The sequence below is a fragment of the Oryza brachyantha genome, chromosome 1, assembly GCF_000231095.2.
Source record: "Oryza brachyantha chromosome 1, ObraRS2, whole genome shotgun sequence".
NCBI classification, from domain to species: domain Eukaryota; kingdom Viridiplantae; phylum Streptophyta; class Magnoliopsida; order Poales; family Poaceae; genus Oryza; species Oryza brachyantha.
The window spans coordinates 19244621-19315363 of record NC_023163.2 but is presented as its reverse complement, the minus strand read 5'-3'; the positions used below and the strand labels follow the sequence as shown (position 1 = coordinate 19315363).

Here is a 70743-nt window from a genome sequence, read left to right as displayed (position 1 = left end):
ATTCACTTGAACACACTCTCAAGCTACTAGCAAGAAATTACTTCAGCGGTTCAACATTACTATCAGACAGGAATATATATCGGCTGTTTGGATCCAGAGACTTTTTTTTGGTAGTCCCTTATCCCATCAGATGTTTGGATATTAATTAGGAGTATTAAATATAAACTGATAACAAAACTAATCGCATAAATAAATGCTATTTCATTAGACAAATTTTGTAAGCCTAATTAATCTATAATTAGCAAATGTTTACTGTAGCATCATATTCGCTAATCATGGACTAATTAGGTTTAATAGATTCGTCTCGCGAAATAGTCCAGAATATAAGAAGGGTTTTATTAATAGTCTATATTTAATACTTTTAATTAGTGTCAAAACATTCTATATAAATACCTGGAAATCCAAACACCTCCATAGTATCCTGTATTATGTAGTTCCTTCCCTACAAACTCTCTACAAAGTTCGTGCCTAAATCAAATGGCATGTGATCCATTTCTATCCTTCTCTCCCAGGCCTCTTCTTTTAAAGGATTTTTATATAAAAACTGAAAAAATTAAACTAGTTGTCTCTGAAATTTATGTGAAACGAGGAGGCACTCGTACAGGATTCCAAACTCCGAGATCCCCCCACGGACAAAATCAGAAAACAGGAATTGACAGAAGGCGGGGGGCAGCATCCCCACCCCACGGCGGTTCCTCGGGCCTCCCGCCTCGCCCCTCGCCCTCGGAATCCTTCCTCCCCGAGGCCTACGTGTCCCCTCCCGCCTCTCCACGTGTGCGCTCCCGCCTCCACCTCTTCCCCCTCTCCCCGCTCCGCACGACCGACTCCTCCTACTCCTCCTCCTAGCTGACGCTCCGCTCTATACACTGCATCCACCCGCCTACAATTCGCACCGCCCGCCGAGCGCGAAGCGTTTAGAGGGATGGCCATGGATACCTTCCCGTTCCAGTGGCCCATGGATCCGGCCGTGCCCTCCGGCCTCGACGCTGGCCTGCTGCCGCCTCCCTCGCCCGTGGCGCCTGACGACGGCGTGGCGTACTACGCGGCTGCGGAGGCGGACGTGGCCGCTGCCGCTGCCGCTGCTGTGCCCGAGTTCGCCGCGGCCTTCCCGCCATGCGCGCCTGATGCCGCCGCTGTGCTGGCCATGCGGCGGGAGGAGGAGGAGGTCGCTGGCATCCGCCTGGTTCATCTTCTGATGAGCTGCGGGGGCGCCATCGAGGCTGGCGACAACGCGCTCGCGTCCGCGCATCTGGCAGACGCGCACGCCGCCCTCGCGGCCATCTCGGCCGCCTCCGGCATCGGCCGAGTCGCCGTTCACTTCACCACCGCGCTCTCCCGGAGATTGTTCCCTTCGCCCGTCGCTCCGCCTACCACCGACGCCGAGCACGCCTTCCTCTACCATCACTTCTACGAGGCGTGTCCGTACCTCAAGTTCGCGCACTTCACGGCCAACCAGGCCATCCTCGAGGCTTTCCATGGATGCGACCACGTCCATGTCATCGACTTCAGCCTCATGCAGGGTCTTCAGTGGCCCGCCTTGATCCAGGCCCTCGCCCTCCGACCCGGCGGACCGCCGTTCCTCCGGATCACCGGCATTGGCCCGCCCTCTCCTACCGGCCACGACGAGCTCCGGGATGTCGGGCTCCGTCTCGCCGACCTCGCGCGCTCCGTCCGCGTCCGCTTCTCCTTCCGCGGGGTCGCCGCGAACAGCCTCGACGAGGTCCGCCCGTGGATGCTCCAGATTGCGCCAGGTGAGGCCGTCGCGTTCAACTCCGTGCTGCAGCTCCACCGCCTCCTCGGCGACCCGGCCGATCAGGCTCCAATCGACGCCGTTCTTGACTGCGTCGCCTCCGTGCGGCCCAAGATCTTCACGGTCATCGAGCAAGAGGCCGACCACAACAAGACAGGCTTCCTCGACAGGTTCACCGAGGCGCTGTTCTACTACTCCGCGGTGTTCGACTCGCTGGACGCGGCGAGCGCCAGCGGTGGCGCGGGCAACGCGATGGCAGAGGCGTACCTCCAGAGGGAGATCTGCGACATCGTGTGCGGGGAGGGCGCCGCCCGGAGGGAGCGCCACGAGCCGCTGTCTCGGTGGCGGGACAGGCTCACGCGCGCCGGGCTGAGCGCCGTGCCGCTCGGTTCGAACGCGCTGCGTCAGGCGAGGATGCTGGTCGGACTGTTCTCTGGCGAGGGACACGGCGTCGAGGAGGCCGACGGGTGCCTCACCCTCGGCTGGCACGGGCGGCCGCTGTTCTCGGCCTCCGCCTGGGAAGCGGCCGGTGACGGCGGCGGCGACAACAACAACAGTAATAACAGCAACATTAGCGGTAGCAGCGGCAGCGACAGTAATAACAGCGGCAGCAGCAATGGTAAAAGCAGTGGGGCTCGGGGTGGTAGCAGCGTGTGTTTATCGCGGGAGGGTTGGTTCGATTAAAGGGACCAACCGTAAATCGCAATATGAAAATCTCAATGGCATGGAACTTTCGAACTTACCATCTGAAGAAAATTCTCGGCATTCTGTGTCACAGCGATACGGCCATATGGGAGTAGACTTGGCATATCTTTTTCAGATGGAATTTGAATATTCCAATAAATTAGTATTATAACTAGGAGTATTATAGTTGGCGTATCTTTAGTTAATAGGAGCACAAACAGATATGAAAGCAGGCGTCCTCCAACTCTAATTAAGATTGCCCCATACAAAATCTAATGACGCCCCACCCTTTGTAGCTAGACCTGAGCGATGTCAGAAAAGCCATCATCTCTTTTGGGCCTAAAATCCATCTCCAAGCATGGCCCAGGCAAGGTTATCGAGTTTACTATTTTGTGCTGGGCCAGCCTTGGGCCTCCCAAAGTATCAGTACATGGAAATACAAAACCAAATGTCGGCATCTCATCGATAATCTTCACCAAATTTGGCCGCATCACAAATTCAACTATGTTTAACCAAGTTTTTTTTTATGATTGTTCAACTACATGGAAATTCAACTGTTCAGTACATGAAAACTTCACGATTGTTTCTTATACATACTACTGTGCATCCGGTAGGATCAACGAAGCTTACGCCTTCGTGGCAGCATAGGATTTCTTTGGAGAACAATTCTACCCACCACACGATGTCTTTCATATGTTTGGGAATTGGCTGATGGGTGTTAATAAAAAAATAAGAAAATTATTCTTCTAGAGGCTTCTGCTATATGTTAGGTTCTTTGGCTTAGCAGAAATGATATGATTTTTTATAAAACGCTATTAAAATCTTATTTGTAAATACTTTTTAGGGCAACATACTGGCTTCGGGGTTGGACCCAACTGCAAAGGCATGATGATGATATCAAGCTAATAAATGATATATGTCGTAAACTAGAGTGGACGATTATGCATCTTTTTTGCCAATTTTGGATAGAGATTCTCGAATAGAATTAAGTAATTAAGGGTTGTTTTATTTTGTGTTGGTGTCTTTTAGTTTATAGTTTCTTTATGTTATTTCAGTGTGTGAAATTTATTCATACGCAGACTAGTGTTATTTCATTATCTTAAAAAAATTCACTGTAGCCCTACAGCCTCCAGGAGTCAGGACTACATGACATCAGAGTAGGAGGCAGCGGACGGACCACCAGTCCACCACCACCGCGCGTACGCCTTCACGTGCATGGGAATGAGGTCAGGGAGCGATCAGCGACCGTGCGCTCTCTGGCCCGACCGGCGGATGCCGGCCGAGGCGGGTGTCTCTCGATCTCGCACGCTCTCACGTGCTCCGGCGGCGCGGATGAGCCGCCGACCACGGGGTGGCGCGTGCACGGACACGGCCGTCGCGCGGCGCCCCTGCCCGTGCCCGGCCAGGGCCGCCAGGTGGGCACCCGCGTGATCGGTCAAAGCCTGCGAGCGTTCGCAGTTGCAGCCTGCACGAAGTACAAGGTGATCCGGCGAAGACTTTGAAATGTAATAGTGGTAACGTGAGCACAAACGACTTGCATGCTGAGATCAGGGGCTCCATCAACTGCTTATAAGCCAAAATTTAAATTTTAGAACTTAATTTAGAACTTGATTTTATGGTTTTTTCATTATAGTTTCTTTTACACATTTTGCTTTTGAGTCGTTATGCACACATATATAAAAGTTTTATTTGTAAATTATTTTTCGTTTGTAAAAACATGTTTTGCTTATTCCCTAAAAGCGAATAAATTCATTTATAACTGATTATATAACATTATACAACTTGGCCTATTAGCTCAGTTGGTTAGAGCGTCGTGCTAATAACGCGAAGGTCGCAGGTTCGAGACCTGCATGGGCCATATTAGACTTTTATTCATTTTTTCCACTGTAACTCGTCTAAACTGCGGATCGATTTGAATTTTTCATATAAATACATTCAAACTCCATCTAAACTATAATTGTACAATGTCCGGATCGATTTCTATTCATTTTTTCCAAGGTAATTACAATTGTTGGCTTTACTCTAGTCCTTCCTTTGTTACTACGAGGTACTAGTACCGTGAGATATTAATATCCCTACTTATTCATGCTACCCACCTTACGATTAAGCTGATACTAAAATCCTGACTACTGGTGATAATAGATCGAACGATCACGATTGTATAATACCTTGAGGTACCAGCTATAATTGTACAATGTCCGGATCGAGTTCTATTCATTTTTTCCAAGGTAATTACAATTGTTGGCTTTACTCTAGTCCTTCCTTTGTTACTGCGAGGTACTAGTACCGTGAGATATTAATATCCCTACTTATTCATGCTACCCACCTTACGATTAAGCTGATACTAAAATCCTGACTACTGGTGATAATAGATCGAACGATCACGATTGTATAATACCTTGAGGTACCAGCTATAATTGTACAATGTCCGGATCGAGTTCTATTCATTTTTTCCAAGGTAATTACAATTGTTGGCTTTACTCTAGTCCTTCCTTTGTTACTGCGAGGTACTAGTACCGTGAGATATTAATATCCCTACTTATTCATGCTACCCACCTTACGATTAAGCTGATACTAAAATCCTGACTACTGGTGATAATAGATCGAACGATCACGATTGTATAATACCTTGAGGTACCAGCTTGGTCGTGGAGTGAATAGCATGAATGAGGATATTAATAACTCACGGTACTAGTATCTTGTGATACAAAAGGGAGGACTGAAGCAAAACTCTTATTTTAAAGAAAACTAAAACAGATCATTACAACTCCATCTAAACTATAGTCACATAATTCCTGGATCGGTTTTTCTTCCACAATGGATTTTTCTTCGCCTTCACTCCAGAAAGAGGCTATAACCAATTATTACACATGTGGCATATTGAACCAACACAAATTGCATTAAAAACAAGAAAACTATCTAGAGTATTAGCTTAAAGGAAGAAATAACATACGCTATTTTCCACCTAATAGTTGGTGATAAACTAGAGAAACGTTATTTCTAAGTTATATATAATCATTGTCTTCCTCAAAATAGAAAATAGCAACTTTGAAATGAGCGTCCAATAAATTCCTAGGCCGATGGAGGTCGAGAAATATGATATTGCGTGTAACTGAATTTAAAATCCATCTATACTTTTTTTTTCTATATATCCACATTCAAACTGGATATAAACTCTTTGTTTTTTGAGCAAATTTAGATAAACCCCATATTTCATAACCGAAGTTACAGAAATCCATGAGTAGTATGATAACCATTAATTTGGTACTCTAAATGTTTCACACCTTATTCAAATCTCATGTAAATTTAGCATATCTAAATAATAGTATTTAAAATATGGAAAGTTAAAACCAACCACCTACATGAAGAAATAAATAATTACTATAGACACTTTATAAGATGAATATTTTAAGTAAATGTATTCTTAACATGTATAGGGATGTGATTTTGTAAAACTTTAGAACCATATTATAAGAATTTATGTCCCACAAATCATAATTGGTTTTGTACAACTTCAACCAAAAAAACACAACTTGGAGTTTTTTTGGAATTTACTCTCCCTTTTTGTTCCGTATAACTGCATTCAAAATCCATCTAAATTGTAAAATACACTGGATTGGATTATCTATGCCAAACCTTGGGGGTTAGTGAGCTAGTGCTGGGTACTATTGTCAAACATCTGGAAACATTTGCAAATAATTAAAAAGTTCTCTATGTCTAACCTGGGTTTAGTTGACTATTGCAGACTGCCGAGTACTATTGTTTAACATTCTGAAGATAAGCTGAAATTGGCCTTATGCAGCGTTTTAAACTCAACAGATAGAGGCAGAACTATCACCAGTATCCAAGAGTAGAGAAAATGTAATTATATGGATGCACAAAGTAAATCCTGACATTGCTGCTGTATCTCTGCAGGTACACTTCAGTAATTACAGTGTACAGTTGGGCCTCTCATTTTCACCTAAGGTTGCCTACCCAAGGATCCAGCACGGAGATCAGTCACGCAGCATACCCACATGTAAGCATTACTGTCTTCCGGCTACAGCCCCACGGCCCTGCAAGGAATCTATCAGTTAGTAATTCAGTTAGAAAAACGATGATAAGTGAATTATAAAAACTGATGCGTACCAGGCAGTATAATTGCAAAAGTCTTCCGTGTGTAACTAAAATTTTAGTATGAACTTTGACGCCAGAACAGATAGTACCACACAGGGCTTGTAAAGCACACTTCAGTAATGCAACCAAAAGATTCTCTAGGCCATGCTATAGACTATGCACAACAGCAAACGTTTGGTTGAGGACTTGTACACCCTGCCTTAGGCATTCGGTATTGAACTAGAAATCATAACTTGTAGACAGTGAAGTTTGATCATGCCATGCCCGATATCTGGTAAAACTGAAACTGAATATTATTTTCAAGAAAACTGAAACTGAACAGTTACATACTTGCATCGATCGTGCGGACTTTGTATATTTTACTTCATGTCAGATCATGTATTCAAGTGAAGTTTACATTATGAAGGTTCTACTTGGATGGAACTGTGACCAGGTGCCTTCTGTATACCCCTAGTTCCCATTAGTCCTCTAACAAGCTCGACATCGTCCCATTGACTTTTGTCAGCATGTAAGTTTGAAACAAGCACATGCGCTCCCACGTCATTAGGAGCTAAATTGACAATATGTTGTCCAATTACCTTTCCTAGATCCATTCTGTGATGAACTCTACAAGCTGCAAGAAGTGATCCCCAAATTACAGAATTTGGCTCTATTGGCATCTTCTTGTTAAAGTGAAATGCTTCATCTAGCAAACCAGCTCTGCCCAGTAGGTCTACTATGCAACCGTAATGCTCAACATCAGGGGAAATACCAAGGCTGGACATCAAATAGAAGTAATGGAGACCTTCATCAACCATTCCTACATGTGCACAGGCACCAAGAACTGCCTTAAGAGTAATACCATCTGGTTTTGGATCTCGTAACTTCAGCATTTGGTCAAAGAGCTCCACTGCCTCTTCTCCATGTCCATTGCTTGCAAGACCTCCAATTATGAGATTCCACAAGAGGGTTTGCTTATGCTCCATTTTTCTAAATATCTCAGCAGCAGTGCCAATGCAGCCACATTTTGCATACATATCCAATAAGGCACTTTCTAGGCACAAGTCTTTGGCTACATTCTTCTCTTCTATATAAGAGTGTATGTCCCTTCCTTTATCAAGTGCTCCCAACTGTGAACAAGCAGAAAGGAGACTAACAAGTGCCATTCATGTGCCACAACTTCTGCAATCTTCATCTCTTCAAATAGGTTAAAAGCCAATCTAAATTGTTGTCCCTTCACATAACCACATACCATAACAGTCCAGGACACAGCATCCTTTTTTTTCCATAGTTTGAAAAATCTTTTCAGCTGCAGTCATGTCACCACATTTGGCATACATGTTGATCAAAGAATTTGTAAGGATATTGTCACAACAGATCCCATTATCTTGGATATAACTGTGAACATGCCTCCCTTTCTGCAAATCACCAAGTTGAGCACATGCCGATAAGACACTTACAAGTGTTATACTATCGGGAGCTACTCCATGCAACATCATCTCTTCAAAAAATATTAATGCTTCTTTGTGCTCATGGTTTTGCACAAAGCCATCTATCAACGTGTTCCATGATTTAGTATATCTTGCAGGAATGTCCTGAAATGCTTCCAAAGCATCAGACAAGCATCCACATTTCGCATACATGCTTATGAGTGCATTCCTGATATCCACATCAGCCTCGATACCATATCTACCAACCTGATTGTACACCCAGCGGCCTTTATCAACAGCCTGTGTTTGGGCACAAGCAGAAAGTACGCTTATAATCGTGACTTTATTGGGATTAATGCCTTCTGCTTGCATCTCAGAAAGAAACCTTAGCACCTTGTCCCACTGACCACACCGTGCCAAAGCTGATATCATTGAGGTCCAAGACACCACATCCCTCTCATACATTTCCTTAAAAACCTTGCTTGCTTCTTCAACACTTCTCAAGGCACCATAAAAATTAACAAGACCCGACATGACAAATACATCCGATGTAAACCCAATCCTCCGAACCAGTGCATGAACTGCGTTCCCAGTTGATCGCCACGACGTCGAGCCAGCGAAGGCAGCACTCACCGACACGAGCGCTGCCATAGTGTAATTATCAGGAGAGACTCCCCTCCAACGCATAGCCCTGAACAACGCCAATGCATCCGCAGGAGCGCCGCAGCTGTTGTACCCTCTAATCATGCAGTTCCACACGAACACGCTCGGTTGGGCCATTCGGTCGAACACCTTGCGTGCGTAGTGCATGTCATGCCTTGCCGCAGGCGACGCGAGGAAGGCGATGAGCCGGCTGGCGACGAAGCTGTCGGAGGCGAGGTGGGCCCGGACGAGCTGGCCGTGGAGCTCCACCAGGTGGGCCCGCGAGGCGCAGGCGTCGAAGTAGGCGAGGAGGTGGTGGCGGGAAGGGCGAGCCTGGCTTGTGTTGCCGCGGAAGTAGAGGTAACGCATGGCCTGGGGATTGGGGGATGGGTGGAGCAGCGGTACATTGGTTCACCGAATTACCGGCTTAACGATAAACGGCTCAGCTCTGGACACTGGTTCACCGAATTATCGGTACAGTACAGTAGAGCCCGTGGCGCGAGACAGTAAAAACTTCGACGTGGCACCTATTAAACGAGGAAGGAGAGTGCGCCCAGTGTCTGCTTCGTCGACGGCTCGAGCTCCTGCTCCCATGCTACTCAACGCCTCCGCCGTGCATCGTAGGAATGCAAGTTGACACCGGCGGTGGTGGATCGGCGGTGGGGAAACATTTTTTAGTACAGGGTGTACTTAAAAAATATAAAAAAAATTGATAAGATAGATTAATATGATTTATATCTCTTCATAAACATGCATGTGTAAATTCAATTTCGAACAAATAAAACTAAAACTAAGTATACGCATATTCATAATTATTTTTGTTATTTTTGCTATAACTTGTAGAATGTGAATTTAAACTTGCATGTTGGTGGAGAGATATTACTCATATTAAACTATCTTGTTAAATTTTTTTATAATTTTTTATAACTATTTAGATGGCATGCAACGGGTGTACATACACCCGTGTGCTAAAAAACTACTTCCATCGGCTGCGCACCTGTTCACGGGAAAAAGTCTACTTCACAAATTGGTTATTCCATCTCCTAAAGTATAAAAACTAGATCAAATAACCCCCGAAGTGGTTTTATAGGTGATTTTGCCACGTAGATGCTACCGTGGTAGCACTATTGCTTGCATAGCACAGAGATTGACCCATTAAATCCAAGTTGAACCAAATGTTTCTTTTCACTTATTAATCAACAATACAAAAGGTACATATTATCACTAATGTTTATCATTCTTAAACCAGTTCACTTGCGGAAGAAAAAAAATATTGAACTGGTTACCACCATGCCACTGCCCCCTTCATACTCCGCATAGCTAAAACTACCACAATGTCATCATGTACTTAGCAAAATCACATAAAAAACACTCTTAGGGATATTTGACTTTGCTCGTAATTTAGGAGGTGGAATATTTAGTTTCATATATTAGGGGTTAAGAAGACTAACCCTAATAATTTAGAGGATAAAGTAGACTTTTTCCCCTGTTAACGCCAAAAGATCGCTTCCCCACCCGTCCGCCCGTCCGAAGAAGGAAGCCGGATGACAACTGCGACCCGACAAGATCGAAAGTGTAAGTTGTAGGTGTGAGGAGATATTTAACTATTTACCACTTTAAAAGAAAAAAAGGAAAAAACTAACATGTATGCATATATATATGCCAGCGTAAAGAGATGACGCGAAATCGACTAGTTATTTTGAGTGAAAACATGCTAAACCAATTTGTTAATCCAAAATAAGATAAGTTATTAGCATATTGAATACTTATATTTTTGAAAAATATTAATAGAAAAGTTCTTTTAAAACCATAAATCAATTCATTTTAGAGGTTTGAAATAATTAATAGGTAATAAATCATGCGTTAATGACAGCTTGTTTTACAGGAATAAATTGGTTCTGCATGTTTTGGTAGAGAAGAACTCAACTTTAAAATGGTACTATCTCGTCCCTAAATGTTTAACGCCGTTGACTTTTTTATACGCGTTTGACCATTTGTTTTATTCAAAAAAATTGCCAAATATATAAGGTTATATATATACAGAAAAATATATTTAATAATATATGAAATGATATAAAAAATTAAAAATTAAGTAATTTTTTTAATAAGACGAACGGTCAAACATGTATAAAAAAGTCAACGGCGTCAAATATTTAGGGATGGAGGAGTATTTGGAGTGTGGTGATTATAAGGGTGACAAATTGTTTAATTCCAGATTTAAAAAATCAAGAGGATTAACCTGAACGCTGCTTTGCGGGTGGAGTGCGGAAGGAAAAGCGGTGGTGAACGTTTTAGGGGCTTTGCCATCTATTCTGAAAATCATAATCCTGAATTTCTTTTACTACCATACGATGACTCCTTTTCTTTCTAGGTTCAAAATTTTATTAATTGCTAAAGAGTAGAATTACATGCACAAGAAAAATTTCTTGCAAACATTTTACTAATAAATGTTGACTGTTTAATTTAATTAATATAAAAAAATAAAATTCAATCTAACGTGACACATCAACATTTGTAAAAAAATCGTATATCTTCTTCCATTAGGGAAGAGCTAACGTTATTTGACTCAAAATTTCTTATTGATTATTTTAGAAAACAAGATACTCGTATATCAAGAGACACAAAATCTTATTTCTTTGATGGCTTAATTACTACCTGCGACCAAAATTTGTACTTTACTATTGATTTTGGTTTAATTCATGATAGGTTATTTTTTTAACCTTGGTATGTACATAATATATAAATGTTTCACGCATAAATTATTTTTAAGGTTGTTACTTTTATCTTTCTATGACTTCAATTCCCAGCTCAACCAATAAGAACATTTTGTGTAAGATGATAGAAAGGCACCGGTCTTGATCTCTAGTATACCATAACATAAGATGTGCTCCCCTACATTGTTATTTTCTCCTTTCCAAAATATAGTAATATAGCAGTAAGTTAGACACAGCTTAGTGCAAAATCTTGAGAGGTCCCCAATAGTATTTGTATATTTTTTTTTAATCAAAAGCGACATTGTTGCGATAACCAAAAATGCCAAAGTACAGCGAAAATGTCGTGCGTAGGACGAACATGTACGATTCTCGTACGATTTCAGCCAGCGTCGCTCGCGTTTACCATCGCCGGCGTCGTTACGTGCGTACGTTGTCGCCGTGATTTTGATGTTAATCGTACGTACGAACGATCATACGCATAGCACTACTCAAAGTATAGTTCCCGTAGCAACCCGCGCTATTAACTTTGATTAACGAACAATTCCTGAATAAATTAAACATTCTTTTACGTGAATCCAAACTAAAATCCACGTTCATCATCTGCCATAAAAACAAGCCATATGGCAATGGAAAATAAAATGATAATTGTTTTTATCGTTCGAGAAACATTTTTGCTCCCTTGGCAATTTATCTTGGGGGTGTTTAGTTGGGGAAAATAAAATTTTTGGATATCATGTCAGATGTTTGACTGGATATCAAAAGTGGTTTTGGACACGAATGAAAAAAATGAATTTCGCAGCTCACCTAGAAACCACAAGATGGATCTTTTGAGCCTAATTAATCCGTCATTAGCACTTGTTGGTTACTGTAGCAGTTATGATTAATCATGTACTAATTAGACTCAAAAGATTCGTCTCACGATTTTTCCCTAACTGTGCAATTAGTTTTTCTATTTATATTTAATACTCTATTTAGATGTCCAAAGATTCGATGCGATGTTTTTGGAAACTAAACAAGGCCGTGACAACTGCAGAGACCAAATGATCGTCCAACCTACCCAAATGGTGGCTACAAGCTACACCATTGCATGTCATTTTTCCTTAATATGCGGCAGATATATGATCTGAATTTCAATGGGTTTGTTAATATGACTTTTTATCTTTTTAATTAGAACTTCTATAGTTTTCAAACTATATAGTTTTCAAATAAGACTTGTACTTTTTAATTATTAGGGTTCTTAAATTTTCACCAAATATATCTCTTGTAAGTATCGTATGAGAAGTGTGTGATGGATAAGATCTACAAAATTACAGGGCCGACAAGCCTGCCGACCAAGCACTAGAGAGTGTTTTTTGCTCCCTTTTTTTGGTTGCTCTGGAATGACACAAACAACGTCATTTTTAGCAATCAGCTACCGTTCCTCCATCAGCCATTAGCAGCAGGACTAGAAGCTATCAACATTTGGGTGCAAAAACTACCGACTAACGACATTCAAACTAGCGCTCAAGCGTGGAAACACTGCCTGCGACAAGCTTGGAATAGGATCCCAACCTAGTCGACACTTTCGACTTGTAAACTTTCCTGCATCTTTTTCTTCAATTTCAGAGCGCCTTCGGCCATGCTACGATCTTCTATACCTTGTGACATTGCTTCGTTTATTTATGTTAATCTGTGATTTAGGTGGGGATCCTCTCCCCCCACCCTCGGTGCCTTATTAAAAAAAGAAGAGTGTGATGATCCGTCGTAATTCCCATGTTAGTGTGGCGGTGAGACGATGTCCTACGGTTGTCACCTGCGATGAGATGTAATGGAAATTGCTCTTGTTGGAGGAGATGCCATTTGATCTTCCTCCAATACGTTTGTTATAAGTGAAAATGTGAAATTAGGGTTTTAGGGTTCAAATGACCGAATACTAAATAGATGTCACCAATTTATGGCTACGGGTTCCCCTTATATATTTTACACTGAGCGAGTCGAGGGCATCGCTGTTATGAACAATGGGGCATCCAATTATCGTGCGAGTTACACATTGTTAGGAGCACATGGACGAGGGTGACCTGAGTCCATCACTTGCCTGTTGCTCGATGGCTATAAGAGATGTACCAACTGGAGGCAGTAGATATTTTTATAACAAATATAGTACTGGGTCTGTGAAAGATATTTTCACTGTGTCTACATCATTTCTTTACAAAAGCATCTGAGTTAGCCGTACAAATGGTTTCCAAGTGGCCACGCAAACAATGCTGTCTTTCACCGTGGAGTGGTGTCCAGCTGCTCACGCATGTACGCAGCCTTAAACGTGGGGGCGAAGAGAGAAATATCCTTCTACCCCCTCGCCATCCAGAAGGCCAGAAAGTCCCAACATCCTTGTCGCGGGCCTTGCGGGCCATTTATTCTCGTAGGAAGGTTACGATGGTATGGGCAGATGGTCCATCTTGCGAAGACGTACGTGGCAGAATCCATGAAATTGTTTGTCCCGTCCCTATATCACGCCAAAAGTCACACAAAAAACACACAAGTATGTAGAGCTGGGAACCAAACAGCAAGTTTTATGAAAGAAGAAAAGGTATTCCCAATATTACAATATATTCGCAATATTTGACTATGGAATTTTTTTCTCCCGTCAATTAAAAGCCAATCATGGTTCATAGTTTCAGAATATTCTCAAATTGAAATTGGTAATACTTGACAGCCAGTGTTTTTCGTTCTTCAGATCAGTTCTTTTGGCACAAGGGGATTCAATCTGAACTGAGATCTTGGGTGGTATCTCGTGCAGTAGCTGGGGCCCGAAATCTTCAAGCTAACAAGCATATACCATCTCTGACGGTGACATCGACTATTTAAGATTAGATAAGAATTAACGCCCAGTTACGCAGATCATTGTGGATCAAACTTTAGCTCACTGAACTCTGGATCGCATCTTAATTTATTTGGTGGTGTTTAGATATAGAAAATTTTTGGGAGAAATGTCATGTCAAATGTTTGACCGGATGTCGGAAGGGGTTTTTAGACACGAATAAAAAAACGAATTTTACGGCTAGCCTAGAAACCGTGAGACAAATCTTTTGAGTCTAATTAATCCGTCATTAGCATATGTTGGTTACTGTAGCACTTATGGCTAATCATGGGCTAATTAGACTCAAAAGATTCGTCTCAAGATTTCCCTCATAACTGTGCAATTAGTTTTTTAGTTTATCTATATTTAATACTTTATTTATGTGTCCAAAATTTTGATGTGATGTTTTTAAAAAAAAATAGGAACTAAACAAAGCCTAAAGTCTCGAGGTAGACGTCACCTGTGATTCCATTTTATTAGCTATAGCCCATTGCACCCGTCAGAAACGTGCAAGCTAATAGCACCACGCCACCGAAGACAACCCACGCCCACAACAAAGTCGTTGCTTTCCACCCATGGCGTCCTCCGCCGGCGATCCGCTCCTCCCCGGCGAGGACGGCGACGGCCGCCGTAGGTTCCTCCCGTCCAACATACGCCTCAAGACGTCGGTATGGTCGGAGCTGGGCGGCGCGGTGGGCGACCTGGGCACCTACATCCCCATCGTGCTGGCGCTGTCCCTCGCGTCCCACCTCGACCTCGGCACCACGCTCATCTTCACCGCGCTCTACAACTTCGCCACCGGCCTCCTCTTCGGCATCCCCATGCCCGTACAGCCCATGAAGTCCATCGCCGCCGTCGCGCTCTCCTCCGCGCACCTCACCATCCCGCAGATCATGTCCGCCGGCCTCGCCGTCGCCGCCATCCTCCTCTTCCTCGGTGTCACCGGGCTCATGACCGCCATCTACCGTTTCCTCCCCCTTCCCGTCGTGCGCGGCGTCCAGCTCTCGCAGGGCCTCTCCTTCGCCTTCACGGCGGTCAAGTACATCCGCTACGAGCAGGACTTCTCCCGTTCCTCCTCTGCTTCCACATCCGTGCAGCGCCCTCTCCTCGGGCTCGACGGCCTTGTCCTTGCGCTCGCCGCGCTACTGTTCATAATCCTCACCACCGGCTCCGGCGACGACGACGATGTCAACAGGGACGGCACGAACCGCCGCCGTCGCTCCTGCAGCCGTGTCCCGGCGGCGCTAATCGTGTTCGCGCTCGGCTTGGTGCTCTGCTTTGTTCGTGACCCGTCCATCGTGCAGGGTCTCCGCTTTGGGCCGGCGCCGTTGGGAATTGTCAAGATAACGTGGGACGACTTCAAGATCGGGTTCTGGGAGGCCGCCGTGCCGCAGCTCCCGCTGTCTGTGCTGAACTCGGTGATCGCCGTGTGCAAGCTGTCGTCGGATCTGTTCCCGGAGCGCGCCGAGCTCTCGCCGGCGAGGGTGTCGGTGAGCATCGGGCTCATGAATTTCGTGGGATGCTGGTTCGGCGCCATGCCGTGCTGCCACGGCGCAGGCGGGCTGGCAGGGCAGTACCGGTTCGGTGGCCGGAGCGGCGCGTCCGTGGTGTTCCTGGCCATCGGCAAGCTGGTGCTCGGTCTGGTGTTCGGCAACTCGTTCGTGACGATCCTGGGCCAGTTCCCTATAGGGATACTGGGCGTTATGCTGCTCTTCTCCGGGATCGAGCTCGCCATGGCGTCGCGCGACATGGGGAGCAAGGAGGAGTCGTTCGTCATGCTGGTCTGCGCTGGCGTGTCGCTCACAGGCTCGAGTGCGGCGCTGGGCTTCATCTCCGGAATTGTGCTGTACCTGCTGCTGCGCTCGAGGGAGGTGGACATCGGAGGAGTGGTCGGTCGCTGGGGCGCGGGACGGCGGCAATCCGCGGACAAGACCTTTGAAGATGGGAATGGAGATGCTTGATCAAAACCTTGCGAACATTTTTCGATTTGATGCGCAATGAAATTGTTCCGGTTAATACAGTATCAATATGCACAACCTGCCCTGAGTTGAGTATCAATATGAACAAGTTTGCTGCTCATGGGCTGCAAACTTGCGATGGGGCTGCCAAGTGCCAAAGAGATTGAGGCTCCCATCCTTTCGCTTTTTTTTTAAAAAAAAAGCGAAAACACGTTTTTACAAATAAAAAATAATTTATAGATAAAACTTTTATATACGTGTCTATAATGACTCAAAAGCAAGATGTGTAAAACAAATCTCGAAGAAAAAACATAAAATCAAGTTCCAAACTAAGTTCTAAAATATAAATTTTGGCTTATAAACAGTTGCAACTGTAAAACGATAGAAGCGTGAAACACCAGGAAAACAACAGGCAGGATTAGTCTTTTGGGCTTATTTGATTACCACACCACACGCCTTGTATAGGCCTTGTATAGGCCTGTGGGCTGATAATTGGGCCTGTGCAGTTATGGTACACGCGTTCACGTGACTATAACATCTCTATATTAAATGTTTTTACTCTATCCAATTAAGAATATTTTATATTGGATTAGAAATCCTTGTCCAATTAGGACTTATCTCTTAATTTTCTAATATAATACAATTTTTCCAACCAAATAATCTTTTTCATCACTGAAAAAATAGCCGTAAGGAAATAACGTACCGTCTAATATGGACTCGCTTCGTTATGCAACATACAGCCACCGATGTATGATATGTTAGTGGTGGAACCAGAAATAAAAAATAGATGGGGCGAAGTCGACAAGAAAACACGAACATAATCCATACCATATAGCTATAATTATTTATAATTCACCATACACTAATATATATATATATATATATATATAATTCATCATATGCTAAGAGATAGTAGAAAACTTGCCAATTTGAAAAAAGAGTCAATTCGATAGTCAACTAGTTAAATATCAACTTGATATTGTTAATGGTTAGAGAAGAAATACCACGAGTAAAACACTTTGCATTTTTATGGACTCTAGAAAGCTTCGGCAAATATATTCTTCGATCACCCATAGCTTTGAAACATTTTCTTAACCTTTTCAAAATCAACCCTCAGCGGCTTAGCCGGAGCAGACAAAATCCAGCGGTGGCCGACGGCGTCACGGGCTCACGTCGATGGACGGCGGCAAGCGAGGCGGCGACCTTGTGGGCTGCGGCCTGCGGTAGATGGCAGATGAGAAGCCGATTGAGTCACTGAGAGATGAGAGGGAGATAGGGTGCCGACGTGTCGTAAGTCGTAACGTCGTTGCGGCATCGCTGAAGTCACGACACCGAGCGGATGAGATCGTGGGCGTGCGTGACTTCTATCCGCATGGGCTACCTCTATCTCTGCCTCTGGGCTAGCTATTTGAACAAGCTATGATGATGGGCCTAGCCACCTAGACTGGATGATGGACTGGTGGCTGCTGAATCCTTTGTGGGCTGCACCTGTATGGGGTAGGGTGACGCGGGCCATAGCTGGGCCGGTCGCCCCACCCTGCCTAATGGGTCGTTCCGCCCCTTGATACGAACATATGTATGTCTCTCTACTATAGTAATGCACATGCTACAGTATTGTAGTATCATAGCACCGAAAATAGACTCTGCCTACCAAATCGAACCGAAATCAGAACACACAAACAGACCGAAACACTATCAATGATATGGTGTATTACAGTACAGGTGGATTTTCCATTAGGGGAGAGGTGTTGAGCCCCCGCTACCAACACTTGGACCATAGAGACCCTCTATGCTTCCACTGGAAATTTCTTCCATAGATTCATGGAATATGGGAATATGGATGATGGAGCTCCATCAGTTCGGCTGTGGGGGTGACCAAAGGTTCAAGAAGAGGTATTTCGCGATCTGGGCCAGTTACGAAGAGCTAGCTAGCCACGAGTTCTGTCTTCAAATTTTGGTCCGACCCACTCTGAACAAAGGTCCTATGGTCAACGTCCAATCGCCCAAGGGGACTGGTAATTTTCCATTCGTTGGCTCATTGCTCACTCGCTCGTAGTCGCGTTGGGCACTGCCGACGCCCTTGTTTGTTCCCCAAACCCCACCTCCCCTCTCCCTAATCACTAACCTTACGCACGACGGGAAGCGGTCGTGGATCAACAAGCAAACGGAGGGTGACCACATGGATCAGATCTGGCGGGTGGTGTCCAACGAAAAACGGGGAAGAACACAATTGCCCTTTCTTTCCGTCTTTGGTCTTCTCTGAGGGGGGGGGGGGGGGGGGGGGGGGGGGGGGGGGGGGAGGGGGGGGGAGGCAGGACGGTTCTTTTTTTGGTTGTTAATGCGGCCGAACACCAAAAGGCCATTGATCCGCCTGTGGCCTTTGGAGAGCTAGCTTTTTTAACAGGCCAAAACCGGGCTGGATCAGAAGCTCGGAACCCATCTATTTGTCTACATGGAGTTTGGGATCAGATGGCCCCAATTATGTTGTGTTTCACGGTTCCACCCGCCGAGCATTTGGTTGCATTTTTTGTCATTCTTATCATAACTGTTTGCCCAGCATGCTGAAAAAGCAAGTGATCGTCGGGGTTGTTGGTAAAAGGGAAGAACCAAGGTGTTATAATTATATGCACATAATACAGTATTTCTACCCCCAAACACTGTACATTTCCCATCGAATCAAAAAGAAGAGCTGCCTATTTCAAGTACATTAATAGCAGACCGGCCTCTTTCTCTCCATTGGTAATGTATATCTTTGGCGACGTTGAGGGCGTCCGACGACGTGCCGAGGAGCCCCCGCTGCGTGAATCCGACTGTGTAGAGACCATTACGCCCTCTCCAGCTGTTAGGGAAGGGGACCTTGGATATGCCATCCCTCGTGAACAAGTCACCGCCATCCTACGACACAGAAATCATATGCATGCATGAGCTAACAACTCCTAGGGCTTAACAGCATCATTCGTATGATCGTATCGTCTCGAGATATTATTAGCGCAGTGCAGTGCAGGCCCAAAACCGAACGAGTCACTCTGCTTTACCTTGAGCCAGGATGGCACGTTGCTCCTGTAGCCTGTGGCGAGTATTATTGCGTCGAACTGCTCCTCCTTACCATCTGCGAACCTGACCCCTTGCCCCGTCATCTCCTTCACTGCTCCCACTACCTGGTGATGCATGATTCCCATCAACGCCTCATAAAGCTACCATGCATTCAACGCACAGGAGAAAACCCACAGAAATGAATCTCTCCACCATATGATTATGAGAACCATTTCCCAGAAGAGAAATGTACGTGCTGCACTTGAGAATAGCTTATTCTGCCACTGGTACTTGAAAGGAGCTACTCTCCGTCACAAAACAAATTAATTTCTCAGTTCATAGATAGAATGTTTGACTCTTCGTCTTATTAAAAAAATTTACGATTAATTTTTTTATTTTTATTAAATAATTAAATATGAATAGTAGTGTGTGACTAATTTTTAAATTTTTTGAAAAATTTTCAAATAAAACGGATAATCAAACACTCGACAGAAAAACCAAAATATTGGTTTTTTTTCACGGACGGAGAGTACTAGTCTAGCTGACTGATAACCACTAACCTTAATTTTGCCGGATTTGATGTGGTCTAGCGTCCCAACGTCCAGTACGGGTGTCCGGCCGGTGAGGTTCTTGAGCTCGATGGGCCCAGTCTTGGGCCGCCTCAGGCCGAGCTGCCCCGTGTTGCCGAGGATGAGGTGTGCCGCCGTGAGGAGGAACCGGTCGACGAGCTGAACCGGTAGCCAACGGAGCAGAGCCATGGCGATGCCAAACGTGGAGAGACCAAACATCTCCCTTGGTAGGACATGCACCTGGACGAAACATCACCACGGCGCTTAGATTTGTGTAACCCATCATAATAATGTAACGAAAATGACACGCATAATTATGGGAGGGCCGGGGGAGGCAAAATGGAAGAAAGAAACGGCTGTTGATAGGACAAGACACCCAACAAAGAGTTGTGTGGAATGGAAGATGTTAACAGGTCTAATTTCTTTACTTGAATGTGATCAAATACGGCCATGCACAATGAAATTGTCCAATAACAACACGATGTGACGCATAGAAAAATAAATCAAGTACAGACAAAAAAGAACTGAGGAGAAAAAACAGAGCATGGTAGGGTAGTTAGGTTTTAAAGCGAGCTCAGTTAACAAGTTTATTACCGTGTTGCGCACCACCATGGAGGGATGGGCACTATGCCGGCACAAATCCAAGCTCACTTCCATGCCGGAATTCCCGCATCCCACGACCAACACCTTCTTCCCGGCGAACTGCTCGCCGGACTTGTACTCGGAAGTATGCATGACACACCCGGCAAACTTCTGCATGCCAGGGAAGTCCGGCAGCCGCGGCTCAGCGTTCTCCCCCGTCGCGACGACAAGCCACCGTGCCATGACCACCTCCCCGCAGGCGAGACGCACCCTCCATGCGCCGACGGCAGCGTCGAACGCGGCCTCCTCGACGCTGGCGCCGAATCGCGGCGCGACGCCCACGGCCGCGGCGTACGCCTCCATGTACGCCACGAACTGGTCCTTGGACGGGTACGTAGGGTACTCCTCCGGGAACGGGAGGAGCGGCAGCTCGCAGAAGCGCTTGGGCAGGTGGAGCGTGAGACGGTCGTACATGCGGTGGCGCCACGAGGACGCCAGCGAGTCGGACCGCTCGAGCACCGTCGCCGGCACGCCCCGCGCCGCGAGGCACGCGGCCGCGGCGAGCCCCGACGGGCCCGCGCCGACGATGACGGCGCCCGGGACCCGCGTCTCCCGGCGTTCTTGCGCCGGCTTGTTGTCCATGGCCCCCCTGCGTGCAGCTGAGCTGTGCGTGTAGGTAGCGGCGCTTTTTTTTACTGCCAACTAGGTTGTGGTTTTACTGTGCGAAGCGGTGGTTTTATAGGGGTTTTCGAGAGAGGGGCTCTCTCGCGCGGCGCGCTTCTCCGGTGGCAGAGACTACCCGGTGCTGTGCCTGTGCAGCGCTAGCATGCTGCTGCAGTAGGATTTTTCGCGTGTTTTTTTTATGGAACCCTGCAATGCGAATTCATGGAGTAGTTTCGTACTACGAAGAATGAAACTCGGTGAGGGGCCCCGTGCCCCGTGGTGACGGGTTTTGGTCCACACTAGTATATACGCTTTTGTAGGTGGGAGCTAGGTCCTTGTCTTAGGGTTGCAAATTTGGAAGACCACTTGTGCCCTCTTAATCACGCAAGCTGAGCGGATTGAAAATCCAACACAATCCACAGAGGGCCACTGGCCCAGCACCGGGAATGCCTTGCCACATAGAGTATGCATTGAGATGCATCATGCATGTGTCACTAAATATGGATTGGGGTTCATCCATTATATCCGGCTTCTGATTTTACTCTTTTTTAGCACTCATCTAAGCAATTATCATTTCATGATTAGTGTTAGTTATAAATAGTTAGAACATTTTGTTGCTAACTAGTATTAATTGTTGTAGGATTAGTGATAATAAATATATTTTTATTATGGACTAACAATTTGTTATTTTCTTCATATCCACCATTGTACACCCAACCAAACAAAAAAAACAAAATAACATGGATCGTCATATCTCATTAAACCTTGTTCGTGAACCAAACACACCCTTAGAAATGCACATTTTCTAAAACAATTTAAATTTTACAAATGCATTTAGAGGTTATACATAATATAAACATATGTGATACTGATTCTAATGCACCTAAAAGCAAAAACTTCTAGGGCTTATTTGGCTTGAACGAAAAACAAAAGCTTGGATTTCTTAGAATTATTTCATAAAAAAACCATTCGGTTTATATGAATAAAGTATAGAAAAACTAAAGGAAACTTTTATTTTTACAAGCTGTAGAGTGAAAACATAGAAAATTTTTGATTCAACCAAACCTTTTGAAAAAAATATATATGCACGCATTCCATTCCTTTGCATTTTTACTCCTAGGAGTTAAATTTTTTTTTTTCCAAATGAATGGACCCTGGGTTGTGCACTTGTGCTTAGAAAAGGAATGTAAGCAATTCAAATTTCACCAATGAAGTAACCGAAAGAAAGTCTTTATCCAATCTTGATGTTTACTTAAACAACGAGAAAATAGTTGTATTTAGGAACAGAGAAAGTAATCTGAACAAATGAGTGTTATCTTCATCCTAAAATAACTTTATCAAATCTTAAAAAATCTAAAATACTAAAATAGTCTCTGTTTTATCAAAACTAATACAATTATATTCAATTTTATCTATTACCAATGCATTTATTTATTGTTTTTACAAACTCTAATATAACGATTAGTAAAAATAAACTTATTTTAGAACAAACTGGATAAAAATAAACTTATTTTTAGCACGAAGGTAGCTGTAGCCTTGCATGCCTAGGGTGCTCGAGTTAAATCGGACAAGCAGTAGGCACCACCGCACCAGGCAGCCGGGCAGTACTGGACTGGACTAGTGGTGCACTACTTGCACCCTTGTTTGCCGTGACGCTGTAGGCTCAGAGCCAGTGGTCAATGGTCTGGATTAGAGGTCCAGTTGCGAGAGAGCAATCAATGGTGTAACTGCGAAAATGTCGATGGACCGTGGACGGGTACGAGTCAACTTGAAGTGATCGACTTGTAAACAATGAGCTCGTACGTGCGAGCTACTATCACCTTGAAGCTACACTGCCACAGTCAAGGCTCGTTGGAAATATTTATGGTGATCAGCCTGGTGACAGTGAGTCCTTGCTGCGGGTAACTCTGGCTAGCTACTGGCACGAGGATTCGCTGGTGCCTGCTGCACGTACGAGCTAGCTACAGTATGGACGTGGCAACTTTCAGGCCGTCGGATCAAGCATTTATAACCACCCCCTTCCCCTCGTCTCATAATACTATTATTACTATGGTTGCATTCGTTCGTTGGTTAATTATCCGGCACAGAAAATATAACAATATATTGATACATGATTAATTAATCATTAGTTATAGAAAGTTTAAAAATATATTTATATGATTTCTAAAAATATCTTTTTATAGAAAATTTTCATAAAAAACACATCGTTAAGTAATTCGGAATATATACACTTGAAAAATGAGAGAATATGGGTAAGTAAGATGTAAGATGGGAACAAGAAGCCGAAACATAGAACATACAAGACTATTGTTAAGCTTATTTAAAAAATATCAAACGACATATTTGCAAATAGACAATGATTTACAAATTATGATCGATCATACAACAGTTTACCACTGGTTTTACATAAATATATGCAATTTAATTGATTTTTAGACCAATTGCACATCGGTTTTTCATTCCACCGAGTAGACTTAGGCCCTAGTTTCATTTTCTCCCGATCCATATAGGTATTGTCATCTCGTGTACATATACGTCTTAGTGTACATATACGTCTTATCGTCTCTAAAAAAAGTTATGACTCATCATTTGTTTGTAAGGTTATTATGTAGTACCAAATTTAGGGATTTTAGAGACGAATCCGAATAAATATGTGATTAGATTTATCCCTAGAATAAGGACGAAGAGGGAGTAAGTTTTATCCCTCATTGAATTTTCCTTCAAGCAAGTAGAATGCCCTCTATCAAGCAAGCAGACAAGCATAGGAATGCGGCATGCGCGGCTGCAGGAGCGCAAGACAACGCCGTGAGCACTCACACCCCCTAAAATCGCGCGAATGCATCCATGCTTGCCCGATCGATCATCGATGATCCATCGATCATGGATGGGTACCGGCCGGGTACGTGACCACCGGGGCACACACAGTCTGGTGATGATCAAGTCTGGTCACGTACGCACCCACGGTAGCTCCATCCGTGGCAACAAGTTGTTCCCCGGGTCTAGGGCAGCATGCACCGGTACGTACGTGGGCCCACCCCCCTCGATTTGCTCTCAATCGTTGATGATTCTCTGCCCCGCTGCGCGAGTGGCGTACGTGGACCACCACGAGAAATTTGAGATTTTGTCACTGCTTAATATGGATTTGATGTTATGCCATCCCATAAATAGGCTTCGATAAAAAGTCACGGTTAACTGGGTGAGCTTCGATCTTTTGCCATTTTAGCTCATTTAAGCATTTTAAATATATTTTCAGTAAAATTTCGAGATTGTGTGACTGGTTTGCCCCTGTCTCGTTCTCTCTCATTCGCTGTTCTGCAGGAGCCAGGAGGAGGCGACGGAGTGCTCGCCGTGCATGGCTGGCGGCGACGGCGCGCCGCCGGTGGCGCCCTGCCCAGCCGGCGATGCCCCTCCCGACTCAAGCTCATTGACACCCTCCGTCGCCGACACGCCTCCCCTGACGGCGGTCGCCCGACTCGAAGCCCTCCCCCAGTTCGAAGATGGTAGCACCGGCTAGCCGACGGCGGATCTGGCATCCCCTCTCCCTCCCTCCCTCCAACGCCGCCCCCTCCCTGTCCTCGTCTCGCCGGCGACGAACCGGCCAGCAGCGGATCCGGCCTCCCTTCTCCCTCCCTCCAGCGCCGCCCCCTCCCCGTCCTCGTCTCAGTGGCGGCGACGGCCCTGCCGACGGTGGATCCGGCCTCCCCCTTCCTCCCTCCACCGTCGTCCCCTCTCCCTGGACCCCCTCCCCGTCTCAGCGGCAGTGGATCCGGCCTCCTCCCTCCCCATCTCGTTGGCGTGCGGGGGCCTGGGCGGCGTTGGATCTTGTCATGGGAGCGCGGATCCATCCTCCTTCGTCCCTATCTCATTGGCGCACGGCGGCCCGGGCGGCGCGACGATGATTCGGCGCGGGCGGCGTCGGATCTGGCCATGCGACGATGGACCAGATCGGAGCAGCAGTGCCGACGGTGGTGGATCCAGGGAGGAAGAACGTGGCAGGGGCAATTCGGTCACATAATCCCAAAATTCTATCAAAAATACATCTAAAATGTATAAATAGACAAAAATGGCAAAAGATCGAAGCACACCCACTTAAGCGTGGCTCTTTATCGAAATCCATTTGTGGGATGGCATACCATCGAATCCAACATTAAGCAGTGGCAAAATCTCAGATTTCTCGACCACCACCATCCATCGATCATCACGCTCGGCCGCTCGGGCTCGCCCCTAGTGCTACTGTTTACCTGCTCCGCTATGCGTAGCTTAATTTGTTTGTTATATAGATACTTCATTTATGATGATAAATTTTATTAATTTAGACAATATATGGTTTTCGAAATCTATCTTAGACTATATATTTTTATTAAAATAAATATAATAAATAAATAACTATATTATATATATTAAAATACTCTTTACATGTCCTAGTCTTTTTAAATTAATATTTTGATAGTCAAAATTTTAAAAGTTTGACAAACGGTTTTCAAAAAACATATTTCGCTAATACTTTCAATTCTTGTCTAGATTTATTTATGTATTAACGAATCTAAACACATATATAAAATATATACATTAATACATAAACAAGTCTAGGCAAATCTAATAAGTCTTCTAGTATGGAACGGGGGAATAGATTATCAAATAAAACTGGAGTATATAGCTAGTTCGGGTTGTGTATTGCATACCGACCGACCCATTTTATTTCACGTGTTCCATTAGGATTTCGGTGTTAACTCACAAGCTTTAGGGCCTGTTTGGATCGAACGACTTTTAGTAGCCTATGAACTTTTTTCTAGTAGTTCTTGGGACTTTTTTTAGTCCCTCCTGTTTGAGAAGAGAGACTAAAACGGACTTATTATAGGGTACAAGTATAATTTTACCCCTAAGATCCTACCCCTGTCACCCCTGTCCACCGGCTCCTTGTCCACCAGCGCTACCAGATCCACTAGCGGGCGGGGATGGCCTCGGCGGTGACGCACGTCGGCGGCGGCGGACATCGTCGCGGGGGTCGTTAAGGTCGATGACGGGGAGCGACATTGCCGCGGAGGAAGAGGGGGCGGGCACGCGAGGGCGGCGTCGACGGGCGGGCGGGCGGGCGAGCGGCGGCAGAGGGGAGAGAAGAGGGGCAACACGTAGAAAGAGAGATAAAATCCCTAAAAGTCCCTCCTAGGGACTACTGATTTTTGAGGAACTACAAAAAAAATCCCTCCTGTTTGAAAGAAGAGTGACCTTTCTCTAAAAGTTTCATGGCTTTTTTTGAATCCAAACAGGGTCTTAGTTGTAACTAGCCAAGGCTATGGATACAAGGGCATATCCAACGTGGGTGCTAGTGGGTTCAAGCCTCCTACCCGTCCACTGAATCTTCGTGAAAGAGAAAAGAGAGATAGGGAAAAAAAGAGTAAAAAGAAGAAGAGTATGGGGGCTGAAAGTGAAATAAGCCAATCAGCCTTGCTTTACTGGGCTGGATCCGCCCATGTACAGATGGTTGGTGGTACATGTTGAACGGCGGTGTGGGTTTGTACTTTGTAGCACATCGGGAGACAGCCGGATAGGGTACTGATATAGTACATTGACGCACCGTTAGGCTCTTTACTGTAGGCAGAAAACTGTTAAAAAATATTTTACCATTCGAATATATAAATCTGTAGGTGATCCGTTAAAATGGTCCAACAGAAAAAATGATCATGGGGGAAATTTAGTTTTCCTAACGATTGATCCCTAAAGTCAAAAGATTCATGACCGCTCTGTGGGTGCCACACAGAAAAATTCTGCTGTCTACCTGACTTAAAATCCTAATTAATAACTCTAACGTGCAACCCATTGTGAACCATCACATTTATTTTAATATTTTTTCTATTGTGTAGGTACCGTCAGAATAATTTGTTTTGACGGTAAATAAATAAATAAAGAGAAAGTAATGCGAATGGCAATATATAGGAGGAAGTGAGGATTCTAGAGAAGACTGAAACAACAACAGGTTACAGGAGGCGGCTAGCTGCTGGAGGTTAGGGTTGCGTGAAAAGTTAGGTCGATCTAATTTGTATTTGTATCAGATGTGATTGCATTTTAGTTCAAAACAGTTATTTTTTTTCCCTTCGTTTTCATTCCAAGAACTCAATCTGTCCTTTTCTTTTAGTTTGCAGGAGTTACACAAATACTACGGCAATGATGAGGGTTTAGAGTGCTCTATTTTTTCGTTTATGTTTATACTAATATGTCAAAACATAAATTTTTAATCTTAAATATAGTGGATTGGGGTGCATCACACTTTATTGTTTTAGTCTTGATTTTTAGATCGCCAAGAACACATATATTAAATTTGTATTTACAAATTATTTCTAATTTATAAATATGTTATTTGCCTCTTCCCTTAATAAGTCAAATAATCCACCATAAGGACACTCACTGTGAAAGTCACACCGAGTGGTCTAAAGTGCCACGTAGGTTGAGACCACTCAATCCAACAAGTAGTTTCTTCACAGTGTGAGTGGCTCTAGGTGTAGCTTCAACTGAGAAGAATTCATCAAAACAAATCGATTGGCTACCAAGCCGATAGGTTACCGAGAATCCAACCGATCAAATATCGATGTAGTAGCGTTTAGCTGATAGATTGAATATTTGGCTGTTAAAAGATTGGATCGGCTGGGAATCTGATATACATATAAACTCAAATAATTAAATAAGCAATGGAATATTTGCTACGATCGACCAAGACTAACTAGCATGTGACCCTCATAAGTCGATGCAACACAAATAACTACTAATCTAAATAATTAAAGCTGATTGGTGTAGAAGTAATGCAGTAAGACAATCGACTATTCTATTGATATAAATACAATGAGTATGCAGACTTGTGAGGATCATCGGCTATAATCAACTGATAACCGACCACGATCTATAAAATATCTAGCTTAGCTTACTAGGAATAATCTTAGAAAATCGGACGGAACCGAGATAATTTCATATTACTCCTAGCAATGTCAAGCTAGATACTAAACATATCTAGATCGCTATCAAGCCGTTATCGGCTATAACTTCGATAAAACAATGAGCAAGATACATCGATCTGATATAAACTATTTGATTGATGCAATCTAATAGATCAGACCGAACCAATATAATATCCGATTAAATATGTCAAATAACAAATATCAAATCAATATAAATCACTCAAAGTAGTCGACCAGATCAACTCAAGATACATAAGTAACCTAAGCTGAAACTAATACGGTAACTAGCAATCATACGACTAGATTGGAAGATCGGACTGAACCGAGATAGTTCTGATCTAGCCGATATGATCGCCGGGTCCGGCGGAACGTAGGACTTACCACTCCATCAGAGATCGAAGCGATGCAGTCCCGTGTCAGGTGCCAAGTTCCACAGGTGATAAAACCTTGGTAAGGAGGGTGGCGATGCACCGAATTTGTATTTGATCTGTGTATGAAGATGTTCATATAATGACCCTGGGTATATATATTTATACCTATGGGTGAATCCTAGTCTATATTAAACATGACACATGTTTTCTAATAGATAAAAGTAAATAACAAGTCTCAATCAGACTCTAAATCTTGTTTCTATAGTAGGGGAGACATGTTTCCTAAAAGATAAAAAGAAAACTACTAAAATTCGTCTAATTTATAGATAGAATTAACCACCATGTCATGATCTTCACGATTCCTTTTTAAATTCGGGCTCTTCTAGATAAGCTTTTCATTGGTTGATCGTGTCATTTCCTTAACCGAATCCATTAAAAAAACCTTATCAAATTTGGTGTTAACACGTGGTGAGACCACTCGACCTGTCCCCGCATTATTCATGCCATAAGAAACTTAAGTTGAAGTGGGCCATGTTCCAGAAAAAAACATGAAAAAAAAAAAGAGCCAGACGAGTCAAAATGAGGGTAGCTAGCTGCATGCATGTGAACTTTTAAAATCGACTGAGATAGTACACATTTTTAGAACCTAAAATTTCTCTTTCGAGGCAGGTCCAATTAAAATTCCTAGCAAGTGACGCAGTGCCCGATAAGTAAAAACGCAGTAGCAAGTAAAGGCTAGCTGGCCTGGAAGGTAGGGTGGTGTAGTAGTATTGTGTTGGAGTAAAACTCTGGTCCAGACCATCGAGATCGAGATGTCACGCCAGCTTACCGCAAATGGAAGAAAAATCCCATGAGTTGCTATCCAATGGTCTCTCGATCGCCACAAAGCATACAAATGCTAGCTATAGCTTAAATTAGATGCAGCCCCATATTCTTTCATTCTTCCACTCCACAAAAGTATATGTGATTTTTATTTTTCAAGTCTCCATTAATTACTTGATCCCTATCTGAGTGCTCCTAAGTATATTGTGTGTAGCCTTTAGGCTTGGACCATGGGGTAGTAGTAGTACGTTGGAGGATGGATCGGCCTCTGAATTCAACTAGGAGTACTTGGACCGTAGCGTACGCGCGACTGTGCGCCACAGTGAAGCATATGTTGAGCATTGAGCAACGCATGAACAGACCGGACTAAACAATGCAATGCATTTGATGCTGCGATAAATCATGCTCATGCATGCTAGGCTGCATGCATGCTCACAGTACAGGGATCCGAATCTTCTGGCAATCGAGATTGAGTGATTGCGATCGGGCGATCGATCGTGGCGTGAGCCAGTCTCTACAACATGCATGCTTGCATGCAACATGTGTAGGTACGTACGTAGGTCCAGGAAGAGTCCATCTCTGGCACTGTAGTTATGGAAGCGCCTCTTGCGAGAGGAGAAATACAGTAGATAATGGTACTACTCTCCAAGCTCGGCAGCCTGGCTTTTGTTTGATACGTTTTTCAAAACTTATGTTATAAAAACACACAGGGCATATGAAAAATGTAAAAGCCGTAGTTCAGTGAGATTGAACTGTGGCAGTGTGGCTCGAGTTCTTTCAGTTAAGGAAGCTCCTTAACCACAATGTGCTGGTGCCGTACTGCCGTACCAATTGAAGAGGACCATAAGACTGCTCACGACGCATTTGTTGCCACAGTAGATGGCACAGATCCTCTCGTTAAATCCAATTCCGGCCGTATCGTGTTACACACAGGTTGTATAACGTCATCGTCCTGGCTCAGTGGGCGCGCCGGGGGGTGATTCCAAGAATCGGAGAGAGCGGGATCGTTCAGCGAAAAGGCCTTTGGTCACTCAAGACCACCACTCAAGTGTTGTACTATCCCCCCACAAAGACTTCGAATTCATATTTGGTTAGCTATATTTTTCGACTTTTATTTTTTAATTAATTATTGTATTTAAGTTTGTTAGAATCAGAAACAAATGTCCTGGGATTTAAGAAAGTATGAAGCAACTGTATTGATGTTTGAAAAAGTGAATACTATTTTAGTCTTGATAGATTTTTTATTAATATATGTAAAACATGTTAAAATGAATCTTCTTGAGACTAGTACTTGCCAAGAACGGCATAAGAGCGACGCCCTTACGCACGCAATCGTCCGTGTCCTGGGCGCCCCTGTGCTAGGTGTTTAGACTGCGAAAATTTTTGGGATAAGTGTCATGTTAAATGTTTGACCGGATGTCGGAAGGGGTTTTCGGACACGAATAAAAAAACGAATTTCACGGCTAGCCTGGAAACCACGAGACGAATTTTTTAAGCCTAATTAATCTGTCATTAGCATATGTTGGTTCCTGTAGCACTTATGACTAATCATAGACTAATTAGACTCAAAAGATTCGTCTCAGGATTTCTTTCGTAAATGTGTAATTAATTTTTTGGTTCATCTATATTTAATATTTTATTTAAATATCTAAAAATTTAATATGATATTTTTGAAAAAAAATTTAAGAACTAAACAAGACCATAGTAGTACTAGTTATAGAAAACGGAGAAGAAAAGGATATCATCATCGTCTCAATCATTCACCGTTCGTCCGGGACGTGACGGGGCGGACGTACGTACAACGCAGACTCGCAGAGGAGTGGAACGCATGCAGAGATGCGGAAGGCGTGGCGTCAGCCGCAGGTCATCTCTCTCTCCACCGGCGGGGCGCGCGCGCGGTGGTCCACGCTACCGCTCTACATACGGCTACCGTGGCTAGGCTAATCCAGCGGCGTGCGCTCGGTAGGAGAATGCAAAAGGAGAGAGAGAGAGAGAGAGAGAGAGAGAGAGAGAGAGGGGTAAGCTCAGCTGCATGCGCTCGGTGGGGCCGGCGTACTGCCCGCGTCGCGTGGGGCGCCGTGGTGAGGTCACGTGACAGGCGGCTGTGCCTATGCGGGGCGGGTCGTTGCACCGTGCACGCACGTCGGTCGCAGGGCGTCGCAGCGTAGGGATGGCATGGCATGGCATGCACGCGCGTGACGACGGCAGCGTACTCCCTCTCGCCGAGGACGCCGCGCGAGCGAGCGCAGAACGGATGGATGGATGGATGGATCGACGGCTACACCCACGTAATCACCGGGATATTCGATCGTGCCCTCTCCCTCTCTCTCTCTCTCTCTTCTCGGACGAGCGTTTCCCGCCGAGGAACGCGTGACGCGAAAGGCGCGACATCCGCATGGAAAAAATTCCCCTCTGCTCGCTCGCGCTGCGTACGCACAGCCTGGCAAAATGGATGGAACATGCAGCGAGGTGCAGGCCCCTCAGGCAGCAGGCAAAATGCATGGAACACTTTTCTTTATAATCTCGAGGCCCTTTTGATTCGTGGAAAATATATAGAAAATTTATAGAATTATGATCCTATATAAAAATTTCCTATCTGGTCACTCATTTGATACAAATTATCAAATAATTCAGATCAGATTGATCATATGAATGCCTTATGAAATGGCTCGAAAGATATCTTGGAGAAAGTTTGTATGAAGCATCTCGAATCACCCTATGTTTTAGAATGTCTTGTTTAAGAGACTAACTTTTTTTTTATTACGATTCAACTATGGAATATCATTATGAACTTAATTAATTATTTGAATTTTCCCTACCTTTTATCCTCCCATCTTAGGACCCCTTTGATTCAAATGAATTTCATAGGAATTTTATAGTATTTCACTCCTATAGGAATTTTTCCTACAAAACACTTTGAATCAAAGGAATGAACCCTATGAAATCCTATGAAATTTTTATGGAATGCATCTTCCTATACAAGTTTTGGAGGAAAATTAACAAGAGGTTAAACCTCATGGAAAAAATCCTGAGTCTATCTCTCTCCTCAAATTCCAATGTTTTTCCTGTGGTCCAATCAAACGGTTATTACTACGTTTTTCCTGTGTCTTGCAATCCTCTGTTTTACATATGCATTCCTGTCAGAATCCTATATTTTTTCTATTCCTCTGTTTTTTCAATCCTGTGATTCAAAGAAGCCCTTATATGGATGGGGATAAGCCCCCATACCTCTTGGAAACTTTGCTTTGAGTCATTATCTCCTCTAATTTCCATAATTCAGCGATCTAAGTAAAGTCATTTATGTAGTTTTCTATATTTTTTTAATCTCTTGCTTACACTTATATTCCTATCAAAATTATATGTTTCTCTTATTACTATATTTTCGCAATCCCATGTTTCAAATGGGACCTTAGAGAAGGCATATAAGCAATTTTCCGATCACGAAACTGCATTCAGCAAGAACAAGATAGGTACAAAATCTTATTGGCCTTTCGGTAGATTGGAAGAGCGGTTCTTGGAAATCTATTTACTCCCGCGCATAATGTTACAAATGTAGGACTTGTAAAAGTACTGTAAAAATTGACTGCTTTGCAGGGAAGCACCTGCTGCAGCTTATTCAAAGATGAGAATGCAATACAGCTACCAAATGGGCAAGTCCTACTGATAATCCACTTGCTAAAATATGTTTTCCTTACACATACCTAACATATGGATAGCATGAAAAATGCTGTGATGCAACTCCATTGGACTAAAAATAACACTAGGTAATGACTAGAAACTGGAGGTTGTTGGTGTTTCATTCCTTGAAATCGTCTTTGTCATTTGCTGGGAGTCCTCTGTTTCTCCACAAAACTGCAAGAGCACTCCCTCCCAACTGTTACGAAAAAATAGAAGGCCTTAGATTAGACAGTCACGAACTCCAGCGTTCAATGTATAAAGAAAAAATAATGAAGCAAAAGTCGTGATATGCACATTAGTAGCTTTAGGAGAAAAGAGAGAAAGGAAACATACCGCCATGCATACAACACTGACAGCAGATGGAACAGCTACGAGTGGATTCGTGAAGTGTTTTTGGGCAAGTAAAAATCCAAGTGCAGAACTCTGAAAACACGAAGAGTGATATTGTTAGGCACAGATGACATTGAAGTTTATTCTGCTCCAAGAAAGGAAATTTAATGTGCAAATGAGACAGATTTTGATACTTTATTGACTTTGCATACTGCCGCACTACTACTTGTAACATCATAAAGATTCAAGCTTGTAAAATTTCCAGGTGCCGGATAGAACAGGTTATATCTAAGCATTTGAACTTTTCTTTACCTGCATCCCACATTCAATAGAGATGGTCCTAGAAGTTGATTCCCCAAAAGAGCAAACTTTCGATAACCAATACCCAAGTGCAAATGCAGCAACATGCAGCAGAGCTACAGGAATGATAAGCTGGCCACCTTGAGCTTTCAGCACTTCTGAGACTTGTCCAATCTTGTAAGAAACAAAAAGTTCAAGTAAAAAGTGTGAAATCAGTTGTGTTTCGTCTAGTCATTTACAATATCCAAAACAAAATTGAAGAGAACAGCATTTACTAAAACAGCAAAGAACTGCAATACATCATAATCAGTTAAATTTATGAAATTTGTGGAGGGCCTAAACAATATTTATGATGAAATGACACAAAATTGCATTTGTTGTCAGCAATCTATGGAAGGACTGAAACACTTACAGGACTAGCACAAAGCAAGGTGGTGAGGAGGACCCCAATCAATGGTGTTATGGTTATAATGCGCTCAGTAAACTTGGGAAAATACTCGTGCGCCAAGACTGTAAAATAATGGAAATATAAGTGATTAAAGATAATATACCATAATACTGCACAACAGATAATTAATTAGGCTTCTTTAGTACCTCCAACAATAGTTGGCAGTAATACAACCTGAAAAGTACTGATGGCCAATCCCTGCAGACATAATTATCTTAAACTTATGCACTCTTCATAAATAAAAGTGGATAGTACTTGGTTTAAGAATTACTCCCTCTTATATATTAAAAGACTTTCTAGTCTTGCCTAGATTCATCCATAACAATGTATATCTTTTGTACATGTGTCCAGATTTATTAGCATCCATATGAATCTAAATATGTCACAAAGTCTTATAGTGTAGAACAAAGGGAGTATATCATAGTGCCCTTACTGCAGCATCGACAGGAACCAGTTGACCAGCTAGGAGTTTAGTAAGGAGTGGTGTCATCACTATAGCACCAATAGTCGAACAACTGAAATGTAAAAATAGTTACAAGTTGTTAGAATAGAATTAGGAGCATTAGACTGAGGAAGAAACAGAGTATCTAAGAGCTTACTTTACTACTTCAAAATCTAATAGCACACCAAAATAATAGAATAATAGCACACTGACTGTAGGCGAAGTAGCATTGTATGCCCTCAATTTCAGCACTTAAACTACAGTTTTGTCAAATCAAGCCATACACATTAGGTTGTTTTGCTTATTTCATGATGAAGAAAAATTCTGTCAACATGGCCTAACAGTTCAGATAAGAATTACAACAAACTAGTAACAGGTCTGGTGCCTGGTTCTATCATTCAAAAAAACACTTGTATACAAAGCCTGCCATTAAAACCTACTAGACAATGTACTAAGTTTCTTTAAATGCTTCATGCCTGGAAGCATGTCAAACTGACATGCATGCTAGATTATATAGAAGTAATTTGTGAACCAAATCTTTGGAATGGTAAATATTAAGTCCGAATTTGATGGTTGAATAGAAAGTCCATCGAATGTGTAACCATGACATGTAGATATTTTCTAGGCATGAGCACAGACTATACAAAAGTGCTGGCATCAAATAAATATGACAGTTAAATTTGTGGTAGAAACTTGTAACAGGTACAAAGAGTCTAAACCAATGTGTTGGATATTTTTAGGACATGGTAACATAACAATGTGTCATCCACAAGACAAAAAAACAATCAGTAATTTATCATGATAACTAAATTATGATAAGAGTGCAACACAAAACCAAACATAAAGGCTGTCACGTCAGATATGGATTAAAAAAGTCAAGGAAGAGGAAGGAAAAACCAAAAAAGTATAAGTAGATCAAAACAAGCACCAATGAATGAATGAAATTACTTCTCAAGCAAATATGAAGCTTACGTGGTCATAAGAACTGAAAGGGCGACATTTCCTTTGGATATATAAGTTGCAACATTTGATGCTTGCCCACCAGGGCAACATGACACTAAAATAAGACCAGTTGCAAGAGGAGCAGATAACTTCAAGCTCTGTAAAATAACAAATATATTAGGTCGCAACTAAATATAGATCTGTAAAAATCACAAACTACAAGAAATTTTAGGTTTAAATGTTTTTAGCAATAAACATAGAGAGACATTATACCAATGAAGTAGCACTAATTGAAATATACAACCATCACAAACAAGAATGTAGATAACAGGGTAGAGTTTGCATTTGATATGATAAAAGTGTAGTAGCTGCATATATACTTTCTCCATGTAAAAACTGTAATGCTATGAGATATCAACATACAAGGGACAAGGGTAAATTAAATGAAAAAAAAAACAAAAGAAACTAGAGAGAATGAGTCATGGTCAAGGTATCCAAAAACACAGGAAATAAAAGGAAAACGTCCTAAAAATGAAACCAGCGAACAATCTTGAACCTTTAAATCTTTCAGGTTGCTTTGTCAGATCAGTTTATTGGTTTAAGTAAGCCATTAACTGTTTTAATACAATCTTACTTAGCATTTACATGAATTTTTTCATGAAAAGGAACTGTCGCATAAGAGCATGTCTATCTTTTCAGGGCATGGCTTGTCAAATCAGTTTATTTCCTTGAGCAAGGCACAAACATTTCAATTTAATGTTTCCCAAAGTTTACATGAGAATCTTGAATAAGCCTGTTTTGCATCAAAAGAAAACCTGCCATAGCAGCATGTCCAAACAAAGGAAAAATAGATTGTATTCAATTCATTTTTATTATTTCATTAGAAATTAGAAATAATAGCAAGGCACAGCTTAGCAGTACCATGGCAATCGCGAATCCAAGCATAGGTTTGATCAAATACTGTGCGAGAAATCCCACACCCACCTGCAACAGGCAATTGCATCAGTATTCAGTAAACCTACATCAAGTTGGAGGCCTCAAATACAGACAAATAATCAGTATTTCTGTAAGACAAGCTATTCCGGCACAGAAACATACTGTCCATGGATTCCTCATACATCTCCTAAAATCTTCGAAGGTCAATGTTAGTCCCATTGATAGCATTAGAAATCCTAGGCCCACAGTGAAAAGATCGGTTTCCAACCAGGTAACCTGCAAATTTTCCAATAAAACCATAAATGTCTGTTTGTATGGTATTAGCTGATGAGTGCAGACGGTAATGGATAATGGTAAGTCAGAAAATTTACCATCGATGGCTTGTAGATGCCAATAATGGTACCTAATATGACCTGCAAAAGGTGAGCTCTGCATTACTACATTTTCAAATATTTGCTTTATAATCCACGAAATATAACAATTAGAAGCAAACACACACACAAAAGAACAGATAAAATCCTCAAATGCCCATAGCAACTTACCCAGACAGGGAAAAGAGTGGTAAGCAGCTCAACTATTTTCTCATACTGGTTTTCTCCACTAGGAATGCTCTCTGGCAGATTACTAGATATGTTAGCTTCAGCCTTGCACAAAATCTGACAGCTTCTGAGGAAACAACAGATAATCTCATCATTACCAAATGTAACTACAACAATCAGAGCAAGTAGTGTTAAATAATGAAATTATTCCAGAAAGGCCAACAATATAGTTCTGCTCGTCTGTAGGATCATTAATCATATGGATGAAACTACACTCTTCAAAACTGGTACTATATGTGGGCTGTAAAGAAAGAAAATCTGCTCGACATCACACCTTGAAAATTTTGTTGTATTGTGGCTTTTTTCTCGAATGAAAACTACATAATAGAAATGTCCAATACAAAATTACGAGGTGTACAAAAAAAGATGAAAACAGTCAGATAAGGGATTGAAAAAGCGGGCATGATTGGAGTAAACAAACAGCAAACACTTCAGCTGACTACAGAAACAACATGAAAGTATGAGAAGTTTCAATCAATTAAATTGCTATCTTGTTTTAAGATATGCAAATTTAGTCCAGGAGATACTCAAAATTTGAAAGTTAATGATGATTAATTTGAACATTCAAAATAAAAAAACTTAGAAGGATAAGCACACATGTCATCTTGCTTAAAAGCATACCATGAAGTTCAACAGATTTCACGACTAAGTAAACACAAGTTGCTCAAGCAATCCACTGTGAGTTCATCTTGTCAGGAAAACTGAAAATGGTAGAGCAATTATTGACCAATGTTGTCACTTTTTTTTGACGTAACACTGTTGTTACTTACAAAGGCACTCTTTCAATACAATGTTTTTGCTTCTATACAATATTTAGAGAAAAATTTGAGAAATGATCAGTTGCTATGCAGGGCATCAGTTCTATAAGAAGGGAGCTTTTTTACCATCCTTAAGTAGGGTACCACATTTTTAGTATAAAAATTTCATACCTTGAAATAAAATGCACCTTAAGGTACTAGAATTTTGCACTAAAATTTTTGGTACCTCAAGGTACTTTTTAAGGAGTTTAAAAGCCCATAAGAAGGTGAATGGTGTATATTGAATAGTTCAACCGTTTGATCCCTTCTAGTTTACATTTTACTTCCTCCAAAAATATTGAAGAGTTTACTGTGTTTTCATATAAAAATAGGATACTGGAAACCTATACTTCCAAAGGAAAGTGCTCTCAGTGTAAAGAACATTCTAGTCCAGTGACCACATCGAGCAGAGCACCATAAGGATTATCTCTTTACAAGTAGTTAAAGTTGTTGAACCCCAATCAGCAGCCTTTGCAGCTTCATATGTGACTTTTTGGTTGAGTTGTATTAAAAAGTAGCAGCACCTAACTTAGATTACCACAGCGTGACTAGTCAACACTCAACAAACGCAGTTGTGTTGACCAAATCAAACCCGGATCTCTCCTGTAATTGTGCAGTCCACGAACTAAGCAAATCAATTGTCCGGACCCAAATAACATCGACGAGGCGCTCATACGGAACGTACCTTGCAACTGGAGCAGCAGTGGTTGGTGCGGACGCAATGGTCAATCCCCACTCTTCCTTCTCCTTCCTACCATAGCTTGGCATCGAACAGGCAATCCCCAATCCGCCCCCTGCGTACAAGCCAACAGCAAGCTCTCAGATTGATGGAACGGGAAAGGCGAAGATCTCCTTCAAACAGGTTCCAACGAGCGCCGCACCGAGGTGAGCACCCGCGCGGACGGCGGCGGAGGCGAGAGCGGCGTGCGACCGCGGGCGGAGGGCTCGGGAGACGGACGCCATGGAGCGAGCAGGGCAGGTGGTGGACGCCGCCATGTTGGAGGAAGCGGGCGAGAGAGAGAGAGAGAGACGTGCGTGAGTGCTCCCTCGTCGAGTTCCGAAGGTCGTGGAAGTGGCGAGGAGGAAAGGGTTTAAGGCTCGGAGCGAGCGGCGGAGAAGCGGCGCTGCCGGTCGTTGTCCCGTCGAGGACCGAGGTGGGGGCGAGGAAATCGGGGCGCGCCGGGAGAGCCACACATCGGGGGCGGCTCGCCCGTCGCGCTGCTGTGGATCAGGTTTGGCACCCTCGGACCTCGGTCCCTCCCGTCCAGCTCCGCTCCTCCGCCGCCGTGCTGCTGAAACCCCTGGCCCGCAGGAGTCTCCGTTCGATTCGGACGAAATCACTGGATCCAAGAGAATGCGACAAAATTTCCAAAGCTGCTGGTCGTGCGGGCCTCGTGGACGCTAAAGCAGAGGCTGGGCCGGGCCAAAATTTGGTCCAGAGTTGCAACTAGTAAGTACTAACTCCGTCCCACGATAACTCTACTTTTAATTTCTATGTCTATTCGTTTGATAATTCGTCTTATTTAAAAAAATATTAAAAAATTTAAAAAAATTAGTTACGCATAAAGCACTGTTTATACTTTATCATCTAGTAACAACAAAAATATTAATCGCAAAAATTTTTTAAATAAGACGAGTCAAAACATGTTATCCAAAATCTGAAAAATGAACTTATTTCGGGACAGAGATAGTATTTATTTCTGCTACAGTATCTCTCGGTATCTACTCAAGGATCGTAAAAAAATTAAAACAGAATTGCTATGCATTATGTGTGACTACGATGGATCAACGGTTACGGTGTATATCAACAGCTACTCCTTTGATTAATTTATGATTGTACACTTTAAGTCGTACAATGGGATCGTATGTATAGCAGTAATATTTATATAGTTTGTACATAGTTGATAGTTTATGCGGTGAAGTGGGACAGTTTATGGAGCTAATTATCTTGTGTTGTAACAATGGATCCTCTCCTACTCTATTACCTGAGAGCTCAAAGAGCATATATAGGGCCCAAAATGAGATTGGCAGGTATGATTGAAAACGAGTTTATAGTATCATATACGTCTACTTCTAATGACAAGATGGGGTTTCTTTAATTGTTTGGTGAACTTGGTCTGTTCCACGTAAGATTTCATTAATATGTATGCAAAAATTAAGAAACATTTTGCAATTTGCCACACAAATATCAACTATGTGAAATTTAGATTTCTTACTAATTGAATTGTACCGTGTCTTAAAATGTTTGCACTTGTGGTCAGCGCAATTCATGAAGAGCCAAGCACAAGCCGAAAATCAGAGTAGCAAAAGGCAAGGTATCCTGGAAGGAAAGGGGCATAAGTCTCAGTTGAAGGTCAAAAGCCTAAGAGTGAAGGCCTAAATGAAGCACAATTTCAACCGATCTTACAAAAAAAACCTTATCAGTAAAGGGCTTGTTGGATGCTAAGTATTGGCCTGCTAAAGGCACGAAGCAAACTAGGCTAAGAAAGCGGGCTAATAGAGCTTTGGACTTGAAGGTTTTTGGCTCAGCAAGCCTTTGACCAGGAAAGACTTAACACACTAGCAAACAGTTGGGTCTTCGATTAGAAGGGTCTCTAGCCAAAAAAGGCTTCAGCACCAACTGATAGGCTGTAGCTCATCCAAGCTGATAAGACGTGTTGTTGTTGGGCCTAGCCCAACTAAATCTAGACCTATGTAAATTTTCCAGTGTACTCTTGAAAATATCCATGTGGAGGAATATTATAATCAAACATGTAACCATAGGCAATCGATCGCAAGTGATACTGACCGTGAGTGAAAAAAACACGTAAAACGAGAAAAACTATTACTATATGATTAATTAAATATTAACTTTTGCAAATTTGAAAAATAGATTAATTTGATTTTTTTTAAACAACTTTTATATAATTTTTTTTGAAAATAATACCCCATACAGTAGTTCGAGAAACGTGCGCCCGAAAAACGATAAATTTTTTTTTTGTTGCATTATCACTTGCGAACGCTGCTATAGGCCACGCTTGCTATAGTTATAAATAGACCTGAAGTAGGCTCTAATAGGATAGAACTCGTGCAAAACTTTCAAAGTTGAGATCTCAATTTATAATTATATATGCATTTCGATATCACGTTTTGAATTGGATTTGCTATCCAGCCAGTTATGGTTCGGCAGACCATATCATTTACAGATGAGATTTGCTTAGTTCAACAAAAAATATCTCAAAAATACTGGTATCTCACGGTATCAAATCGTTTTTAATTGTTAGATCTAGCAATGACTATTCTACTCAGATAGATCCAATAGGAAAAAACGATTTAGTACCATAAGGTACCGGTGCCTCGAAATATTTTTTATTGGACAAGAGCAAATCTCAGAATGCCCTTCCATTCGAAATTGATGCTACTGATCCGTGGTGCGGGCGTGCGGCAAACTGGATTGCCAACGGAGCAGCAATCCGGCTAGAGATGGCATATTAACATCCATTTCTGGTCGAAGCGGCACATCAGCCCCGTCGCGTCGCGGTGCATGCCTTCATTCGCACGAACCGTCGCCGTCTGCCGAACAGTGCATAACAAACCCTGATGGCAACCGGCGAACACAGATATGATCCATCCTACCGAGCGAGCGAGCTGGTCGGCATCGCCAAACGAAAAAGCACCCACCTAAAAGTCCACCCGGTTCGTTTAGCCGTCGCGGCAGCGGGAAGAAAAGAAACATCTCGCGCACGCACGCACCCACACGACACCAACAACACAGGGGTGCCTTTCTCGTTTCCTCTCCTCTAGCTAACAGCTCTCTCCCCCGGCCGGTCTCCATCTCCAGGAATGATTCCGACGTGCCGCACAATTCGACGCTCCTGCCTGCGCGCGGTAGGCGAGGCGAATTCCGAAGTTAGTTAAAGCTGTATGCAGGAAGCAACATATGATTGCATGCATCTATCAGATGTTTGGGGTGTGCGTGTGTGTGCGTGTGAGGTGCGGGGTGATTTTCCTAAGGAAAAGACGCCGCTGGGAGGCAGATTGATCGATCGATCGACGCGGAGTTTGTTAGCTGAGCAACCTGAGCTCGTGGAGAGGGACTGACCCGTAAAAGCAAAGCAAGCTTAAGCTTCAGCTCGCTCGGATCGATCAGCTTTGCGCTGTGAAAGACTGACCCTTCCAGGTCAGTGACAGAGGCCAGACGCACCTCACCCCAGTACGTGCAGGGCCGCCTCGTGTAGGGTGGGCCAACATGATTAATTAGTTGTGAAGCAAGAATAACTAATCTGATACTATAGGTCGCTTATTATCTGTCCGTCTTCTGCCACTAGTGATCAAAGAAGTGGCTGCGATTGGTCCTGGCCTCCTGGCCCTGGTTGCATACGTATGAACGTGCAAAATGCCTTTCTGAATAACGGCTTTGTTGTAATCAAGGCATATGCGCATATGTACGAGTGAGTGCACGTACTTGTTTAGATTGGGCTAAATTTTTTAGCTCATATCACATCGTCGGATGTTTGAACACTTATTATAAATATTAAATACAGACTAATTATAAAACTAATTATATAAATGAGAGCTAATTCATGTGACAAATTTTTGAGCCTAAGTAATCCATAATTAGAGCATATTTACTGTAGCATCACGTAGGCTAATTATGGATTAATTAAGCTCAATAGATTCATCTCACGAATTAGTCCGAAATTATAGATGAGTTTTATTAATAGTCTACGTTTAATATTTATAATAAGTGTTCAAACACCCGATGTAACATGGGGCAAAAAAAAAAAAGTTTAGCCTCATCCAAACACCACCTCATTCATGTAACTACGGTACTAATTGTACTAGGGACAAGAAGATTGGTTTTCTTCTACCGTTGTATTAGTACTTTGCATGTACGGTGAGTTTGCCACTATTTTGAGGGGGGCGTTGCTGAGTCAGCAGGGGTGTGGACTTGTCATCTTGTCGATATGACGATACATGACACAGAAATGGGGCGACTGGTCCGCATCAAGGATATCGGTGAAGTATAGTTGAAGGGATTAATGTTCGAGCTTAGCCTTCTCCAGAAACAGATGGGGATTTGGTGGCATTTTTTGTTCTGAAAATGTATGAGAATTATACATTTCCTTCCAAACAAATTGCATGACAACGCAATACTAAATGAGCGTTGTCGCAGCATACACCGCCGATCTCTGCACATACACCGGACATCTTTCTGAAATCTACACTCTGCTTTGTGGAAACTAATCATGCTCGTACGTGCGTTAGCAGAAGCAAACAGCTTCGGTAGCCCACTACGCAGCAAAGCGAACTAACTGATCACATCCACAATCCTCGGCTCTTTACATGCCAGGTAAGCAAAGTTTGAGCTTGAAACCACGTAGGAGTAGCTCATATACGGCAATGATTTTGAGTCGTCATCTTTACATGTTTCTTGCATATTTTTTAACTAAAATAACAAAAATAAATGGTGTATGTTGTTTATTTTATACCACTCTACAAACATGTAAAATCAAGTTTTGTCCACAGAAAAAAAATTTAACGATAAATGTTTTATTTTTTTCCTCACAGAAATCGAATTTGACATTATATATTCACGATCGAAATATGACACAATCATCTATATGGCACACTTTCTTAAAATTAAAAAATGTTTAACAACGTAGGCACTAGAAGTCTACCCCACGGAATTCCCTGCATGGAGTACTACGCTGCAGGTACGGGCTCGGAACCTCGCCGTCGCTGGGTACGGGCTCGGCTGATTCCCTGTTGCACCTGGAGCCGGGCTCTCACAGACGCACGAGCCCCACGGTCTCCCCTGCTCCTGGCATGCTCCCCGCTATATAACCCACGTCGCGCGATCCCCGCACCCACCTCCTCCGTCGCCCTCTCTCTGGCTTCGATCGCCTCCCCCTCATTGAGGTAATTTCATCGAAGTACTTGAGTAGTAACTCAACTTGGTTGATCCTACAGTCGATCAAATCCATTCTTACCAGCTCAAATCCTCAATGCAACGGCCGGGAGTTGTACGTGTGTGTGGAAAATTTTCACCTTCTTTCAAGATTTTCTTTTTGTTGACATATCCATCCGTTTGTTCGCGCAGAGCATAGCTTTTCGCGGGGGCAGCCATTGCTGTCTGTCAGCGATGCAGGAGGCGCTGCTCTCTCCGGTCCGCTCGGCATTGGAGCTCAAGCCGTTCGCCTTCGGTGACCAGCGGCTGGCGTCCTCGCCGCGCTACTTCCCCAGCGGCGACGACGCCCTGTACCGCTGCTCCTCCCCCTTCAGCCCCACCTTCGGGTTCTCCTCGCCGTCGCCGCTAGCCACCTCCGTATCGCTCTCGCCGTCCTCCTCCGCCTCCCTTGTTGATGATGGGGACGACGGGGGAGCGGCCGCCGATGCCACGGGGCAGCGGCTGCAGTTGGCGCGTCTCGCGCTGCAGTACCAGGAGGTGGCCGACCGCTACGAGCTTTGCCTCTCCCACCTCGCCGAGGCCGCCGAAGAGGCCGCGGCACTCCGCCGTGAAAACGCCGAGCTACGCGTCGCCAACAGCGACCTCACGCGCCGCCTCGCCCTGCTCAGCGGAAAGCATACCGCCGCCGTGGCCGTCGCCGACGAGATCCGACGGCTCCGCCTCGGCGAGCAGAAGGTCGCGACCACCAACAAGGAGCCCACGCCCGAGAAGCTCGCCGTGCTACCTAAGAGCATCTCTGTGCGATCGACTAGCTACCTCAAACTGAACCAGCAAGCCCAGGCCACCGCCACGGCGGCGGCCCACAACCGGAAGCCCCGCACGTCGTCGAACCCGACCAACAACCCCAGCTCGGTGAGTCCCCGCTCTCGCCTCGCGAACACCACGGCTCCACCCGTTTGATCGGCATTTGACATTGTCGCACACCTCGCTACGACTCTCAAATCAAGCAGCAGCGCGCTTACGACGGCGTCAGGAAAGGCGATGAGCAGAAGGAGCAATGCGCGGACGCCGCCGCGGAGCTGGAGGTGTACAACCAGGGCATGTTCAAGACGGAGCTGTGCAACAAGTGGGAGGAGACGGGGGCCTGCCCTTACGGCGACCAGTGCCAGTTCGCGCACGGCGTCGCAGAGCTCCGCCCCGTCATCCGCCACCCCCGCTACAAGACCGCGGTCTGCCGCATGGTGCTCGCCGGCGACGTCTGCCCCTACGGCCACCGCTGCCACTTCCGCCACTCGCTCACCCCCGCCGAACGACTCCTCCGCCGCCCGTAGCAAGGCGCGCGGCCAGCCTTTTTCGTCACCTGGAACCGTTTATTGATTTCACAAAATACAATATACGATTATACACAACAAAAAATGTATAAAAAATACGAACAGCGTAAATAAACGTACAGGAGCCATATGGTAGAGTACTAGAGTAGCACCAAGCAATGTGAATATCCACTACAGGTTTAGTCTTTTCGTCAGATCGGGTTCAGGGACTTCACGTTACGTCCGTTTGTTCATATGATTGCCAGTTTCTTCAATGCGTTTTGATAAAATTGGGGGTGAGAGGCACGGTGCAATAAAGCTAGTAATTGAGGATATGTCGACTGGTAAGTACTTCAAAAAGTGCAGGTGAAAGCCCAGCAAATGTATCCGACGACTTATTATTTTGTTGGTACGACAAGGCCGTTGATCTTGTTTGCATCTATAGAGGCTCTTTGGTAGTTTGATTTCTAGTGACTTACTTTGTTTGCTCTTGCAATTTTCGATGTAATGGACAGTGATTTTTGCAATAACATACGTTGGCATGTTGCTCACAGCACCATTCCCTGTTGTAAGAAAAACGTGACTGTTAATTGGCAATTCTTCACCCTTTTTTGTTTGTGCATATTGCCTCGATCATGATTTGATTTTTCCCTCTCTTTATATAGATATCTAGGAACAACGGTTTTAAATAAGGATTGGGAGCTGTAATATCTTAGAAGCTGTTTGGTTGGGTTGTTTTTGGCCCGTATCAGTTCCCACTGTAAATAGATCACGTTACACTCGTTTGTTTCAGATGGGCCGTAATCGGATAGCCCGCAAACGAATTCTGGCCCAATATAAACCTGATTACGCTCCTAGGTAGGGCGGAATGCGATACCGATATAGAGGAGAGTGCACTGTGCACGGCGTCGTCGTCTTCTCCCTCACAGCGCACGTGTCGTCGCCTTCTCCCTCATAGTCACAGCGCACGCACCGCCGCCGCCGCCCCCATGCCCCGCGCCCGGCGCCGGCGCTGCCCCCTTTCTCCGCGCTCGTCGCCGGCACCGCCCTCTCCCCCACACGCTCCGCTGCTTCCCGTCTCGTGCGCTCCACCACTGCGATTGGATCTTGACGGGAAGAACTCTATGGAGACTGGATCTGATAGTTTATTTGTTAACAAATCTGGTAGTTTCACTCATGTCAATTTTGCATCCAATCCTTTGATTGATTTTGAAGGTGTGTCATTGGTTATGTTTTGCAAAATATTATCTCTTGTTTTGAATTATTGTTGTCAAAATTTTCATCCAAATATATGTGACAGTGTTGTGCTTGTTCACTGCATTGTAATCAGTTTTGCTTGCACCTATTATTCTGTTACATGGCTGCCTAACCAAACAACGGGAATGAATCAGTATCTGTTACGGCAACTATCCAAACAAAACTCGTAAACGGTTACATTTAATCAGTTTCCGGTAAAAACATTCCCAATTACGTTTACGTTAACGTTATTGAACCAAACACCACCTTAATTCCAAACTTGAATACTCAATGGTGGATGTGTGTGACTGTGACTGGGTGGTCGTGGTTGTGGTGGTTGGTTAGCCATGGCTCTCCTCTATGTACCTAATGTTACTGTCAACGGGGGCAACTATCAAGGCGATTAAAGGCACGGGTTTGCTATCATTGGACAGAAAATCAGGGACAAATATTTCTCATCTTTTGTATTACAAGGCAATTGATTGTCATAAGTCAAAGATTTTTTATTTTTATAGAAAATATACTAACATTTATAGCATCAAATAAGTTTCATTAAATCAATTAAGTATTTTTACAGTATATTTATTTTGGTTAAAATTGTTGATATATTTTCTATAAACTTGACCAAAATTTAATAGATTTGACTTAGAATAAACACCTATAACATAAAATGGAGAGAGTACATATATTGATCATCCGGTTTGCCACAAGATCATGCGCCAAGCTTCCTCCTCCAACTTCAGCAACCTCTAGTGACAACCCCACTAAGACAAGTTTTCATGATTGAACAGCGCCGCGAGCTATAAGATCGATTTTAGCATTTTCTCCCAAAGGCTCAATTTGCATGAGTTGGACCTTGCTCCAGTAGGCGTGCCCGCAACTAGGAACGGATCTACGATTTTAGGCCAATATTAACTCTTAACTTAATATTATTGTAACTGCATTAAACTTATGATAATACACATGGGATGCAAAAATATATATTGCTAAACGAAAGGTGGAATTGAAATTTACTATCCATTCAATTTGATGAAATAAAGTTGTGAAGCACTAAACTAAATTTAGTGAATGCACATGTGTACACATGATAAATATATAGCGAGTTTTTTTTCCCATCCTTGAGGAGGTACCAATTTTTGGTACCTCCTCAAGGATGGAAAAATTACTCACATATAGCAACACCACTAATTTTCTTAGATGAACCGACCATTATGGAATAGAGAAATTTTATTATCCTTGAGGAGGTATCAAGAGATATAACTGTTTTCTATGTAAAATTCAGTACATAAGGTACCAAGATGTACTAAATTTTACATAGAAAACAGTGACAACTCATGATACCTCCTCAAGGATGAAAAAAAAACTCTGTGGAATAAGATCAGAAGGCCTAGGCTCACCGAGGTCAGCAATGTATTTTCGCTCATAAGACATAGCAGGAAAAATGCATTCCAGTGCTACGAATAATTCCCAAATGCACAAGATATATAGATCTCTAGGACTCAAAACTGCCAAACCTATGTAATCCTTACAGTTTAGGGAAATTAATCGATTGACTTGCTTAGTAAATAACCCATAACTAAATTAAAATGAAAAATAGATGGAAAATTGTTGGCCATGCATTTTCGACGTAGTGCCAGAAAGCTCACTGATTTTGCGAGTTTATGTTTTAAGGATCAGGGAATCTAGTCGTGGTGTATGGCATGGTCTCGAAGCCTATTCACCGGGCCAATTTATCTAGCTAAAGCCCAAATAAATTCATGTGGTCGTGTTAAGAGCAAGTTCAATAGTATAGTCAACTACTAGCTCTAATTCATCTATAACCAATCTAATAGCCAATTTATATAATAGCTACCTATAAAACATATATCACCATATCTCACATGTCATACACACATTGTGTATTAGAGTCCGTTCTATAACTGGCTACAAATTTATAGCTCATTCATCTTCTCTCTTCTCTTATCTCTTTAAAATATGTTTATAGCTGACTTATAGTTTGCTATTGTACCTGCTCTAATAGGCCAAGCCTGATGTTGCTTGCGATGGCTGAAACAAAAGTAGTTGGGTTAAGCCTAAAGCTATTGGTGCCAGGAGCCCCAGGAGACATCAGTACTACTACATTGGTTTCACCCTGCACGTAACCAAACATATGGTTCCTTGCATCCGCAATGTGAGCTAGGCCCATGCACATAACCAAACACACATATATAAACACATATATATAAGACATGTTTAGAGAAAAAAAAAGATAAACGAGGTCTAAGGGAATGGTTGTATCAAAAAACCATCGCCCTTATTGATATTTTTCAATTTTCAATTCTATGTTGCGGGTTATTTCAAATTTATCCGAAAATATCAATTTTCAAATTTTATTCGAAAATAGCAATTTTCAATTCTGTTCTTTTAATTTTAAATTTTATTCGAAAATATTAATTTTCAATTCTATGTTTGGGGTCATTTGGCATGTAGTGGCATAAAAGGAACATAAGCAAATAAGTTAACTGAGTTGGATGGAAAAGTTAATAGCAGTGACACATAAGGAAGAAAAAATTAAGTGAATGGCACAGAGGAAAGTTTGATTTTTTGCATGGCATAAATGGAACCGGGTATAATTTCAGTGGAATATAGAATTCTCTCTATGTTTTAAGGATCATGGAATCTATAGTCGTGGTGTATGGCATGGTCTCAAAGCCTATTCACCGGACCAATTTATCTAGCTAAATCCCAAATAAATTCATGTGATCGTGTTAAGAGCAAGTTCAATAGTATAGCCAACTACTAGCTCCAATTCATCTATAATCCAATTCATACAATAGCCACCTATAAAACATATACTACCATATTCCACATGTCATACATACATTGTGTATTTGAGTCCGAGATATAGCCGACTATAAATTTATAACCCACTTCTCTTCTCTTATCTCCTTAAAATATATTTATAGCTGATTTATAGTCTGCTATTGTACCTTCTCTAATAGGCCAAGCCTGATGTTGCTTGCGATGGCTAAAACAAAAGTAGTTGGGTTAAGCCTAAGCCATTGGTGCCAGGAGCCCCAGGAGACATCAGTACTACTACATTGGTTTTACCCTGCACACAACCAAACACGTGGTTCCTTGCGTCCGCAATGTGAGGTCATGTTTAGAGAAAAAAAAAAGAGATAAACTAGGTATAAGGGTGATGGTTGTATCCAAAAACTATATGAGTCGAATAGTTTGATGAGATATGCAAGCAGTGGGAATGTTAATTAATGTTGTAGCAATTAGAGGGCAACGGTCGACATAAGAGACTCTAGTAATAGGGCCACCGTTGGGATGGGGCCAGTATTGCTATAGTACTATTTTACTAGTGACGTATGATTGGGACATGAAAGGACCGAACATGTTAGGGTTTGTTGCATTGAGGATGAGTGTATATTATGGGGTATAGTATTATCCTTTTTGTGAAAGGGTATATAGTGTTGTCAGATCAAGACCATTGGTTCAAAACTGGATGCCCAAAAATTCAGCATATGGAAAGAATAGAAAACAATCATATACAACATGTGGTGTGCAGTCACTTAAATATAGACGCTGTCTTTCAAAATTAGCAATTTTAGTTTTGAGATTTGTTTCAGTCCAATAAAAAGTACGCCGAGATATCGGTACCTCGTGATACCAAATCATTTTTGACCGTTGGATCTAACAATATACATCTCACTCAGCTAGATCTAATAATAAAAAACGATTTGGTATCTCGAGATACTTTTTGTTGGATCGGAGCAAATCTCTTTAGTTTTACAAGTCATTATGATCAAAGAGGAAGAGCTAATCAAAATTTGAGCGCAAATTCACCTCTTGAAAGAAATTCACCGGTTCAACTCACGTCATGCAAGGTAGCACGCCATCGCCAACCATGGTTAACTATTGGATTTAGAAACAAAAGGATTACTGAACAGAGATTAACCAGAAGCAAACAGCAAACGTAAGGAACACTACTATCCAGCCATCCAGGGTGCGTAATAGACGTCGTGAGTGTCTAACAGTCTACCCGAGCCGCCATGTATTATCGCGCCCTTATATATGTCACAGACATATGTACAACCGTTAATAGTCCACGTTAAGCTTGCGCGGACCGCGGATGCATCATTTCTTGCATGATGTGTGTGTACTGTGTTTGCATCATGCCTATTATCGCGCCGTTGACGCCTGGAGCATGCCGGAGAGGTCCCTCGACGCGAGGACGGACTTGTACATCTCCATGACGAGCCTCTGCCCGAGCTCGTCCGCCTTCTGCCGCAGCTGCTTCTTATTCTGGCCGCGCGACCGGCGCACCGGCACGCGCTTCTGCCACAGCGACTCCGTCCCGCCCGGCTGCGACGGCGCCGCGGCCGACTGCCTCTTGGCCACGCCGACCATGGCGTCCACGTACGCGTCCCGTATCCGCCCCAGCACGCGCGCGGGTACCTTCGCCACGGTGGTGGTGGTGGTCGTCGCAGCAGGCGCCGCCTTGACGCGCGCGCGGAACATGCCGCCTAGCCGCACGGCCCACGCCCCGCCACCGTTTTCGCTTCCGCTTCCGCCCCCGAGCCGCACCAGGTTGCTCGCTGTGCCGCGGCCCGCCGCGCTGCCGTCCACGCGCTGGTACTTGCGGCTTCGCCAGTAGGACCGTATCCCCTTCGTGAACTCGATTGGGAAGGCCTCCGCTGCGGCTGCCATCTTAATTTCGCCGGGTTGGTCTGCTGCCCTGCGTGCGTGTGTGTTAGTTAGGTGATGAGACTGACTTTGAGAGGGTTGAACTTGAGCTGATCGATATCATGGGCGGTGATAACCAGCTCTCGTTTTATACACTCCACGAGAGCTGCTTCCGTCACGTGTGGACATGTCGAACAAATCTCTACTAGTTTATAAACTATTCACGGTTCCCGGAAGGCGCGAGGGCGTAGGTGACGAACAAGTGTTCTGTCGTGTCAAGTTACAGACAAGCGAGAGTAAAACGTTTGAACACCCGGTTGCATATACTAATCCAAGTTGACATTACGGACGCGAACGAGTCCTTTTGGGAGTTTTATCATAACAGATCGAGGCTGCGCTGCGTGGCTTGGTCAGAGAGCAGCCGGGTCCTGAAACTTTGAGTAAAGTATTCACTGCAAATTGATATGCTTTATTCAGGATGATGTGGTTAGCGAGGACCGCGTATGTTTGACTTGGCTGCCTAGCTTGCCGCTTGGGTGTTAGGGATTCAGTCACGTCGATCCGGTCCACCAATATGGCTCTGCGTGTGTAAAACATGTGCTTAATTATTCGATCATTCTCAATTTCATCAGTTTTGTGGTTTCTTGTTGGAAGAAGTTCGGCTTCGTCGGCAGCAAAATTGTGGGTGCTGGCATTAATCATGATTCATAGGCACAATAGCAAGAACAATCCGATGAAAAAAAATATACTTCCTCTGTGGAAAAAAAATTAGTCAAATGACTATATATAATTTTTTTTACACTTTTGCTATTGATCATACGTTTGATTTTTGTTTTTCTATCAAACACACGTGCAATGCATGCGGGGTTGAGGGAAGGGCGTGTATGAGATTTTTGACTTGCATGCATGCCTTCAAATTATCATCCAATGAAAGTGATCGGATTTGATTGATGAAATTAAAATTTTAAACATTTAATTAATAGGCGGACCCATTTTTTTATTATGTATCCTCTGATCAAGTTCTGGATATGCTCAAGACTTCTTTATGCTCCAAATGATGACATATATGACTGACATATGGGGAAAAATGCTCATAACCTACTCCCTCTGTTTCATATACGACAACTTTTTGGGGTGATCCATCATACTACATATCAAGAGCTTTCATATAATACTAGCCATTGATTATTGAGATTTATTTTATTCAATAAAAATGATTCAACTCTTTCTATTAGTATGTCATTATTAAACAAGGAAGCTACTAAAGCACTTAATTAGCTCACCTTAATAATTCGTGCCATTTACTAAGCACATCTAGCAACCATGCATGCATGTTATTTGATATTTTTTCAATAATTCTAATGATGGAATTTCCTAAATACTTATACTAACATGACCTATAGGAAACATATTTTTGAATTTGGAGAACAAACATTATTCTATTTAAGCCTCTATTTTTATTGTGATAAAATTTTGAAATATTTGTCCTATTCAGATAAAATACGTGAACTATACTAAGAAAAAATAGACTGAAGACAAAAAAGTATTTGACAAAGTCATGATTTGAAGTATTATATTGCAAGTTTAAGTATTACAAGTATATATTTTTAACATTAATAAATCTATCACACTTTTAATAAGGAAGCATTATCTATTATAATATAACAAATAACATTAATTGATTCCAAATGTTAATAAATGACTATTACTACATGAAAGGTAAGACTAATATTGGCCATTAGATCTACCCACAATGGATGTTCAAAATAAACTTGGTGCAACTTAAAAAATTCCTTCATATATAAGACAATATTGTGTTTTATCTTATTCTCTCTGTTCCACATTATAATACTCTCTAGTCTTACCTAGATTCATATATATGCTAATAAATCTAGATACATATATACAAAATATATATATTAATACATAAATGAATTTAGACAAATCTAAAAAGTCTTAGAACGGAGGGAGTAAGAAAAAACTTGTTTTAGTGTCTACAAATATAACAACATCTGCAACACCAAATCTGTTTTATTAAATCCAATTAAATATATTTTATGGTTATCTGTTTTATGTTAGAAATGTTGCTACATTGTGAAATTGCCAAATGTGAAAAAGTTTGACTCAGAAAAAGGCTAAAACGATTTATAAGTATGGAGAGAGTATACACTCACATCGGTGGCTGGGGATCTCCGTTGGTTGATGATAAGCTGGTCAATGCTTGAAAAATGTTCTCTACTGATCTTGTATACACAGTCCCTCCGTCCAAATATATAAAGAATCTTTCCATTTACAAAGATTAAGGATAAGAAGAAATGACTCGTATGCCTCTTATTAAATAAGGGGCGGTTGGGATAGGAGGTATATGAGAAGAAATTTAAATGACATGTGATAAATGTGACAACCTTACATTTAATATGGAAATCTTAAGATCTTTTATATATTTGGATGGAGGAGGTATATAGTTGCCCTCACAAAACTTTGTTCATGCTATTTCCCATTTATTAGACATTTGATAAATTAATCTATGTTCTAAGTTGTCTTCTTTCTTTCTATTGTCTTGTGAAGCCATATTAACTTATTTTCAGTCTTCGGAAGATCAACAATCTATTATTCATATTTTCCTCATAAATTGCATCATATCAATTGTTTATAGTTCTTTATGATTGATCAAATATGAAAATTCTATAGATCATATAAAGTCACGTCGTCTAACAACGCAGCAAAATTATATTACAGCTCATTTCTAATATTGTTGCACAATATTCCCACAACATTGTACGTGATATCAACTTCTAGATTTCTTTTAATGTGATTTGTATTCATAGTGATGTTTAAATAATAAACTAAGGGATTCTTCGGACCAGAAGAAATTTGGAGGGATTCTATATAAACTGAAATAAATTATATGAAAATTACACAAAATTTATGTGTTCCGAGGAAACCTACAATTTTTCATTAAGGAAATGGTTGAAAGGGTGAATTGTTTTTTTTCTCATCTTTGGGCCAGACTGGGCATGAGTTTAACATTTCAAGGATAGGTTTCTAGGCTTTAGGAAACTGGGCCCTTACATTTGAATTGGCCCAGTAGTGAGTACCTCAAAGGCTTGATCTTCTGAATGGCCCCAGCATGCAAGGGCAAGGTAAGCATCTAATAGTAATAATATTACAAGTAAACTAATGAAGCATCGAATTTCATATAAATAAACAAATATAGTGATTAGCGGTCAATCTTACAGAAGCATGCCCCATTTGTTGAATGAATGATACGTGTAAGAAATATCAGGAAGTGTGGCAGACCACAAGGTGGGTTCTAACATTATTCGCATGAGAAGAATTTAGCATTTTAGCTCCCATGGATTGCCCAGTCACCCTCGGTTGTCTTGCTACACTTAAAAATTCAATAGAATTAAAAAGGTATAAATGGCTTCTCCTGAAAAAGTAAATCATTAAGAATTTTATTCCAAACTGTACTGACGCATGTCACTTGACATTTAACACTCCAACATAGTTATTGGGTTAGGAGACACTACAAATTTGTGTATATTTGATGACTTATCTAGTTGTATTTCTCGTGCAACTGTATGGATCTCGGATGTAGTTGATTAAAAGTAATTTTTGTTTGAGATACATTTCCACTTTTATTCGTTCGTAATATATACATGCACGGTGTGCTATAGACTTATAGTGCTATAATATACTCTATCAGCTCAAAAATATTTGTCATTTAAGATAATATTTAATCAAAATTTTAAAATTTTAGCTAACTATAATTTCTTAAATGTAGTTTAAGTCCATGACAAGTGATCGATCTACATAGGTTGTCCTCAAAAAGTACTTTTATAATATCATAAAATTATTAAATTATAAATTTATTATAACAAAAAATTATATGTCAAAATTTTAGAAGTTTACTAAGCAACAAATATTTTTGATGGGGGAGTATGTTCAATGCAGTCTGTCACCCTCATCTTCTTGCTTTTGCTTATAAACCAATTTAAATTTTTAAACTTAAATTTAAAGTTAATTTCTAAGAACACATATATAAAAAATATATTTATAAATTATTTATCGTTCGCAAGTATACCATTCGGTTTCCCAGAGATCAAACAATCACACCTACATCTCCATAGACCAAATAACGTGGGTGTGACCGTGTGAGTTAAAAAAACTGTGCGTGTGTGCGCAAAGACGTGAGTTGTCTGTAGATTGTAGTACTGTAGAGGTAACATTGTATAGGGATCTCAATCTATGTGATTAGGACTTGGTAGGTGGGAGCAAGGCCATAGAGCCTGCCGCTTTCACTATAAAAAGGTTTTAAGATGGTATGGATATAGTTTTCTATATCCGTATTTAATTTAGAAAATATATTGTACATCATTATACAGGACTATTAAGTTTTCAGCACAAAAGTCGATCTATATAAATACAAAGATGTGATATTGCCCTTCAGCTAATGTGTATCCTAACCATTATCATCACTGCAACGAGTAGCAGCAAAATTTTCGATTAAAAGTTTTGTTCCACAGTAGATATAGAACGTAAAAAAAACTAGAATTTTCATCTCTGTAGTTAATGGTGAGAGTCACCTGAACAATGAGAATTTATTACAAAGGAGCCATAAATTGAAAACCAGAAAATCGTCCAGAAATGTACTCATAGTGAGTTTAGTGACAAGCAAGCTCTCCTGTGGTATACCAAAGAACAGAACCAACTTGTCCCCGAGAAGAAAAATGGGATCTAGATCACCGACGGACGAACACAAATCCCATACATATCAAGTTTATGACATTGACTTGACAATATGAAATGAACTGCTACAGTTCCAATTTTGCTTTGCAATTAATTTCTTACAACTGACAGTGAATGATCTAACACAGCACAGTAAAGAAAAATAAAGCAAAAAAGAAAAGAAAAAAACTCGATACATTATAATTGGAAGAACTATACGGACCAGAGTACTGGAGAGTGCATATCCCTGGACGCCGGCGTGATTCCGTCGCGGCTTACCGGAGATGGCCGCCGCCTTGCAATTGCTGCTGGTCACCATACGAACCATAGGCTCGCCAACGCAGCACACGCCGTGAACAGAGCGGCGCGGCTCCCGCGCGTCGACGACGGTGCGCTCGACGGCATGAACCCGGGGTCCTGCGGGTAAAGAGGCCCTCTGCCGGACTGCGAGCCGCCGCCGAACTGGACGTACGCCGCTGGCGGCGGCGGGCAGTAGGACACCACCCCGGGGTAAGACGCCGGAGGCGGAGGACTGTAGTAGTAGTACGGCGGCGGAGGCGGCGACGGGTACAGCACGGGACAGCCAGCACCGCCGCACGGGGAGCACCCACCGCACTTCACCTCTCCCTCGGCCGCCGCAGCGGCCGCCGTCGACGCCGCGACGGCAAGGATCGCCAGCACGAGCACCGGACGCCGCATCATTGCCGCCGGCGATCGATCGACACTCGGCTAACTAGCTACTCTAGCACGCTACGTTACGTTACGAGAAAAGGCAGCCTACCTAGCAGAGAAGAGCCCCCCTACGGTATGGCAGCGTGATGGCCCTCCCAGCCACCTTCTTATGATGCACCCACAACTCAACACAAGTACATCTCCCAGAGTCTTACGCATTATTTGGAGGAATATTAGTTGGGGTTCGTTAGGGAAAAAGAAGTTCAGCGACCATTGAGCAGTAGAAGAACCAAAAGGGTTATGCATAATTGCAGTGCTGGTGGCAGTGGCCATCGAGGGGAGGAGTGGCTGGGCCGGGACAGTGTGGCTTCCTGAGGCCGGCACCACCACCACGCACGGCACGTTCCAGCGTGGCTCGAAAGCGACGACCATGTGGCGGCGCCTAAATCCGTGGGCCACAAGCGTGAGTTAGCTCGCTCGCCGCTACTGCTGCTGCTGCTACTGCTACTAGTCGTCGTGCTGCATTATGGCCGGGCACGACCGATCGGAGTTGGGTGCGGCGACCGAGCGGCAACAAATAATTCGTGCCGAGGCGGGCGGTGGTGACCGACTGATGCGTCCGGGAGGCAGCACCGACGCGGCAGGTGCGGGCCGTTACATGTGCGTGCGTGCGCGCCCGCGCCTGCCTGCTCGGGCCAAGTTGCGCTAGTAATCCGCATTTCTGCGCGGCAGCACGACGCGTCCAGAGGCGGGAGTGGGCAGCGTGAGTTCATCATTGGGGCGTAGTAGGAAGGTGGAGGTGGAGCTGGGAGTGGCTTCAAGTTGGGTTCACCTGCGTCTGCCCAAGTTTTTATTAATGAAGTGAGAATTCAGAAGCTTCCAATCTGGTCGCCGCTTCGTCCTCGCGTGCGCATGTGACTGAATGCCGCCGATCCCGCCTTGGGACTGAATTTATTTTTCCCGTGCATTTCGGTGTGCAAGCTATCCACATGCAACTGTACAGGTACATTCCTGCTTCTACGATACACAAGTTAGTCGTGTGAAGCCTCCGAGCACTGCAGGTGTCAGTCCGTGTGATTACGTTCATTAGTTACTACTTACTTTATTCTAAAATAAATTAATTGTTATATTTAAATTTAAACTAGGCGGCAGATATTTTGGAACTAGTAGTGTGGCCCACGCATTTTGCGCGGTTGGCATAGTTATAAATTGTATGTATATGGTTTGTTATCTACGTAATAATTACTTTTTAATTGTTTAATTTGAATTTAATTTTTTCTAAACTATATTTTTACTTGGAACCACATTTACCTGTACTTATAAATAATCTCTTTTCTGCATAATATTTAATTTATAATTCAAATTTTAGATGCTTCTAATTATATTTATAAATGGACGTTTTCTCTTAATTTTCTAATTTTTAACCAAAATTTAAGATCTTATCAAATTGTATTTATAGATGGACTTTTCCCCTAATATCAATTATTTTAAATTTTTTAATCCAAGATTTAAATTTTTCTAAACTGTATTTACACATGTACATTTTTTTTATTATTTTTCCTTATTTTAAATTCGAAATTGTATTTCTGATCTGGTTATTTTTAACCAGAATTTTTGATGTTTCTAAATTGTAGTTATAGATGAACTCTTCCCTCAATATCAATTACTTTAAAAATTGCTATCCAAGATTTAGATTTTTCTAAACATTATTACATATGCACTATTTTTATTATTTTTCTTTATTTTTAATTAATCTTTTCTTCCCTCGTCCGATCTAAAAAATAACATTTTCTTTCTTTGATTTTTATTATCCGATTCAAAAGAAACCGTTTCTTTTTTTTCTCTTGTGGAAACCTATAACCTGATCGTTTTCCGATTAAAAAAGAACATTATTTTTCTTTGATTTTCAACCATTTTTTTAAAAAAAACGTCCATAGAATCTGAATGATAAAACTTTCTTTTCAACGGGTTATTGTTAGCATTGTCCGATTAAAAGAAACCATTCTTTTCTTTTTTTTCTCTAATAGAAACCTAAAACCCGATCGTTCTCCGATTAAAAAAAAGTCTCTTTTCTAAAAACTGATCGTTCTCCACGGGACGCTCCGCCCAAGCACTAAATATTGCAAAAACCTATTTTTTCCCTTTCGTTATCTGATTCTAAAAAATATTATCTTTTATTTTTATCAATTATTTTGCTTTGATGAATTATGAACTTTCCTTTCATTGTCCGATTCCAAAAAAATATTATCTTTTCTTTTTTATCTCTTATTTTATTCGATTATGTGAGATTTTCTAGCCATTTCAAAAAATCATGTTATTTTCTTTCTTTTTTTTTCTCTTATAGAAACCTTGAGATGTATGTGTCCGATTCCAAAAAATCAAAAAAAAAATCACGTTCCTTTTAAGTGTCCGATTCAAAAAATCGGAAGATCCCTGATTTGATCATGCTTGTGTACGTACGTTATCTACTAATCTAGATTTGTCCGATTAGTTTCACCCTTTTATTGCTATTGATCAGGCCTTTTTTCTCTTATAGCTGTCCGATTAAAAAAAATATCTTCTCTTTTTTTTTCCTTACATGATCTGTCAGATAGGTTTCTCCGTCCGATTTGTTTCTATTTTTTTTATTGCTATTGTAATTTTTTTAACAGTCCGACTGAGATTTTTTCTTTATTCTCTTATTTTTCTTCGATTAATCTCAGAACTTCGGCCATGAGAATCAACGTGGATGCTTTTTTTCTATTACTTTATATATAACTAGCGTGGTGCCCCGCGCAGATTGCGCAGCTAACATTGTTATAAATTATATCTATATATGGTATCTTATCTTTGTCTCTAATGATATCCAATTTCTCAAAAAAATAAGTTAGGTCCAAATACGAATCTAATATGACTGATGTTTTTTTTCTTTTATCCGATTAATCTTATTTTATTTTTTTTCTTACATAAATACCGTCTTACCTTGTTTTTCCGTTGAGATAGAAGACATGCTAGCTAATGCTGCTTTTTTTTAGAAGGCGGCATGTTGCTTTTTCCTCTTATTTTTCTTCGATTAATTTTATAATTTCTAGCCTATGAGGGACAATTGGAGGGATCATTTTACTATTACTTTTTATATATAATATATAATAGAATTCTTTAATCGGGCAATTTTAACAATTACTAACACAAATTTAGCCATGTAGATAATTTAATTGCATATAATTAGACATAACCTCCTCATCTCTTATAATAGAGTAGAGGTTTTACGTGATTCTGGCTCTAATTTTGTGCTTTCTATAGCAAATAAACCGATGCACCAAAACAACCAATGACATCATCGATTAAAAATCTATTAAAAGCTAGAGTGAGTAGGTCCTATCATTTGTCCTAGAACATATTTTCATGCAAAACATTTTGGTTTCTTCTTTTTAAAAAATAGAAACGTAACCTTAGCACCATTGACATTCAATTTTTATGTTAATTATATTTCTACTTGAATTTGAAAAAATTAAGATAAATTACGTTCCCCTTTAATGACTCCATTTTTTTTTTGCGCCAGGTTGGTGGGTCAGTAGATTAATTAGTTTAATCTACTCTAAAATCATAATAATAATGATTTATTCCGAGAATTTATTTAGGTGACAGCAAACACAATTATATCTAAAGAAGTTAAATAATAAACAAATATTAATTTACTAATATTATTTTGTATGTAATTTATTTTATGAATAAGTTGGCGGGCGCTTGAAAAAAAAAAAACAAAACGGCTTGGAAAAGGAAATCAAAATCAGATTACCGTAAGAATCGAACTCAAGATCTCGCGTAACTCTCCAAGGGCGGCAACTCCATTGGGAAACGAATATGTTTCTGAAATGTTAAGCGCGCCTTAGACACACGTACGCATGGACGATAACACTATTGGAAATAGATTTTGTCCGATTGATGATTTCATTAGTGGAAAATAGATTTTGTCCGATTGATGATTTTTTTCTTATTTTTCTTCGATTAATCTCAGAATTTCTAGCCCATAAGAGACAGTGTGGATGCTTCTTTTCCTATTACTTTATATATATATATAATGTGGATGTTTCTTTTCCTATTACTTTATATATATAATAGATAGATGGGAAAATAATTCGCAACCTATATGTCTCGGTTATATTTGGATCTACTACTACTAAAATATAAGTATTTGTAGATTTTAAAATTTAAACCATAATATAAATATTTGCGCATTTCCATGATTACAATCATTGCATTGATTCAAAGTCAATCATGTGCTTAATTAAAAATAAAATCTAATCAATACAAAATTTAAAGATTTGTCTTATCTAGATTTATCAATAGATGAATATTTATATTTTATATATTTGTCTAAATTTATTCATATTCATATAATTCTATGTAATACCAGGAAATATTATAACATGGGACGAATGGAGTAATTTATTTTCAAACGGAAAGAGTGCGCATTCGCACACACTTGCACGTAGACATGGCAAAATGTTTGGCCACTACCGCCAAATAACCCATCCTCTACTTTTTTTTTTTAATCTCTAACGGTTTCCCTGTCACCTATTCGCATGTGTTTTGTACACTTATTCAGACTTTTTAGGGACCTTTTCCTACATAAATGTTATGATGCATAGATATTCCGCGTGTTCCTATAAAAGAGCATTACCTGCTAGAGAAAAATATACAACAGATCTATGTGTGTTTTTTTTTCAACTATGCCAATTAATCAGAGTAATGTTTAGTGGTAAGTATACGAAGAACTTCTGTAGAGAATATACAATAAGTTACCAGTATTATAAATGAGAAGGGTAAAGCAGACGAGCAAATGTGGGGACTAAATGAGTTGGCGTGAATATGCCTGATTATGAACTCAATTATTTTCAAGGAGAAGATTCCCTGATTAATTAGACATGTAGGGTAAGCAAAGCCAGCTCATTAATCCGCATGTGAACAAACAGGAGGACCTTCAGTTTACAACAAAAGAACAAAGCCAACAAAGAGAGAACCTTCGATTGCCAACAACTCTTTGCAAAAAGCTGAAGTGTGATGCTTGAACTAAAAGTTTTGGTGCACGTCAACCATACAGTACATGCGGGCCCTTTAGCTAAAAAACTTCCCTTCTTTGATTAATCAAAGGATTGGATGATCTCGGGGAATGGAACCGAGTGCTACTTCTGTCTGAATTGAGGTTGAGGGCCTTGAGGCACTACCGGTTAGCCCACAAATCTGTTATACGTTACCATCAGCCTCTCTCGATCGGCATAACGTGGACGTTCTATCATCAAAGTATTATTCTCTCTTATTTATACCACCCATCCTTTATTTCAAAACAAAGCGATTTCTACATAAATCATAATCTCAACCCATCGCAATCATTCTCTATTTAATTTTTCTACCTATATTTTTTTCTCAAACAATTACAATATTACTCCAATCATTTTCATGGAATTTCTTAATCCTTATATTCAGCTCTATAATAGTTACATTTTGAGACGAAGGAAGTAATAAGCAAAGAGTAGTTTGTTACGAATAAATTTTAACCTCACGTCCACATGAATCTTGTAAGATAGTCGAAAATGGATTCTCTGAGTGAAACTTGGAATCAAAATGTCTAGAAACTTTTGATTGCCAATCACCCTTTGCAAAATGTTCAAATCAAAATCACATAGTTTTGATTCATAATCTAAACTTTCAACTAAAAATTCAAAAGATTTACACCCAAACTGTTTAAATTATGAATGACAATTCTCCCAATTTTGAATTCAACCCAAGACCCCAAAACATTCATTCAAATGTATACAACTTTCCACTGACAATCAAACTTCCAACTCAACAAAACCTTCTACTTCTGACTTCAAAACTTTGAATAAAATCTAAACTAATTGCCGTCTATCTTGTTTTCACCACCAAGGATGAGATGTGCTGCAAAGCTTCATCCACTAGGAGGAAATATACTTCTATGACCCACTGTACGGAGGACAAAAGGCCCCAAGTCTCACGATTCTAGCAGAGGTAAGGAGGCAACACTGAAATCTTACCAGTGTAGGGGAAACAACACACCATAAGAGAAAAGGGAGCTCATAGTAACAGTCATCTCATCGGGGGAAAAGATGGGGGTTTGATTGGCCATGTTTCTACCAAAGAGGAGGAATAGTGCAGGGGATTAACACCGTATTGAGTCATCGAGTAGGGATGACAATGGGTTGAGTCTGTTTTGAGCATAGCAAAACCACGACCAACCTAAGGCTTGACTTGTCTAACCCAACCTAGGTTCAAGAGCATGGCTAGGTGGAACTATGTGCACATATGCATGCCCAAGGGGCATGAAGATGACTAGTGGGTACCCAGTGGACAGCCGACTCCACCGTTGTTATGCCATTGCCATGTTGCCATCGTCGGCATGCTCCATCGATGTTTTGTCATCGTCGGTCTGTTCTATCATTGCCTCTGCATTGTCAACTTGCCCTTTCATCGTTGCTGCTACGTCAAGGGCAAACAAGCCAAATTTTTTGGAGCACGTTCAGAATATTGTAGCATATGTTCCCGTCATAACTAGGGTTGGATATCGAGTTGGTTCGCCTTAACTTAGTCTAGCTCAGCTCAGTTCAGTTGGTAGCTCGACCCAACTCGTTTAGCTCACGAGATGATACCCCCATGACCCAACAATAGTTTTGCACTTCAAAGATAACAATAGATGCCAACAACATTTTGTTGCAATTGAATAACAAATCAAGCAACTGGCAAATCACAAAGTTTTGGCAAAAAATTGTACAAATCAATTAGGAATATTGCATCTATCAACACAACCAAGGTTTAGCATATAGATCTTGAAGCTTTGTTATATTGGAACAAACCAAAAGACCAAGCAAACTTATATTGGAACAAACCAAAAGACCAAGCAAACTAGTGAATCCTAGATCAATCAAAAATAAAATAACATATCCACTAGCGGAAGTGCCAAACTGCTGACGATGATGAGGTCCTCAAGTGTTTTCTCCTCAATTCAGATCTTAGTGAGTTAGTGTCACCGTCGAAAGAGTTTGCTTGCTCCAACTTGTTCGACTATTCCAAGGCGAAGTTGTGCTTGCCGCGAGTGGGGCAGCAGGCACGGTGCTGCGGACTCGCGCCCACCAGAGACTGGTGAAATAGTGATGGTGAGGGTGTTAGAGTTAGGGATGGGGTGGCGCTGCAGGCTTGTGGCATGATGTGTCAATGCGGATGAGACGATGCAGAGCTTGCACAGGGGACTAGGGGTAGGGAATGGATCAATATGCTAGCTACAACTAGGGTTTAGAGCACATCCAACAGAAATGCCATTGTTGACTCTCCAAATGTTCATTTGGTCAGCCTGTAGAAAAATGTTCATTTGGTCAGCTTGCAAAAAAATGTTCATTTCACTACAACAAAAGGGCTATTAGACTCTCCAATCTAATAGTAGATCCCACGTATTAGTCTCTATTTTACTTCTACACTCTTCGTCATCTTTCCCCTCTCCATAGTCAACCTCTCCACCCGCAATGGCAGCAAGCGGGAGAGGAGATGACCATCGAGCACCTTAGCTAGTAGAGCAAGGTAGTGGAGAAGAAGCGGGGGTGCTCCTGCATTTGCCAATTGCCATGCTGAGTCATTTGATGAGAGGCGGTGATGCTCCTAGACCCATGACGTTGAGGAAGGGGATCAGACGAGAGGTGTGGCGTGGTTCCGCCCGTGCTGTCAAGGAGGAGAGTGGCAATATGAGAGGTGGTGACACTCTTCCTGTTGGTTGTTCTGATGCTAGCAATGACACTCAGTCCATGCCATCTATGGGGCCATGGGGGAGGGGACATGAAGAAGTTGTGATGACACCACATCAATACCCTTTGTCGATCACCTCTGCCCCACTGACCTCTCTCATCCAACCCCACCAACCTGAATGAACGACACTTCCACCATAGTTGCTGCCTATGACCCACCTCCACGCAGTTTATTGTGGAGAAGATGAAGGGGGAGAGAGAGAGGATGTGGGGCTCATAGGGAGGAGGTGGCCTATGGTTGACAAGCCTCCCTGGGTTGCCAAGTTTGGCCATCAGATGTGGAGATTTGCTAGTCGAATGCATTGGTCATCTGCAGTGGCGGAGGACAAAAGAGAAATGAGGCATGGCAGAGAATGTAAAGTCGTACCGGAGCCAGATGGCCGGGCCGAGTAGCCCTTCGCAGCCCGCCGGCTCACTGTCCCCTCCGCCGCCAGGTGTCGGCCAGCCACGACGTCGCCCGCAGCTGGGTTTGGGAGTGGGAATGGTCGAATGGGGTTAGGCAAATAGGGAGTGGGAACAACGGGAGGGGAGAGACCGAGAGAAACTGAGAGATAGAGAGAGGTCGACGCGACGGTGCCGCCTAGACCGCCTCCGCTCTGGCCAAACCGGCCGCCTCCAGCAAGGGCGCAAGGCGCGACGATGAGTCGACGAGACGACGGCGGCGCGACGGCTGCTTGCTTGCTTCGGCTCGGCCTCGGGCGAGGGGCGAGTGCGACTAGGTGTATTATGCGAGACTCACCTACCCCTAGGGTTTCTATGGTTTGGGTCGGCCCGTTTGCACCCACGTCAGCCTGCATGCATGCCGACCGCCAAATCGCGCCCAGCCACTCGCGCCCCTGCCTCCTGATCACACCCGTCGCCGCCGTGCCATGGCTCTGCTCTCACCGCCAGGGGGAGGGGGGTCTCTAGGTCCCGGCCACCTTGCCTTATCGGGTCCTCCACCACTGGTAGGGATTTTTACAGATCAGATAATGTCCGATCTGATCCAATCCGAATCCGTTTGAATTGAGGATGTGGTAGGGGTTTACAACTATCCGGCAGATACGGAGTCGGATTCGGATACAGATGTGGTATTGTTAATATCCGGTGGATGCGGATTATCCGATTTTATTTCCGGACTATTCGATAGATATTTTAGTGGATAATCTGAGTTTTTAGCCCAATCAATCAAAAGATCAATAGCCCAAGTATTTTTAATTCAATATTGAATGACATGTATTGACTACATGTACATATCACATCCGATCATAATAATCCGTTTCCGAGCCGACTCCACACCATTTCCGACATTCGCAATAATCTGCATCCGTATCCGCATCCAAAAATATCCGCACCCGCTCCGCATCCGCTTAAAAATTATGTTTTAGAATATGGTATGATAACTATCCGTCTGAATCCGCTCCGTTAACACCCCTAGCCACTGGTCATCTGGTTGATAAGTCTGTTAGAAGCCAATTTTTTACCAAATTATCTAATTTTGGCTTGGAGGGCCAACTAGTAAGGTTGTTGGAGATATTCTTAGTTAGAGCGAGGTTATGGGATGATATGGGCATTGGGCCTACAAATTGCAATGTAATATACTAATATGCCTCATGGGCCTTCCTCATTTGGCTCACGAGCTGATCAGGAGCTAGCCGTGTAAACAATTTTTGAGAAACATTTAAATCAACTTATCAATTCTCTAAAACTTTTAAAATCAAAATTTTTAATTTTATAATATATATTAATTTATTCATTTGTGCCTGTAGACAATTGTCACAATTCAGTTTAACCGTATGACATGCCCTTCGGCATTTATTATGACGTTTTTGGCTTTGGTTTTGGCCTTTTGGGTTGATCACGGTTTTGGGCTGCGTTTCCTCCAACCCTCATAGCATTTTCCGCACACAGCCGTTGTGGAACAAACAACAGCTAACACAATTTATTGCAGGACAATCAGATCACGCTATCAACTGCCCGAACCAAACATTATTAAATCACAATCAATAGAAGATTTCCTAAGAAGTTCTCTTTTGGATAACTTATTTTCTAACCTCCATCTTTTCATTTCTTCGTTTCTGCTTATTTAAAATTTAAAATTTCAACCTTCATGTTAGAGTTAATTTTAAGATTTTTCATCAAAATTTATTTACGAGCATAACATTTAACTCGCTATATATACTACACTAAAAGACATTAATGGTGGTGGCCGTGAGTCTGCCACCACCATGACCACCACCACCGACGGCTAAGGATGAAGTCGCCGCCCGAGCCTCGCTGGTGGCCACCCACGTTCCACGCCACCGGAGGCTCGCGTTGCCCGTCCCCGTCCCGACGACTGGGAGGCTCCGACGAAGGGGGCAGAGGGGATGGGGCGTCATCGACAGAGGAAGGGTGCGTCACCGGCGGAGGGAGGATGGGGCCGATAGAGGGAGGCGTGATGCTGGCCAAGGGAGGACGAGGCCCATGGAGAGAGGATGGCGCCGGCGGAGGGAGGCACGCTGCCCCGAGCCTCGATGGCCATGGTGTTGACCTGCCGCCCCGACACACACCACGTTGGATCTGGAGGAGCAAAACCCTCCGGCGTCCCTGCCGTCGCTACCGACCTCCGGTGTCCCTGCCGTCGCCGTCGACGTCGCCGTTGGCCCCATCCTCTTCTGCTGTTGCCGTTGCCGTAGCCGCCCGGCACACCCCTTGTCATCCCAACGGCGCCGCCGACCCCGCCTCCCGTCGCCGCACTCGGCCATCGCCTTGCCTCCCCTCCCACCGTCGTCACCTCCCCCGCCTGCACCCCTAAGAGAAAAGAGAAAGAAAGAGAGGAGTTTGACATAGAAGAGAGAGAAAAGAAAGACATGAAGAGAAGGAGAGAGAGGTAGCGGGAGAAGAGGAGAGAAGGAGAAAAAAAAAGAGAGAAGACAAATAGAGAAAAGGAAGTAGAAATAAAAATAGAAAAGAGAGAGAAAAAAGAGTGGATCTAGCACCACCACTATCAACTATCTATTTTTTTCTATCCTCTGTTTTTTAAAAGAAAAAATGATTGTGAATTCAACTTGTCAACCACTCACCAAAATTACTTTTTACGAGAAGAAAAAATTATGAGACTAATATGCTCACGTGTTAATAACAAATATATGTAGTAAATAAGATGATATATGAGAAAAATAATATTAATAATATATTAATGATATTTTTAAAATAAAATTTCATTACAACGCACAGATAATTTGCTAGTGTATATATATATATAATTTTTATTTATACTATTTTTTATTTACAAATATAAAAGTTGACATTTTAATCGTCTCATTGTCGGAATAATTAACTTTTTGTCGCCTCTTACATTCGGTCATAATAGGTTTATCACTGGACCCATATATCACAGACAGCCAGTGATAAATCTGGTATTATCCAATTCTAAGAGTGAAAAAAAAAGTTAAATGGTCTGATTGTGTGAGCTGGTGACGACGCAAGCAATGGCCCGTGGGTAGGCAATAGAGGTTGTCGTGGCAGAGCAGTGACCATAGGCTTGTATAATTGTAGTAATATAGTATTGTAGAATTGGCAAAGGAAATCATGATTTAGAATACTGATTCTCTTCCTCCAAAACGAGATTATGTGTTCCAGAGAGCTCCAGTAACGAATAGTGCACGTGTCGACACAGGATTTGGGGTGTGCCTTCCCAAGCAGCCGTGGCAACCTGCCACGGACGAGTCATCGCCTCCCTTTACCCCGAACTCACCAAAACAAACCCTAGCAGCGCACCACGTAGCCTCCTCCCCCCGCCAGGTCGCCACGCGTCCCAAATGCGAAGCTTTCACAGCCCTTATTAAAGCCCGTACTCCGTGGAGCGGCGGAGTACGTGTGTCGGTGTCCAACTCTGCGATTCCTCGCGGCGTCCAATCGATCAACACACACACACACACTCGAAACCAGAGTTAGCAACCGACGAAGCAGAAACCTTCGGTTTCGTCTTCGTGCTAGTAGCGAGGAGCGGCAGCGGCAGAGGAGATGGCGTACATGCCGGTGTGCGTGCAGTGCGGGACGCATAGCAACCCGTGCAGGTGCAAGGTGCTCGGCCCGACGCTGGGCTTCGTGGCCTTCGTGGTGGCCGGGGCCGTGGAGTGGCCGCTCGGCGCGCTGGTGTACCTGTTCCGCCACCGCAAGGGTCGCCGCATCATGTCGCACCCGGCCAACGTCGTCTACCCACGGATCACCAGCGCGATCCCCATCTAATCGACCGGCGTCCGCTCAACAAAACAGAGATAATCTACCCGACCGGCGCGTTAACCGGCCGAGATGTACGATAATTAAGTGCGTGCTTTTATCGTTTTCGACATGTTCAATAAACCCGTGGTTTCATGCATGCTGTAACTTGTAAGGATCGCCGTGGATGTATGTACGTATTATTAACGTATTTGTCATCAATGTAAATGTGTTTGGAGGCAGCTCAGGCAGGGAGGTCGTGGCGAGTGTGACTGTGTTGAGAATTGTATTCGGCCTGTGGATTTGTTTCTGATACGGTAGATAACTGGAAGACCAAATAACAGTAAGGCCACCATACGGCCCAAACCATTGGCCGGCGCACGGATCCACCGATAAGAGCAACTCCAAAAATCCATGTAAATTGAGTTGGTTGTGTGTAAAAATAGAAAAAGTTGAGAGAAATCTCAATTCAACATCCTCTTCATCTTGCATCTTGCTACGGTCGTTATCTGGCTAGCAATAGTATCGTGATCGCTAGGTATCTTTCCCGAGCCGGTCACGCTCGCCATACACTTCGTCATGTGCACCCGACATATCGTTCGCGCGCTTTTTTCCCTTCCCGCGCAGCTCCCGTCCACACGTCGTCCCGCGTCCCCGCCCTCCCATAGCCACGGCCTCACCTGCCCGCCCTCGTCCTGCCGCCGCCCCGCCCTCCCGCCATCGCACCCACGCCCTCCCATCACCGCACCCTCGCCTGCAGCTATGCGCTCGCCCGCCCGCAGCTGCACCCTCGCCCTGTCGCGGCCTCGCCCTCTCCCCCTGCAATGGCCAGATGCCGAAGGATGTGCTCAACGAAACCCAAGTCGGCGATGCGGAGGTTTGTAATAGTGAGATGCTGTTCCAATTGATGTATTTTCAATTGATGTGGCCTGTTTGCTAATTTGATTGTTAAACCTCAAGTCGGCGACGCGGAGGTCTGTAATGGTGAGATGCTGTTCCAATTGATGTATTTTCATCGATGTGGCCTGTTTGCTAATTTGATTGTTCCTTTAACGGAGGTTGCTAATTTGATTGTTCCTTTAATTGATGTAATTAATTGGATGGTTAATTATTCATTGCATGGTATTTAGTTCATGTAGAAATGCAAATGCATATATGCGGCGCATGTAGTATATGGTGTGTCACTCTGTAGCAGTATCTCCTTCTGAAGTGTACAGGCTAGAAGAGTACATGTATAGATACAATTCCTTGGTGTCATCTGTTGCTTGGTGCATAATAAGATTTTGGCTCTGCCATGTGTCATCGTGGGTTCATCTTTACCCTGAATTTTGCAGAGCCATTCTTCATTAAGTGATGATGAATTTCAGGATAGCCACTCTTTTCATAGCAGAAATCAGAAGGGAATTCGGGCAGCCTATGCCCTTGAGAAGGTTTTTCTCACTATGTTCTTTTGAGTTTCCGGAACTATAATTTATCAGATATCTCTTTTATATTCTAGTGTAATTTGATAGAATTGCCGAATCCGTAATGAGGATGAAAGCCCACTGTATGATGTGATGCGTAAAGAAGTCGGGCAAGCTGTTTAAGAAATCAGGACTTAGCTTGAGAAAGAAGTGATACAAGTTCGAGCAGACAAGATGTTGTGGAGGTTTTAGATATGGCTAGTCAAGGGATTTAGATAGCCTGTTGGTTTTCTCTCTATTTTTGAAGCATTCTATTTTTATACAGGGCTACTAAAACTCTAAATTTAGGTAGGATTCTGTTGGAGTTGCTCTAAGCCTGTTATAAATGCAAGAGTAATTTTACGGTACTTGAGTAGGTATTAGGAGGTACTAAAATTTTAGTGTAAAATTTAGTACCTCCTACTAACTAAGATATCAATGAGTACCAAATTTACATAGAAAAGTAGTACCAAATTTACATAGAAAAGTGGCACCTTATGATACCTTATGAAGGACTATAAAATTGCTCTAAATGCAAAAGTGTGATAGGTAGGTTCACTTTGGTAAAGTTAATTTTAACGTACTGTTAAATATGTTTTTACTATTATAGACGTACGAGTAAATCCAACAAATGAGAAACACTTAGTACGATAAATGTGATCGATAAGTTACCTTAAACATCGTATAAACAATTTTGTTATACAAATACTATTAAAGTTTGTAGTTAAGAGTTTGTCACGGGAGCTGCACGGATCAGTGGGCCGAGAAGATCCATAAGACCACGACGGCCCAATCCGAAATATGTGAGTGATGCATGGGCTCAGTAATTCTGGCCCATGGGAGAGATGTGAGAGAGGCCGGATGGCTCGCTGCTATTTAGGCCGGCAGAGACAGAGAAAAGAAACCTGTTGAATATTCTAGAACCCGAATAAATCAATCTCTCTTCTCTGTTCTTTCCTGTGTCTCTATTCTTCGTGTTCTTCATTTCTTCCTTCCCTCGATTCGTGAATTTTTGTTGCGACTAGCGAATCTTCCACATTAGTTCGCGAGTCGTAACAATTTGGTATCAGAGCACATCATCCTAGAGAAGCCACGCTATACTTCGAGATTGTAGCTGCAAGTAGAGGCGATGGAGAAGCAGAGCATCGATTTTGCCAAGGTGCTGGGCAAAATTCAGGAATCATTGGTGGCGTTGAGCACGAAGCAAGGGGAGACCCAGGCGGCGGTGGTGAAATTGGATGTGGGAGT

The 70743-nt window shown here is 42.6% G+C and overlaps 8 protein-coding genes and 1 non-coding gene across 9 annotated transcripts; 5 read left to right on the top strand and 4 right to left on the bottom strand.

Annotated features, from left to right (window-relative positions):
* Positions 1-790: 790 nt before the first annotated feature.
* LOC102706234 (DELLA protein SLR1-like) lies at positions 791-2915 on the top strand. The gene has a single exon (XM_006644371.3). It carries the CDS (start codon positions 923-925, stop codon positions 2432-2434), a length of 1512 nt encoding a protein of 503 aa, XP_006644434.2. The 5' UTR covers positions 791-922; the 3' UTR covers positions 2435-2915.
* A 1303-nt stretch (positions 2916-4218) lies between these two features.
* TRNAI-AAU lies at positions 4219-4292 on the top strand. Its single transcript has one exon. It is a non-coding gene; the product is annotated as a tRNA-Ile (tRNA).
* Positions 4293-6024: 1732 nt separating this feature from the next.
* Positions 6025-9083, bottom strand: LOC102705956 (pentatricopeptide repeat-containing protein At1g11290, chloroplastic-like). Its single transcript, XM_015840823.2, is given in 4 exon segments — positions 6025-6489; positions 6563-7697; positions 7700-7814; positions 7816-9083. Coding segments are annotated over 3 exon segments (2019 nt in total). The 5' UTR covers positions 8971-9083; the 3' UTR covers positions 6025-6489; positions 6563-6948.
* Positions 9084-14636: 5553 nt separating this feature from the next.
* Positions 14637-16520, top strand: LOC102705670 (molybdate transporter 2). Its single transcript, XM_006644369.3, has one exon. The coding sequence runs from the start codon at positions 14727-14729 to the stop codon at positions 16110-16112; it is 1386 nt and encodes a 461-aa protein (XP_006644432.2). The 5' UTR covers positions 14637-14726; the 3' UTR covers positions 16113-16520.
* Positions 16521-18677: 2157 nt separating this feature from the next.
* Positions 18678-20995, bottom strand: LOC102701503 (indole-3-pyruvate monooxygenase YUCCA1). The gene is made up of 4 exons (XM_006646082.3): positions 20306-20995; positions 19703-19951; positions 19145-19267; positions 18678-19004 (listed from the first exon to the last, which is right to left on the bottom strand). The coding sequence occupies exons 1-4, from the start codon at positions 20933-20935 to the stop codon at positions 18786-18788; spliced, it is 1221 nt and encodes a 406-aa protein (XP_006646145.2). The 5' UTR covers positions 20936-20995; the 3' UTR covers positions 18678-18785.
* An 11548-nt stretch (positions 20996-32543) lies between these two features.
* Positions 32544-38878, bottom strand: LOC102705384 (probable sodium/metabolite cotransporter BASS2, chloroplastic). The gene is made up of 13 exons (XM_006644368.2): positions 38450-38878; positions 38254-38362; positions 36715-36838; positions 36544-36585; positions 36335-36448; positions 36158-36220; positions 35267-35394; positions 34286-34367; positions 33999-34050; positions 33817-33914; positions 33417-33578; positions 33108-33197; positions 32544-32970 (listed from the first exon to the last, which is right to left on the bottom strand). Exons 1-13 carry the CDS (start codon positions 38562-38564, stop codon positions 32893-32895), a joined length of 1257 nt encoding a protein of 418 aa, XP_006644431.1. The 5' UTR covers positions 38565-38878; the 3' UTR covers positions 32544-32892.
* Positions 38879-43435: 4557 nt separating this feature from the next.
* Positions 43436-45408, top strand: LOC102701227 (zinc finger CCCH domain-containing protein 9). The gene is made up of 3 exons (XM_040527064.1): positions 43436-43469; positions 43651-44370; positions 44469-45408. Exons 2-3 carry the CDS (start codon positions 43693-43695, stop codon positions 44787-44789), a joined length of 999 nt encoding a protein of 332 aa, XP_040382998.1. The 5' UTR covers positions 43436-43469; positions 43651-43692; the 3' UTR covers positions 44790-45408.
* Positions 45409-49880: 4472 nt separating this feature from the next.
* Positions 49881-50782, bottom strand: LOC102705111. Its single transcript, XM_006644367.2, has one exon. It carries the CDS (start codon positions 50700-50702, stop codon positions 50175-50177), a length of 528 nt encoding a protein of 175 aa, XP_006644430.1. The 5' UTR covers positions 50703-50782; the 3' UTR covers positions 49881-50174.
* A 17064-nt stretch (positions 50783-67846) lies between these two features.
* On the top strand, positions 67847-68430 carry LOC102704843. Its single transcript, XM_006644366.1, has one exon. The coding sequence runs from the start codon at positions 67859-67861 to the stop codon at positions 68081-68083; it is 225 nt and encodes a 74-aa protein (XP_006644429.1). The 5' UTR covers positions 67847-67858; the 3' UTR covers positions 68084-68430.
* The last annotated feature ends 2313 nt before the right edge of the window (positions 68431-70743 follow it).

What these genes read in the sequence shown, in the direction of transcription:
- LOC102706234 (XM_006644371.3), top strand. Translation starts at nt 923, where the DNA reads ATGGCCATGGATACCTTCCCGTTCCAGTGGCCCATGGATCCGGCCGTG.
- LOC102705670 (XM_006644369.3), top strand. Translation starts at nt 14,727, where the DNA reads ATGGCGTCCTCCGCCGGCGATCCGCTCCTCCCCGGCGAGGACGGCGAC.
- LOC102701503 (XM_006646082.3), bottom strand. Translation starts at nt 20,935, where the DNA reads ATGGACAACAAGCCGGCGCAAGAACGCCGGGAGACGCGGGTCCCGGGC. An exon ending in CCATGGTGGTGCGCAACACG is followed by an intron (nt 19,952 to 20,305) that starts GTAATAAACTTG and finishes TGTTTCGTCCAG; the next exon opens with GTGCATGTCCTACCAAGGGA. An exon ending in ACGTGCCATCCTGGCTCAAG is followed by an intron (nt 19,005 to 19,144) that starts GTAAAGCAGAGT and finishes TCTGTGTCGTAG; the next exon opens with GATGGCGGTGACTTGTTCAC.
- LOC102705384 (XM_006644368.2), bottom strand. Translation starts at nt 38,564, where the DNA reads ATGGCGGCGTCCACCACCTGCCCTGCTCGCTCCATGGCGTCCGTCTCC. An exon ending in CCGCGCGGGTGCTCACCTCG is followed by an intron (nt 38,363 to 38,449) that starts GTGCGGCGCTCG and finishes GCTTGTACGCAG; the next exon opens with GGGGCGGATTGGGGATTGCC. An exon ending in GTATGAGGAATCCATGGACA is followed by an intron (nt 36,221 to 36,334) that starts GTATGTTTCTGT and finishes TGCCTGTTGCAG; the next exon opens with GTGGGTGTGGGATTTCTCGC.
- LOC102701227 (XM_040527064.1), top strand. Translation starts at nt 43,693, where the DNA reads ATGCAGGAGGCGCTGCTCTCTCCGGTCCGCTCGGCATTGGAGCTCAAG. An exon ending in CGACCAACAACCCCAGCTCG is followed by an intron (nt 44,371 to 44,468) that starts GTGAGTCCCCGC and finishes CAAATCAAGCAG; the next exon opens with CAGCGCGCTTACGACGGCGT.
- LOC102705111 (XM_006644367.2), bottom strand. Translation starts at nt 50,702, where the DNA reads ATGGCAGCCGCAGCGGAGGCCTTCCCAATCGAGTTCACGAAGGGGATA.
- LOC102704843 (XM_006644366.1), top strand. Translation starts at nt 67,859, where the DNA reads ATGGCGTACATGCCGGTGTGCGTGCAGTGCGGGACGCATAGCAACCCG.